We start from the raw sequence: 72,089 nt of genomic DNA, 5'->3' as shown, positions 1-72,089 counted from the left end.
TTCTGATCAGTTCAGTTCAGTCTCTCAGTTGTGTCCGACTCTTTGCCACCCCATGAATTGCAGCACACCAGGCCTTCCTGTCCATCACCAACTCCCGGAGTTCACTCAAACTCATGTCCATCGAGTCAGTGGTGCCATCCAGCCATCTCATCCTCTGTCGTCCCCTTCTCCTCCTGCCCCCAATCCCTCCCAGCATCAGAGACTTTTCCAATGAGTCAACTCTTCACATGAGGTGTCCAAAGTACTGGAGTTTCAGCTTTAGCATCATTCCTTCCAAAGAACACCCAGGACTGATTTCCTTTAGAATGGACTGGTTGGATCTCCTTGCAGTCCAAGGGACTCTCAAGAGTCTTCTTCAACACCACAGTTCAAAAGCATCAATTCTTCAGTGCTCAGCTTTCTTCACAGTCCAGCTCTCATATCCATGCATGACTACTGGAAAAACCATAGCCTTGACTCGACGGGTCTTTGTTGGCAAAGTAATGTCTCTGCTTTTGAATATACTATCTAGGTTGGTCATAAGTTTCCTTCCAAAGAGTAAACCTCTTTTAATTTCATGGCTGTAATCACCATCTACAGTGATTTTGGAGCTCCCCAAAATAAAGTCTGACACTGTTTCCACTGTTTTATGATCAGTATTTTTAACTTATAACCTTGAAACGGACAAACTCTATTCTTTTGTCTACTGGGCGAACACAATCTCTTTTGCCAGGAATTGAACATGGGCCACAGCAGTGAAAGTGTTGAGTCCTAACCTTGGTAAGGCATCTGCCAGATGGAAGGAGTCTAGACCAAGGAGTTTCTAGATTCTTCCTTCTCTCTCTGTTTGCATACAGTAAATTTATGCTACTGTAAAAGGCAGTAGATCTGCTCCTCAGCAAGCCAGCAAGATCCCACCATCTCCAGGATCACCTCAGGATCAAAGTGGGAGGAAAGCCTACTTATGTCACAGTTACTTTTGTCCCAGCCACAGTTGCCAATTGCTCTTCCTTTCTATTAATATTTATATCTGATCCTTCATCCACACAATCAGCTTTTGATAATTGTACTCTCTCCAAATGCTTCTATTTCATAATTGTTTTTAAAGCTGCTGCTGCTGCTGCTAAGTCGCTTCAGTTGTGTCCAACTCTCTGTGACCTCATAGACGGCAGCCCACTGGGCACCCCTGTCCCTGGGATTCTCCAGGCAAGAACACTGGAGTGGGTTGCCATTTCCTTCTCCAAAGCATGAAAGTGAAAAGTGAAAGTGAAGTCGCTCAGTCATGTCCAACTCTTAGCGATCCCATGGACTGCAGCCCACCAGGCTCCTCCGTCCATGGGATTTTCCAGGTAAGAGTACTGGAGTGGGCTGCCATTGCCTTCTCCGGTTTTTAAAGCTAGCTATCTATAATTTGTCCTCTGCTCTGTGGGGATAAAAGGCAGGCAGAGAAGAGTTAGTCTATGGTCTCCAGTACTTTCACCTTTTACACTTTTATTGTTTACAGTTAGAACTCTGTAGGCTTGAGAATATGAATGTGTATGACCTGCAATGTATTTTGTAAGACTAGGGTGAGAGTAACTTGAGCTTAGGCTATTGATAGCTAATGACAGTTTCTAATCATCAGTCTATTTTAGAGGGAGCCCAAACTAGCAGGGAGACAAGAACAGAAAGATCAAATGTCACTTGGAAACCTTCCTAGTAGAGTGCTTTGTTGGACTCTCAGGGCAAAACAGACTTGGGGTAAAGTGCTATGAGGTCTGTCTTCTAAAAGCATCATGAATGAACTGTCTGCTACTGTAAAAATTTTTTGCCTAAAGACTGACCTGGAGACCAGCACAGGATTAAAAAAAAATGTGATATCATCAGTCTTTGAAATAGTAGAAGGAGTCTAATTCAGTAACTCAAAGAAAATCAGTTCTGGCTATTTGTTATTTATTTTCCACTATTTCAGTCTGTCATTCTTTCTTCATTAAAGGTTCTATTCATTTTACTTTTTCTTATTTTCAGAGCAGAAAAACCCTATCTTTCTTGTCTTCAAAATCACTGTGTATAGCTTGAGGGTTCTCTTGATTTTTATTTACAATTTCAGGTTTGCCTCCAGGTTCTAGAGAAAGAGGGATGTACTTTCAGACCATGTAATCTAATATGAAGGAATAGAGGAGATCATTTGAATTAATCTTTTTGACCTGGAAAACAGAGCTGTAGTGATTAGGACTCTACAGGGAAAACGGTTGCTTGAGTGACACAACTCTATCTAAGAGAACCTTTTTAAGGGCTTGAAAAGCCAGTAAAATAAGACCATTGCAATTAGTATTTTATTTGTTCATTCAGTGTGTATCAATGATCCTTCAGGGAACCTAACTCTGTTTTCTGTAATGGCTCAAACTGATGGAAGCACTGCTCATGCTGACATTCTGGTTGGGGGTATGACAAACATAGGACAAGTACCTGACTCAAGCAAGGAAGGGTCAGAGTAAACGGGTCTGTTCAGACTTAATCCTGGAAACCAAGGTAAAAAGAATAAGAATGGCTTGTATCTATTAGTGGACTCTATATGCCAGGGTTGTGTTATGAGCTAAGTGAACTCTGGTGAAAAAAATAGCTGTGGTCCCTGCCCTTATATAACTCAAGAGTATGGTATAGAAGACCCATATTATACAGTGTATGAATGGAAATCCAACTTTTGTGAAGATGGAGAACAGGGCCAACAAGAGTCAGTACTAGAAGGGATCTTCTCTCATTTTTTTTCCTTCTCTTAATTTAAAAAATTAAAAGAATTTTTTTATTGCACTGGGTCTTTGTTGCTGCACTCAGGCTTTATCTAGTTGCAAAGAGAGCAGGGGCTACTCTTCATTATGGTGGGCAGGCTTCTCATTGAGGTGGCTTCTCTGGTTGAGGAGCCCAGGCCCTAGGGCTTGAAGCCTTCAGTATTGGCAGTTCGTGGGCTTCATTGCCTTGTGGCATGTGGGATCTTCCCAGACCAGGGGTCAAACCTGTGTCCCATGCATTGGCAGGTAGATTCTTCTTAACCACTGGATCACCAGGGAAGTCCTGTCATGTAATTTTAAATAAGTCACATCTGGACCCAAAGAAGGAAAAGGAGCCATTGGGAAAACTGAGACTCCAGGAGGCCAGTCATTGGCCTATGAGAATAGAACTAACACTTTTAGAATCCAGAATTCAAATCAAGTTGGCCTGTTTTCATTCCAATCCCAAAGAAAGGCAATGCCAAAGAGTGTTCAAACTAGCGCACAATTGCACTCATCTCACACGCTACTAAAGTAATGCTCAAAATTCAAGCCAGGCTTCAGCAATACATGAACCGCGAACTTCCAGATGTTCAAGCTGGTTTTAGAAAAGGCAGAAGAAACAGAGATCAAATTGCCAACATCCGCTGGATCATGGAAAAAGCAAGAGAGTTCCAGAAAAACATCTATTTCTGCTTTATTGACTATGCCAAAGCCTTTGACTGTGTGGATCACAATAAACTGGAAAATTCTGAAAGAAATGGGAATACCAGACCACCTGACCTGTCTCTTGAGAAACCTATATGCAGATTAGGAAGCAATAGTTAGAACTGGACATGGAACAACAGACTGGATCCAAATAGGAAAAGGAGTACGTCAAGGCTGTATATTGTCACCCTGCTTATTTAACTTATATGAAGAATACATCATGAGAAACACTGGGCTGGAAGAAGCGCAAGCTGGAAACAAGATTGCCGGGAGAAATATCAATAACCTCAGATATGCAGATGACACCACCCTTATGGCAGAAAGTGAAGAGGAACTAAAGAGCTTCTTGATGAAAGTGAAAGAGGAGAGTGAAACAGTTGGCTTAAAGCTCAACATTCAGAAAACAAAGATCATGGCATCTGGTCCCATCACTTCATGGCAAACAGATGGGGAAACAGTGGCTGACTTTATTTTTCTGGGCTCCAAAATCACTGCAGATGGTGATTGCAGCCATGAAAATAAAAAGCTCTTACTTCTTGGAAGAAAAGTTATGACCAATATAGACAGCATATTAAAAAGCAGAGACATTACTTTGCCAACAAAGATCCATCTAGTCAACACTATGGTTTTTCCAGTAGTCATGTATGGATGTGAGAGTTGGACTGTAAAGAAAGCTGAGCACCGAAGAATTGATGCTTTTGAACTGTGAGAAGACTCTTGAGAGTCCCTTGGACAACAAGGAGGTCCAACCAGTCCATCCTAAAGGAGATCGATACAGGATGAGATGAGGACGATACAGGATGAGATGGTTGGATGGCATCAGTGACACAATGGACATGGGTTTGGGGAGACTCCGGGGGTTGGTGCTGGGCAAGGAGGCCTGGTGTGCTGCAATTCATGGGGTCACAAAGAGTCGGACACGACTGAGTGACTGAACTGGACTGAACTGACTCCAAAATCATAGCTGCTATATATGACTCAGTAGTTCCACCGAGGGTGAACTTCTCAAGGGCAGAGGCTACATTTCTATCAGTTCAATTAGTTCAGTTCAGTTGCTCATTCGTGTCCGACATTTTATGACCCCATGAATCGCAGCATGCCAGGCCTCCCTGTCCATCACCAACTACCGGAGTTCACCCAAACTCATGTCCATTGAGTCGGTGATGCCAACCAGCCATCTCATCCTCTGTCGTCCCCTTCTCCTCCTGCCCCCAATCCCTCCCAGCATCAGACACTTTTCCAGTGAGTCAACTTTTCGCATGAGGTGTCCAAAGTACTGGAGTTTCAGCTTCAACATCAGTCCTTCCAAAGAACACCCAGGACTGATCTCCTTTAGAATGGACTGGTTGGATCTCCATGCAGTCCAAGGGACTCTCAAGAGGCTTCTCCAACACCACAATTGAAAAGCATCAATTCTTTGGTGCTCAGTTTTCTTCACAGTCCAACTTTCACATCCATATATGACCACTGAAAAAACCATAGCCTTGACTAGATGGACCTTTGTTGGGAAAGTAATGTCTCTGCTTTTGAATATGCTATCTAGGTTGGTCATAACTTTCCTTCCAAGGAGTAAGCATCTTTTAATTTCATGGCTGCAATCACCATCTGCAGTGATTTTGGAGCCCGAAAAAACAAAGTCTGACACTATTTCCGCTGTTTCCCCATCTATTTGCCATGAAGTGATGGGACTGGATGCCATGATCTTCGTTTTTTGAATGTTGAGCTTTAAGCCAACTTTTTCACTCTCCTCTTTCACTTTCATCAAGAAGCTCTTTAGTTCCTCTTCACTTTCTGCCATAAGGGTGGTGTCATCTGCATATCTGAGGTTATTGATATTTCTCCCGGCAATCTTGATTCCAGCTTGTGCTTCTTCCAGCTCAGCGTTTCTCATGATGTACTCAACATATAAGTTAAATAAGCAGGGTGACAATATACATCCTTGATGTACTCCTTTTCCCATTTGGAACTGGTCTGTTGTTCCATGTCCAGTTCTAACTGTTGCTTCCTGACCTGCATATAGGTTTCTCAAGAAGCAGGTCAGGTGCTCTGGTATTCCCATCTCTTTCAGAATTTTCCACAGTTTATTGTGATCCACGCAGTCAAAGGCTTTGGCATAGTCAATAAAGCAGAAATAGATGTTTTTCTGGAACTCTCTTCCTTTTTTGATGATCCAGCAGGTGTTGGCAATTTGATCTCTGGTTCCTCTGCCTTTTCTAAAACCAGCTTGAACATCCAGAAGCTAACACATGGTTGGCACTTAAATAAATTTGCTTGCAATACTGAGCTTTTATAGGAAAAAGAGTAGACCATTAAAGGCATTATAACATTCATTTTCAGAAGGAGAGAGAGGCTTGCTTTCACATCTTTGACAAACAAACTGGACAACTTGGGTTACAAAGGCAATAAAGGAGCGTGTTGGTGAAAGAGAATTAGGACTAAATATTAACATCATTAGGGTTATGTTTGGAAAGAATGTATTACATAAAGCAACCCTAAAGATAAACAGTGAGGAAAGATCAAAATAAAATTAATGATGATAAATTTTTGTCATGAACTGCTTCTTTTAAATGTGGATCTCTTTTTTATTGAAATATAGTTGATGTACAATATTTTATGTTACAGGTGTACAATATGGTGATTCACAGTTTTTGAGGGTTATACTCTATTTATAGTAATTTATAAATATTGGCTGTATTCCTTATGTTGTACAATATATCATCGTAGTTTATTTTATACTTAGTAGTTTGTACCTCTTACCCCTCTACCCCTATATTGCCTCTTTCCACTTTCCTCTCCTGATAACCACTAACTTATTCTCTGTATTTATGAGTCTGCTTTTTTTGTTGTTATATTCACTAGTTTGTGGGTTTTTTTAGGTTCCACACATGAGTGAGATCATACAGTATTTGTCTTTGTCTCTCTGACTTATTTCATTTTCGTAATTCTCTCCACGTCCATCCATGTTGCTTCAAATGGCAAAATCCCGTGAGTCTTTTTTATGATAAATTCCTTGAAATTGCTTGAAATGGAATTGCTAAGGGAAGAGATACTAACTGAAAATGTATTGCCAAATTGCCCTCCATAAAGAAGTGTATGCATATACTCACCTCATAATGTATAAAAACACCTATTTCTTTATACTTTCACCAAAGAAGTATAAAATAAAATTTTAAGCATTGCCAATCTAATAACTGAAAATGCCATATCTGTACAGAATGTTTTATTTTAAGATAAAATTTATTTTTTATTATAGTTTTAGAACTAGAGAAAAATTGTGAAGATAGTTTTCATATACCCCCTGCCCAATTTTCCTTATTATTAATTAATATCTTACACTGGCACAGTACATTTATTACAATTAATGAAGCAGTGTTGATACATTATTATTAACTCAATTCCATACTTTATTCAGACATCTTTAGGTTTTTCTGAAGCCTTTTTCCTGTTCCTGGATTCCATCCAGGATACCACTTCACATTTAATTTTCATATCTCCTTAGACTTATCTTGACTATGACAGCTTTTCAGATTTCCCTTGTTTTTGATCATCTTGATTATTTTGAGGAATACTGGTTAGGTATTTTGTTTAAAAGTCCTTCTATTTGAATTTGTCTATTTTTCTCATGATTAGATTGGTGTTGAAAACCCTTTGGGGAGGAGGAACACAGAGGTAAATTGCTGTTCTCATCACATCATATCAAGAGTGCATACTATCAACACACATACACCCACACATAAAGAGTACATACTGTCAGCACCATATTCCTGTTGACGTTGACCTTGGTCACCTGATTAAACTAGTGTTTGTAAGGTCTCTGCACTGTTAAGTTTAGGTTTCCCCTGTCTCCTTTCCAAATCGTACTGTTTGAGAGAAGTTACCATGTACAGTTACTATGTACAGCCCATCCTTAAGGGATGGGGAATCCTGCTCCATCTCCTTAAGGAATGAGTATCAGAATACATTATTTGGAATTTTCTGCATGGAAAATTATCTGTTCAGTTTTAATTTTTTGATTACTGTTGAGACTGAGCATTTTTTCATAAACTAAAGAGTCATTTTTATTTCCTTTCTCCTTAAACTATTTGTTCAAATTTGTTGTCTGTTTTTTCCATGAGGTTATTTGGGCTTTTTGTTTTGTTTGCCATGCCAGACATTTTGTTTTTGTGTATTTTAGTTTATCCATTTTTTTTTTCTGAATGATTTCTGGATTTCTTTTTACTTAGAAGAATGATTTTCCTCACTCTTAGATATTACGCGTGTGCACATATAAATAGACCAATTTTTGAGATTTATTCTGATTACGTTTAGAGATTTGTTTCAAATATTTAAGTTTTCATATCTCTTTAGAATTATATATGATTTAAGGGGTGAGCTATGGAATCACCTTTTTCACTCTGAATTGAAATGCTACTTTTATATTTGTTGTTGAAAAGCAATAAATAAATGTATCTGTGTATTTGAGTCTATATCTGGGCTTTGTATTTTGTTCTGTTGATTTGTAAGAATATTCGTAGGTTAGCATTTTAAAAAATAATAATTTATTTTTATTTTTGGTTGCATTGGGTCTTCATTGCTGTGCTTGGGCTTTCTCTAGTTGTGGTGAGCAGGGCCTGCTCTTCATTATGGCATCGTGGTGTATGGGCTTCTCATTGCAATGGCTTTTCTTACTGCAGAACACAGGCTCTAGGTGCGCCTGTCTCAGTAGCTGCAGTGTGTGGGCCCTAGGGTGCACAGGCTTTGGTAGTTGTGGCACACGGGCTTAATTGAGCCATGGCATGTGGAATCTTCCTGGACCAGGGATTGAACCCAACTATACTTTATTTAGGTGGATTTCACATATGACTCTTTTTGAAGAGAATCTCTGCTACCTACTGGTTTGAAAAAACTAATCTAAACAAAATAAAATGCATGTATAAATATTTGGCTTTATTTTAATTAAATATAAAGTATAGAAGTGAAGCACCTAATTTTCTTCAAGATATGTTATTTAAATTTCATACAAATAAATATGTTATGGATCTTTTTAATGTAAAGCAAGAGTGAAATTAAAAAAATAAAATTTCCTTTCAACGTAGGTGATCAACCTATAAATTCTGTCTCAAAACTAATAAACTTCACATCCTCAGCTGAAGAAATAGTGACATGCAGATGAATCATCAGATATTGTCTTTCTTGCTTAACAAACAGGGAAACAAATTGATAACATTGGTGTGGGTGAATTTCTCAGGGAATAATACCTGTTTTAACTACTGTAGCTATCATAAGGCACAGTGGCTAGAATTTGGCTATTTGATGGCTATCCTGAGTCTTTTTAAGAATTTTTATTTATTTATTTGGCTGTGCTGGGTCTTAGTTGTAGCATGTGGAATCTTTAGTTGAGGCATGTGGAATCTAATTCCCTGACCAGGGATCAAATCTGGTCCCCCAGCACTGGGAGAGCCAAATCTTAGCCACTAGACCACTGGGTAAGTCCTGGAATTCTGAGCCTTTAAGTCATCTTGAATGTATGTCTATTTCAGGGAAGATGGATAGTAACTTTGGGGTGAAATGTAGAATGAAAAGCGTAATGTTGAGATTTAAGAGGAAACAAATTTTAATATGTCAACTTATTAAATAGAAACTTTCCTGAGGAATGTGAGGACTATGTTGCTTGTGAATGTGATCTGAAAATTCAGACATAATTGATCCTACTGTAGAATTAGCAGTGAGTTAATCATTGTTAATGCCCCATTATTATCCTGGAAAGAATTTAATTTGGATTGTCATCATTTAAGGTGAATTTTATACAATATATATCAAGTAGTGAACGCTAAATCATGTTACCATGGAATATAATGGGGCTGTTAAAAATAATGATGTAATTTTACTTATATGAAAGCTATCTGACACATATTAAGTAAAAGAGAAACTTCTAAAATAGCTCCAAGATTTACTTCACTCTGTTTTCTAATTGAATCTTAATGTATATTGTAGACTTTATCAGTTAGCTTTTGCACTTAAATAAACCATCCCCCAAAGCAGACATTGAAAACTGTCAATGGGTAGTCTTTTGGGGCTGGACTGTTTAGCTTCAGGACACCTCACTTATGCTCTGGAGAGTATAGGCTACTTGGTTTAGGGAGACTCCTACTTATAAATGTGGAAGTCAGTTCCATGGCAGCTGGGCAGTGACCACAGAAGTTTCACCATCTCACAGACTGGCAGAAGCTCCTTCCCATAATAGAGGGTTCCCTGTAGGAAGTCTCAATACATAAGCTCTTTTTAACCCTTTGCCTAAGTCACATTTTCCATTTTCCAGCTGGCCAAAGCTAGTCACATAGTGAAGCATTATATGAGAGAGGGAGGGGTCTTCCCAAGGGAGGAATGTAGAGAGCTGTAAGCTAATCAGGGTCATTATCACTAATCCTACCACAGGAACTCATGTGCATTAATACAAAATTGAAAATACCCCAGTTTTTACTTTCATTGGTTAAAGTTTGAGAAAAAAAATTTTTTTTGAGAAACTGCGTTGTTGTGAACTACAGTTCTTCTTTTGTATGATTAGACTCTTTGAATCTCTGCAAAGGAAACTTAGAGCCACTGTGGTCCCAAGTCAAAGTCCATTTGAGCAGAAGTCCAGTCTGGAAGTGAGAGTAGGTACAACAAATGTGATTCTTTAACCTTCATTTTAATTTTTTGAACAGAAAATTCATTCACATAGTTCAACATTCGAGATACCAGAGAGTGAAAAGCCTCAGTCTTCTATTCACTGGGTTCTTTTACCAGAGAGAATCAATGTTTGAGTCTCTTAAATGACCTTCTAGAGATGTCTTATGTATATGTATGGGAACATTTGTATATCAGATCAGATCAGATCAGTCGCTCAGTTGTGTCCGACTCTTTGCGACCCCATGAATCACAGCATATATTCCCTTTCAAATATGATTTAGAACCCTTAGTCTAGCTCCTAGTCAGACTCTCAGGAAACCAGGAGAAAGAAGGCAAAGTGCCATGTGTTTTGTCTTTTGTAAAGTGTTACAAGTGAATTAACAAGTAATTGACAATGAGTGTGGCTTTAGAGCTAACTCTCTTGCGACTACATGGACTGTAGCCTGCCAAACTCCTCTGCTAATGGGATCTCCAAGGCAAGAATACTGGAATCGGTTGCAGTTTCCTTCTCCAGAGAATCTTCCTGACTTAGGAATTGAACCCTCATCTCCTGTGTTGCCATGCGGATTCTTTACCACTGAGCCACCAGGGAAGTCCGTTATTAATCTATAATACTAAGCATTCACTAGTTAGGGAAAGAGATTAGCAACTTGGTGCAAATACACTTGACATTCTGCTATTTATCATCTACTGTATGAAGGCTTCCCTGGTGGCTCAGAGGTTAAAGCGTCTGCCTGCAATGCAGGAGACCTGGGTTCGATCCCTGGGTTGGGAAGATCCCCTGGAGAAGGAAATGGCAACCCACTCCAGTATTCTTGCCTGGAGAATCCCATGGACAGAGGAGCCTGGTGGGCTACAGTCCACGGGGTTGCAAAGAGTTGGACACGACTGAGCGACTTCACTTTCACTTTCACTATGAAGGTATATTAGTGAATATATGACCAAAGTTAGAAATTATCTAGCATTAAAGTGACTTTAAATTTAAAGAAAGAGGAGGTTTTCTAAAAAGCCCGCACTTTCATGTTAGCAAAATGTACCATGCAGTAATTGTTCCATAGAGTTAAAGTTTATTCCTCTTTTTTAAAAGTGATCTTGTCCTTCAAGTTAGATGGTGGTGTATGAGGTAATGAAATGCTCAGTTGTCTATTTGTTGTGTATAAATGTGTGATACTGAGACAGCTCAAGGATCTTTTCCACCTTTGCTATTGGATTATGATTCCCCATGCCTAATAGATAGCAGATATTAAATAATTATGTCTTTAATGTGTGAAGGAGTAGCTTATACATAAAAAAATCAAGTGATATTTAAGCAGACTAGTTTTCACAATCTTCACTTTTTCCCCACTAGATATGAGTAACAGCAAAAGAGGGAGGTATCATGAAGATGTTTAACTATGAAATGTAGTCATTCATAGAATTTCCACAGGTTGCTAATCTCAGAAAGACAAAGCATTTATCTGTAGTCTTCTTCAGCTTCCCTTAATTTTAAAGGCATAGTAAAAAGTCAGAACTCCTGGAGTGTGAAGTCAGGTGTCCCTTAGGAAGCATCACAACAAAAAAACCTAGTGGAAATGACAGAATCCCAGCTGGGCTACTTCAGATCCTAAAAGATGATGCTGTTAAAGTGCTACAGTCAGTATGTCAGTAAATTTGGAAAACTCAGCAGTGGCCACAGGATTGGAAAAGGTCAGTTTTCATTCCACTCCCAAAGAAGGGCAATGCCAAATAATGTTCAAACCACCATACATTTGCCCTCATTTCACGTGCTAGCAAGGTAATGCTCAAAATCTTTCAAGCTAGGCTTCAGCAGTATATGAAACAAGAACTTCCAGATGTACAAGGTGGGTTTAAAAAAGACAGAGGAACCAGAGATCAAATTGCCAACAGTCACTGGACCAAGGAGAAAGCAGGGAATTCCAGAAAAACTTCTACTTCTGCTCCATTGATAACGTTAAAGCCTTCGTGTGGATCACTACAAACTATGGAAAATTCTTAAAGAGTTAGGAATACCAGACCACCTTTCCAGTCTTCTGAGAAACCTGAATGCATGTGAAGAAACAACAGTTAGAATTGGACATGGAACAACAGAGTGGCTCCAAACTGGGAAAGGAGTGTGATAAGGCTATACATTGTCACCCTGGTTATTTAACTTCTATGCAGAGTACATCATGGGAAATGCTGGGCTGGATGAATCACAAGCTGCAGTCAAGATTGCCGGAAGAAATATCAAGAACCTCAGATATGCAGATGATACCACTCTAATGGCAGAAAGTAAAGAGGAACTAAAGAGCCTCTTGATGAGGGTGAAAGAGATGAGTGAAAAAGCTGGCTTGAAACTCAACATTCAAAAAACGAAGAGTGTGGCATCTGGTTCCGTCTCTTCATGGCAAATAGAAGGGGAGAAAATGGAAACAATGACAGATTTTCTATTTTCTTGGGCTCCAAAATCACTGTGAATGGTGACTGCAGCCATGAAATTAAAAGATGCTTGCTCCTTGGAAGGAAAGCTATGATAAACCTAGACACTATATTAGAAAGCAGAGCCATCACCTTGCCGACAAAGGTCTGCATAGTGAAAGCTGTGGTTTTCCCAGTGTTCGGATGTGAGAGTTGGACCATAAAGAAGGCTGAGTGGGTAAGAATTGATGCTTTCAATTTGTGGTGCTGAAGAAGACTCTTGAGAGTCCCTTGGAAGCAAGGAGATCAAACCAGTCAAACCTGAAGAAAATAAACCCTGAATATAATTGGAAGGACTGATGCTGAAGCTGAAGCTTCAATACTTTGGCCACTTGATGTGAAGAGCCAGTCACTGGAAAAGACCCTGATGCTGGTAAAGATTGAAGGCAAAAGGAGAAGATGGTGGCAGAGGATGAGTTGGTTAGATAGCATCACCAACTTAATGGACTTGAATTTGAGCGAGCTCCAGGAGATAGTGGAGGATAGAGGAGCCTGACTTGCTGTAGTCCATTAGGTTGCAAGGAGTCAGACAGGACTTAGTGACTAAACAACAGGAATAAAAGAATATTGATGTTGAAGTTAAACAGTGCAGTGATCAGATTCTGGTTTCACCACTTAACCGCTGTGAAGAAATGGCGTGCTCCTTACCCTTCCTCATCAGCAAAAGGACCCCTATGTTTCCTTTTTTTTTTTTTTTAATTGGAGGATAATTACTATACAATATTGTATTGGCTTCTGCCACATGGCAGTGTGAATCAGTCACAAGTAGAACACTGATGTTTCTTACCAGGCTGGGTTTTGCTTTGTGAGAGAATGTCTGTAAAAAAATAGCTTGCAGAAAACAGATCCTAAATAGTAAATATTAGCTGTTGTTATTTTTAGTAGACAGGTGAGAAGGTGTGTAAAAGGAAGGAGAGCAGGCACCAGTATCAGGCAGGAACCTTGGAAAATGATAAAGAATTTATAGCAGGAACTGAGATAGCTCTTTGTTACCTCCAGTAGCAGTTTTCTCCACAATGTCCTGACTGTCAAATAAGTAATTTTAAGCTTTTTCCCTTATTTCACTCTCCAGCTTGAAATCTCTTTATCTCCCTCTGCTAGTATCTTAATAGGAAGTTCATGTCTGTTCATAATCTGTTTTTGTTTTTGTTTTTTTTTCAAATTTCCCAGGGTGAAGCCTCCACTGCTGCTGCCTGGCACTGCAGATGGTCTTTTCTTTGGCCACTTCTCGGCTGGAGTCCCACCTTGTCCTGTCATCCCCATTCCTGTTTCCCAGTCCTCCCCCGAATCGAATAGCAGTGCCCTCCCACATTAAGAGTTGAGAGCTGCTTTTCATGTTTTCTGAAATTCTTTTCTGTAATTTAACTTTGCATTAGCAGTATCACTTGTCTTTTCAATAAGAGTGTTTCCTCAAGGTAGTGATTGTTCTATTTCTTGATGTCCAACTGAGATGCTAATATCTGTAATTTATGTTTCTTAGAGAATTCTGAAAAAGAAGTCTGCAGGTCCAATTACCCCTTTACTGATAATTTTGATAATGCATCTAAGGAATTAGGACTTTTTAAATCTAAAAACCACATGGGTCTGAGGTTCCCTCACCTATTACTGCCTTAAGTACTGTTTTCTCCAAGTGAGTTTTCCGCTGTCATATTCTATCAGTATTTCATGAGCGCCCCCTACTGGGCAAATGGCTTCTGGATGACATCTGTTAACCTGAAATTTAGGGAGAGTCTAATTTCTCTGTACCAAAGTTTCAGTCTACAAGCAAAGACAGGATGCTTAAAGCAATGATGCAACCCCAGTGTAAATTAGTACTGTTTTCTTTCCTTCCTAATCCCTCTGTCCCTTGGCTCTTGATGACTTTTAAAATGGAACAGTATTAAAATAATGTCTTTGAAGCACATGGATTCCTGTCCTTGTTTAATTGTCTTGGCTTCAAAAGTTTACTCAAGTAAATCCAGGGTTCCATTCTTACATTGCACTTTTAGCCCCCTAGGATTATGTAGGCAATTAAGCTATCCTTCCAAGAGTTCTAAATACTCATTAACATTATTAATCATTTTTAACATACCAAGTTCTGATATCCTCTGGGAAATGCTGTGTACTGCATTAGAGTGTCTTATGTCAGCTCTCCTACAAGGATAGGGCCATATACTTCAGCTGCTGCTGCTGCTGCTAAGTCGCTTCAGTCGTGTTCGACTGTGCGACCCCATAGATGGCAGCCCACCAGGCTCCTCCGTCCCTGGGATTCTCCAGGCAAGAACACTGGAGTGGGTTGCCATTTCCTTCTCCAATGCATGAAGGTGAAAAGTCAAAGTGAAGTCACTCAGTCGTGTCTGACTCCCAGCGACCCCATGGACTTCAGCCTACCAAGCTCCTCTGTCCATGGAATTTTCCAGGCAACAGTGCTGGAGTGGGGTGCCATTGCCTTCTCCAATATACTTCAGCTCTGTTGTCAAATATGCCAAAGCTAAAACTTTGCTGTTGGTGGGATAATGACTTAAGGTTTTAGGTACACTTTCATGGCTTCATAAACTACTTAAGACCCACTCTGGATATGGTTCTCTTTTAAATGAAATTACTTTAAGCATAATTGAGCATAAAAATGTTCAGTGACTAGAATCAAATTAAATTGGAAAATTAGATTAAGTCATATACCACTGCTAATAGCAACAGATACTCACATGGTCCTTCACACCACAGCCCTCCTCCCCCTCATTTACTGATAAGAAGCTGAAGCTCAGAAAAGTTAAGTATAATAATTTATCCTAGAAAACAAAACAAAAACAAAAAAAAAGATAAAAACAAAACAAAAATAAAAAATAAATTAAAAAAATAATAATTTATCCTAGGTCACCCAACCATAAATGGTAGAACCACCATTCAAATCCCAGGAGGCTGTGAAACCAGTTATTTCTGTTAAAAAGTGTTCTAGAAGAGAGAATATCTGTTTGTGTGATAAGTTACTGATATTAAGATACCTCTATAGTTTCAAATGTATTATACAAAGTTATTAGGGAGGCTGTTGGTCACCTTATCTTTTAAGCAGAGACCGTGAGCAGTTATTCCTCTAATTAAATTAATTTAATTAAAAATCTCTTGTTCATGGGCTTGGTTATAAAATCTCTGCAAATAAACACATTTGGATGTGCTAACTGACCATGCTAGGTGTTAAGTTTCTATTACATACACTTAACTAGAGGTGAGGTTGAACAGTTGTACGACTCTTCCACACTCAGTGTCACATTAGCACAGGTCTTCCTACTGCTTACTCTAATGCTGTAATTCAGATCTTAGGGCATGCAGAGTTTTATAGATAACTTGCTTTTTAAAACACCCAATTTCCATATTTCTTTATTTCGTTATTTTAGGAGATTATGAGAAGGCGATGGCACCCCACTCCAGTACTCTTGCCTGGAAAATCCCATGGATGGAGGAGCCTGCTAGGCTGCAGTCCATGGAGTCTCAAAGAGTCGACTTCACTTTCACTTTTCACTTTCATGCATTGGAGAAGGAAATGGCAACCCACTCCAGTGTTCTTGCCTGGAGAATCCCAGGGACGGGGCAGGAGGCCGGGCGGGGGGGTGGGGGGGAGCCCTCGTGGGCTGCCGTCTCTGGGGTCTCACAGAGTCGGACACGACTGAAGCAACTTAGCAGCACAGGAACTATAGTAACATTTTGTCATTCATGTCTTGTGTAAGAGTGAGTGAAGTCGCTCAGTCGTGTCCGACTCTTTGCGACCTCATGGACTATAGCCTAAACAGGTTCCTCCGTCCATGGGATTTTCCAGGCAGGAATACTGGAGTGGGTTGCCATTTCCTTCTCCAGGAGATCTTCCTGACCCAGGGATTGAACCCTGGTCTCCCGCATTGTAGGCAGACGCTTTACCGTCTAAGCCACCAGGCAAGAGTGGTCTTGTGTAAAGAGAATAGTTAAAAAATTGTATTACCCTATTGTTTTGTAATATCACGAAGCCAGTAAAGACGATTGAACTGTACACACTACCTGCCACCAGCACTACCATCTCCACCTCCATGGCTACTGTTATTAGTAGCAAACATTTGCTTGGCATCTGGTTTGACTTAGGCAGTGTTCTGGCCTTCCTGGTGGCTCAGACGTTAAAGCGTCTGCCTGCAATGTGGGACACCTGGTGGGTTCAGTCCCTGAGTCGGAAAGATCCCCTGGAGAAGGCAATGGCAACCCAATCCGGTACTCTTGCCTGGAAAATTCCATGGACAGAGGAGCCTGGTAGGCTACAGTCCATCGGGTTGCAAAGAGTTGGACATGACTGAGCGACTTCACTTTTCACTTTAGGCAAAGTTCTAAGCTCATCGTGTACGTGAACTCATTTAATCTATCTCTGAAAGGATATGCAGGAAACTGATCATTGTGGTTCCTCTGGAAAGGGAGTCAGAGCAACTAGAGTCTGACCTAGAGATTTAGTTTCCACTGAATCCCTTTTTATTGGTTTGAAATTAACATACACATTGAATTGAACATTTATTTTAATGTAATGATAACTTCATTAGTATTAAAATAATATGAAAGTAAAAATTGAACATAAGTAGAAAAACAGCAAGTAGCTCATATTCACTATGGCTGCAAATTGTTGTTTTTAAGAAATATTTTATTGTTGTTGTTGTTCAGTTGCTCACTTGGGTCCAACTCTTTGTGACTGCATGGACTGCACACCAGGCTTCCCTGTCCTTTACTATCTCCTGGAGCTTGCTCAAACTCATGTCCACTGAATCAGTGATGCCATCCAACCATCTCATCCTCTGTCACTCCCTTCTCCTCCTGCCTTCAGTCTTTCCCAGCATCAGGGTCTTTTCCAGTGAGTCAGCTCTTTACATCAGGTGGCCAAAATATTGAAGCTTCAGCATCAGTCCTTCCAGTGAATACTCAGGGTTGATTTCCTTTAGAATGACTGGTTTGATCTCCTTGCTGTCCAAGGGACTCTCAAGAGTCTACTTCAGCACCACAGTTCGAAGGCATCATTTCTTCAGTGCTCAGCCTTTTTTATTGTCCAGCTCTCACATCCATACATGACTGCTGGAAAAACCATAGCTTTGACTATATGGACCTTTGTAGGCAAAGTAATAATCTCTGCTTTTTAATACACTGTCTAGGTTTGTCATAGCTTTCCTTCCAAGGAGCAAGCATCTTTTAATTTCAAGGCTGCAGTCACCATCCACAGTGATTTTGGAGCCCAAGAAAATAAAGTCTGTCACTCTTTCCACTTTTTCCCCATCTAGATTTAGCTCTCCTCTTTCTTCCTATTTCCACTGTGCATAAGCACCTTCCACATCCTCCAGTGTTTTTAATAACACTGTATCATAATATCAGATCAATAGTTAATATTCACATTATTATGAATATAAAAATGCCATTCACAGCACAACCACATAGAAAATTATAATTACTTTTCTTTATGCCATTTTCTGTTTTTTCCTGAAGTCGATTTTTCTTGTTTGTTTCTTTTTTAACTGGTGGCATTTCTGTACCCTTGGAAAACTAGTATGGAGTAAGAGTTACACAAAAGTCTCTGGAGTCCGATTGCCTGGGATTCAGCTGCAGTGCTCCTCCTTACTAGCTGTGTTGACCCACCTAGTTAATTGGCTTTGCCTTCTTTTTCTTATCTGTAAAATAGGGGCAATACATACATCCATTGCATAAGGTTCAGACACAGTGTGCTTGGAAGAGTGTCTGCCCATAGAAAGCATTCCATAAATGTTATCTGTTATTAATTGCTAATTCAACCTCGACACTCTGGATTTGTATGTTTCTGAATATACAGGCTCACAGCAGTGAGTCTGTCAATTTCATCTTTGGGGAAATGTCTCCCAGATTCTTCCAACCTGCCCCACAAATGAGTATTCACCCAATCTAGGACAGTGCAAATTCTTATTCAGGATTTCCTCTGATAAAATAAAATTCACATTGTATTGCAAGACAAGACAGATTTAACATAAAATTTTTCTTTTTTGGGGCCTCCTCCCTTCCAGACCTCCTTAGGAGATAACTTTCCTAAACTTCCTGTTTTATCTCATTAAGGATCCCACCTCCTGGGGAGATAAACCTTTCTTCTTAATCTTGTAAGGGGCCATGAGTGACCCACAAGCCACTCCTCACTTTCTACCTGTAGACCTGGATTGTATAAACTGTGCTTATGTACAGCGCTCTGTCTCAGAAATTTAGGTAACTGTGCTTTGACTTCTAATGAGCGGAAGAGTTCTCAGAGGTTTCTGAGAGGTTGCTCCCAGGTTATAACCCTCAGTTTGAATAGAATAAGATTTTCCATTTCTTTCTTAAATCAGCTGATTAAGTTTCTTGTCACCATCTTTTACCTTCATCGTTCTTTTTTATTTTTTATTTTGGAAATAATTTATTTATTTTCCTCCCAAAACTATGAAAATTTACCAAAAAAAAAATCAAAGTTTACATGCTGCTCAGTTCAGACTGAGAGTGCAAGAGGTGAGAGCCTGGACCACAGTGGCCACTGAGTGTTCACCTGCAGGTAAACACTGACATCTGAAAAGAAGCTCCCCAGCTCTGTGCTCCTGCCTTCAGAGATGCTGCGGGTCTTCATGCCATCTCACACCACACTCCTGGGTCATTAGGTCACCAGGATGATACAGAGGTTTTTTGGGTTTGGGCATTATGGATTTTTTTCTTTTTCTTTTCTTTTTTTTTTTTGCCCTCCTGCTAGAAAACGAAATTTTCAGTTCATTTCTAAGAAATAAATTGGTCAATAAATTCATTTTGTTCTGCTTCTCCTTTCCACAAAGCTTCATATTCAATGCGATACCCTTCAGGCTGCATTCTTTTCTGCTGTTAGTGCCTGGAGTTGTTGCTATTGGTCTTCTCTCTATCTTGCTATAGATCTCAGCAAGTTCTGAGCACCAGTGGCCTTCATCTTCTCATTTTCTGCTTCTTTTGCAAGTTGGTCAACAAGCTCAATTAAACCACCAGTTATTTTCTAAAATTGGCCCACTTTGTCCACAAAGTCCTTGCACTCTTCCTTGAGCTCTCTGGCCTGCTGGGTAACCTCTGGGTCCAATACCTGCTGCTTGTTCAGCTCGTCCAAGTGCAGCCCTGCTTCACCCAGGATGTCCTTGGCTCGCTCTCCAGTCAGGCAGCCAGCGCCCCCCTGGCAGCCTCAGCCACTGCTGTGACTACAGGACCTGGCTACCTCCCTGCTTTTTGGCTTTGGTCCCTTGTGTTCTGGACTCCATTTTTCCCTCTTTGTTAGCCTGACTGTTTTTTAATGAAGCATATCTTACGGCTTCTTGAGAAGGAGTTTTGGGGGAGTAAATTTTTTTAAAGGAAATTGCATGTTAGAAAATGTCCATTTTCTATCCTAATGCTAAGTAATAGTTTTATTGGATATATAATTCTAAAAGAAAAGTAATTTCTCTTCAGATTTGTGAAGGCATTTTTTCATTGTCTTCTTGTCTCCAGTATTGCTCTTGAGAGGTCTAAAGCTATTCTAATTCCTATCCTTAAATATGACTCTACTACTCCTTTTCTAGAATATAGGGTCTTCACTTTGACTCCAGTTTTCAAAAATTTTACAGTGTAATTTTTAAATTTTTTTCTGAAATATAGTTGCCTTACTACAGTGATGTATAATTAAGTTTTAAAAGAAATGTGTGGATTCTTCTTTTCCATAAAATATAACTCACTTTCTGTATCATTCTGCTCTGTGCTTTTTTTTTCACTAAATGTATCCTCAAATCTCAGACTATCAGCTTTCCAGTCCATACTGGAAAGCCTGTTTTATAAAGGATGGCAATATACTCTTAGAGCAAGCTCCGGCCTCAGTGATGGTGGGGTTATATCAGTTAGTTCAGTCGCTCAGTTGTGTCCAACTCTTTGCGACCCCATGGACTGCAGCATGCCAGGCTTCCCTGTCCATCACCAACTCCCAAAGCTTGCTCAAACTCATGTCCATTGAGTTGGTGATGCCATCTAACCATCTCATCCTCTGTCATCCCCTTTTCCTCCTGCCTTCAATCTTTCCAGACATCAGGGTCTTTTCTTCAAATTAGGTGGCCAAAGTCTTGGAGCTTCAACCTCAGCATCAGTCCTTCCAGTGAATATTTAGGACTGATCTCCTTTAGGATGGACTGGTTGGATCTCCCGGACTCTTAAGACTCTTTTCCAACACCACAGTTCCAAAGCATCAATTCTTCAGTGCTCAGCTTTCTTTATGGTCCAACTCTCACATCCATACATGACTACTGGAAAAACCATAGCTTTGACTAAGGGTTATATGCTATGCTAAGTCACTTCAGTCGTGTCCGACTCTATGTGACCCCATAGACGGCAGCCCACCAGGCTCCCCAGTCCCTGGGATTCTCCAGGCAAGAACACTGGAGTGGGTTTCCATTTCCTTCTCCAGTGCATGAAAGTGAAAAGTGAAATCGAAGTCGCTCAGTCGTGTCCGACTCTTAGCGACCCCATGGACTGCAGCCTACCAGGCTTCTCCATCCATGGGATTCTCCAGGCAAGAGTACTGGAGTGGGGTGCCATTGCCTTCTCCGAGGGGTTATATGGGTACCTTTAAATAATTTTTAAATGTTTAATATATTTAGTGGAAAAAAGAATGAACAAATTGTACACAATAAATATGTGCAGTTATTTGTCTATCAATAATACCTCTATAAAGCTTTAAAAATAATGTAGGAATTTTGGGCTTACTTCAGATCAGACTTGATTTTATTGCCACTGCTTTTGCCTTGAATATGACTAAGAGCCTGCATAAGGATATAAATGCCTGTGGTGGTTTAGTTGCTAAGTAGTGTCCAACTCTTGCCACCCCATAGACTGTAGCCTGCCAGGTTCCTCTGTCCATGGGATTCTTCAGGCAAGAATACTGGAGTAATGGAATCTGAGTCTCCTACATTGCAGGCAGACTTTTTACCGACTGAGCTATGAGGGAAGCCCCATATAAATGCCTGTTCTGCCTTTTTTTTTTTTTTTTTTTTTTTTTTTCTTTTTGCCATTGCTTTCCTTTTGTATCCCTTGAAGGAATCTTTTAAAATTGTTCATTTAATTACAGTCGCTTAAAGCCACACATAAACTGCAGAAAATTTCAGTAGGCTGAGAGTACTACTGCTGATCTCACAAGCTGTCTGTCATACTGAGCATAGGTAACAATGCCAACCTGAATATTGAGGTGCTAGTGGTAAATAGTGGTAAAGAATCTGCCTGCCAGTACAGGAGACATAAGAGACTCGGGTTCAATTCCTGGGTCGGGAAGATCCCCTAGAGAAGGGAATGGCAACCCACTGCAGTATTCTTGCCTGGAGAATCCCATGGAGAGAGGAGCCTGGCAGGCTATGTTCCATAGGGTCGCAAAGAGCTGGACATGACTGAAGCAATTTAGCATGGACACCTGGATAGCTCCTGTTAAAAATAAAAATTCTAAAATTTTATACCTATACCCGATTGGATTGTTTTGCACACATCCAGAGGCAAACATCTTACTTTGAAGAAAGATCCTCTAGAACACCCTATTCTTCTGGCATATAATTATGGCAGGTTCCCCCCAAAATTATAATATTCCTGGTATATGCATGTTTTTTATCTTTCTATCTCAAACTGTTTTCACATATTTTCTCTCTCAGATCTTCACACCTGGTATTTTTAACAGGTTATGAAACCTTTGTTTTTTGAGAGTAATTAACACATGTATTGAATCTTAACGTGTATAAGGCTAGTACTGTGGATAGTGCTGAGTTGCTTCACTCATGTCTGACTCTTTGCAACGCTATGGACTGTAGCCCACCAGGCTCTTTTGTCCATGGGATTCTCTCCATGAGCTCTTCCAGGGAACCTTCCCAACCCAGGGACTGAACCCGAGTTTCTTATGACTCCTCCCTTGAGAGGTGGATTCTTTACCACTAGCTCCACTTGGGAAGCCCTGTGCTAGTACCATAGTGTTTCTTAAACTTTAACGTACATTGAAATAACCTGGATTTTTTTTTTTTAGTACTGATTCTGATTGAATATGTCTGGGATGAGGGCTATGGTTATGCATTTCTAATAAGCTCCCAGGTGATGGCAATGATGTTGGTCTATGCAGCACACAGAGTTCTACAGTCAGAATGTAAAGAGGTGCATAATCTGATCTCCACTTTTAAAGGATTTATGATGTAGCCAGGGATGAGTATGGACATGAATAGAACACCCAAGATTTATGTAATTGTGATACAGCTCTTCTTTTTTAGTGTCTTTTTTGTCCTATTCTCCTCAAGTCACCTAATTTTACCTAACTTCTTGGATGGTAGCAGCATGTTCCATGTGTTCAAAACTCATCGGCATTCTCTTAATGTACCCTCTCTCAGATTTTCCCTTTGAGAATTAACATTAGTCTATTATTTAAAAATATGTTAGCATATATTAATGTCTAATCCCTCTCAGATATTATATGGAAATTTGTACCAGGTTGTCTGATGACATAAGCCAGAAGTTTATATGGTAGAAGATAGTATGAGAACTATGCACATGCTGGAAAATAGACTGTGAGATAATCCTTGGAGCTGGGAAAAATCTGCCATGTAGTTCTGTGATTCAATATTCAGGATCTGTGGGCTTCCCTGGTGGCTCAGCTGGTTAAGAATCTGCCTGCAATGCAGGAGACCTGGGTTCAATCCTTGGGTTGGGAAGATCTCCTGGAGAAGGGAATGGCTACCCGCTCCAGTATTCTGGCCTGGAGAATTCCATGGACTGTATAGTCCATGGGGTCACAAAGAGCCAGACATGACTGAGCGCCTTTCATTTCAGTTATATACATAGCATGGTCCCAGAAAGTAAACATTCTCTGAATGAGTGGTACGGTGGGACTGATAGACAGGGAACAAAAATGCAATAAAGGAGCTCTGTTAACCTCGAAATGGACTCATGAAAGGATTAATCATCAATGATAAATGTTCATGATCCCCAAAGAGCTGAATGTGTTGTGCTATTCTGAGCAAATTTCATCGATCACTGTTGAGCCATAACAGCTATCCATCTATTATGCTGACTGGTGAAGCTCTGCACCCGCCGAGGTCAGCTTTATGACTTGCTCAGCTCCAGATTGCCACAGTGGCTGTTGCACCATCACTATCTCCAAGCATCCTTCTCTTCATCGTAATTGTCAACATGAAAACAAATGCACTCGCTGCTTCTTCATGCAAAATGAAAAAGAGAAATACGGTGGCACGGTTCTTTCTCTCCAGGTTTGTCTGCCAAATTTAACTGAGCAATTGAATATAGGTTTTCAAGTCTAATCAATTACTGAATACTGATTGAGTACCAACTTTTTGAAAGCACTTTGTTGGGTCCCTGGGAAACATGAAGATTAGGCTTCCCACCTTCACATAGCTTACATTATAGTTGTTTTGATAATATATATAACTTTTTGAAAAATCTGTTGTGAGCAGTTGACCAAGTTATTTTTTTCACCTTTGTGTTTCCCTACCTAGGAAAAAGCATAAGTTAGTCTCACAGTCATGTCCAGCTCTTTGGGATCCCATGGACTGTAGCCCGCCCAACTCCTCTGTCCATGGTATTCTCCAGGCAATAACACTCGAGTGAGTAGCCATTTCCTTCTCCAGGGGATCTCCCCAAACCAGGGATCAAACCCAGGTCACCTGGATTATAATCAGATTCTTTACCAACTGAGCCACTAGGGAAGTCCAGGAAAAGTGACTGGTAAACCGAGATTGCAAAAATGTTACTGAAGAATGCTAATTAAATGATGAAATTAAGCAACAGTTTTGGGCAACAATGAAGTACTGTCACAGGACATGATACAACTAACTTTAAAATGAGCTTTGTGTACAGTGATATAGGAATCACATTTCTCAAAACTGGGTCCACAGCTTTGCTTCAAGGATATTTTCTTTTCTGTAGATACATGAGAGATACACATGAGTAATTTATATTCAGTTCTCATGTATGTATGTATTTGACAATATAATTAAGTGATTTAAAGTAATGTTAGGGACCCTCAGAAATGTTACTCTTTTAATCAAATATTATTCAATGTCATGTATGGATCTTATTTGAATTCTCTTTCAAATAAGCTGTAAAGTATTCTAAAAATTATGGAAGTGTTAGTTGCTCAGTCATATCTAACTCTGTGTACCCCCGTTCAACTGTAACCCACCAGGCTCCTCTGTCCATGGAATTGTCCAGGCTAGAATACTGCAGTGGGTTGCCATTCCCTTCTCCAGGGGAATCTTCCCTTCTCCAGGGGATCTTCCCAACCCAGGTATTGAACCCGGGTCTCCTGCATTGCAGGTGGATTCTTTACTGGCTGAGCCACCAGGGAAGCCCAATTTAAATAATGACTGGATAGTTCATGATCCTAAGAAGTCATTGTTATTATTTTTCAGGTGTGATTGTTTTCTTTTTTTAAAATGTTTACTTTGTTGCAGCATGCAGGTTCTTTCATTGCTGTGCAGATTCTCTAGTTGTGGAGCTTGGGCTTAGTTGCTGCTCAGCATGTGGGATCTTAGTTCCCCACCAGGGATCAAACCCATGTCCCCTGCATTGCAAGGTGAATTCTTAACCACTGGACTGCCAGAAAAGTCCAGATTGTTTCTTTTTAAAAAGGATTCTTATCTTTTAAAAATACATACTGAAATAGCTATGAATGAGATGGTGTAATATCTGGGATCTTCTCTGAAATAATCCAGGGGGTAAATTGATAGTGGGGCTTCCCTGGTGGCTCAGTGATAAAGAATTTGCCTGCCAAGCAGAGATTTTGATTTCCCATGGATCAGAAAGATCCCCTGGAGAAGGACATAGCAACTCACTCCAATATTCTTGCCTAGGAAGTCCCATTGACAGAGGAGCCTGACGGGTTACAATACAGGGCGTCCCAAAGACGATTTAGCAACTAAATAATGATGAAAAATTGATAGTATGTGGAGGTACAGATTGTGGTAGGTAAAATGATGGTTTCCCAAAGATGTCTGTGTCCTAATCCCCAGAAGTTAAGGTAGTAGATGGAATTAAGATTGCTAATCAGTTGACCTTAAGATTCTCCTGGATTAACCATTTGGACTCAGTGTAATCACAAGAGTTCTTAGATGTGGAAGAGAGAGGTAGAGTCAGAGTCAGACTGATGCAGTGTGATGAAGAATTGACTGGTCATTGCTAACTTGAAGATGGAAGTGAGCCATACACCAAGGAAGGTGAGCAGCCTCTAGAGTCTGGAGTGGGTGAGTGAGTAGATTCTCATACAGTGTCTTGAGGAAGGAACTCAGTCTGGTGACAGCACCATGATTTGAGCCCTGTGAGACTCATTTTGGGTTTCTGACTTCCAGAACTGTAAGATAACAAATTTGTCTTGTTTTAAGGCTGGCATAACCCTGATAGCAAAGTTAGAGTGTTTCCTTCTATCACCACTTTGCTTTGAATTTTTGTTTTTGCTTTTTAGTCATAAATGGTTGCTGAATTTGGTCAATTTTTTTTTTTTCTGTATTTGTTGAGATGATAATTTTTATCTGTCTCTCTCTTTTTTTGATTTTCAACTGTTAAACCTTCCTTGTATTCTTAGAATAACTCCAATTAGATTATGATACAGAATTCTTTTTATATATTGCTGATTATAATTTGCTTTTCTTTTTTTTAATTTTCTTTTCTTTTATTAAGGATTTTTATATGTATTTTTTTGAAAGCACTATGCTGGTCTTATAAAATGACTTGGGACACATTCTATCTTTCTCTGTTATTCAGGAACAGTGTGTAATATTACTATGTATCTTACCATATAGTTGTTCAGTATGGTTTTGGGGAGGGTACAAGTGCTAGAAATTCCTATGTGTTGTTGTTTAGTCACTAAGTCCTGTCTGACTCTTTGTGACCCCATGAACTGCAGCACGCCAGGCACTGTCTCCAGGAATTTTCTCAAACTCATGTCCATTAAATCGGTGATGCCATCCAACCATCTCATCCTCTGTCACATCCTTCTCCTCCTGCCCTCAATCTTTCCCAGCATCAGGAGAAAGATTCCAATTTCTCATTTTTCCAATGAGAAAAGGACTTTGGCTCTTGCCATCAGATGGCCAAAGTATTGGAGCTTCAGTTTCAGCATCAGTCCTTCCACTGAATATTCAGGATTGATTTCCTTCAGGATTGACTGGTTTGATCCCCTTGCTGTCCAAGGGACTCTCAGGAGTCTTCTCCAGAACCACAATTCAAAAGCATCAAATCTTCGGCACTCCATCTTCTTTATGGTCCAACTCTAACGTCCACGCTGCTGCTGCTGCTAAGTCGCTTCAGTCATGTCCGACTCTGTGCGACCCCATAGATGGCAGCCCACCAGGCTCCTCTGTCCACAGGATTCTCTAGGCAAGAATACTGGAGTGGGTTGCCATTTGCTCCTCCATCTAACATCCATAGCTTTGACCATATGGACTTTTGTCGGCAAGTCATGTCTCAGCTTTTTAATATGCTGTCTAGGTTCTTGCCTGGAGAATCCCAGGGACAGTGGAGCCTGGTGGGCTGCCGTCTATGGGGTCGCACAGAGTCGGACACGACTGAAGCGACTTAGCAGCAGCAGCAGCAGGTATGTCATAGCTTTCTTTCCAAGGAGGAAGCATCTTTTAATTTCATGGCTGCAGTCACCAACTGCAGTGATTTTGGAGCCCAATTGAAATAAAATCTGTCACTATTTGCACTTTTCCCCTTCTATTTGCCATGAAGTGATGGGAACAGATGCCATGATCTTTGCTTTTTTGATGCTGAATTTCAAGCCAGCTTTTTCAGTCCCTTCTTTCACTCTCATCAAGAGGCTTTTTAGTTCCTCTTCGCTTTCCGCCATAAGATTGGTATTGTTTGCATATCCAAGGTTGTTGATATTTCTCCTGGCAGTCTTGTTTCCAGCTTGTCATTTATCCAGTCCAGCATTTCACATGGTGTACTCTGCATATAAGCTAAGGAAAAGACTCTTGAGGGTCCCTTGGACAGCAGGGAGATCAAACCAGTCAATCCTTAAGGAAATCAACCCTGAATATTATTCATTGAAAAGACAGATGCTGAAGCTGAAGCTTCAATACTTTGGCCATTTGATGCAAAGAGCTGACTCATTGGAGAAGAACCTGATGCTGGGAAAGATTGATGGCAAGAGGAGAAGGGGAGAAAGAGGATGAGACGGTTGGATGGCATCACCAACTTAGTGGAGCCAACTCTGGGAGATAGTGAAGGACAGGGAAGCCTGGCATGCTGCAGTCCATGAAACTGCAGAGTCAGACTTTGTTCCATGTCCGGTTCTAACTCTTGCTTCTTGACTTGCACACAGGTTTCTCAGGAGACAGGTAAGATGGTCTGGTATTTCCATCTCTTTAGGAATTTTCCGCAGTTTGTTGTGATCCATACAAGTCAAAGGCTTTAGCATAATCAGTGAAGCAGAAATAGATGTTTTCCTGGAATTCCCTTACTTTCTCTATGATCCAGTGCATGTTGTCAGTTTGATCTTTGGTTACTCTGCCTTTTTTAAATCCAGCTTGTACATCTGGAAGTTCTTGGCTTACATACTGTTCCTGTCCTTGACTCTTTGTGACCCCGTGGACTGTAGCAGGCCTGGCTCCTCTGTCCAAGGGATTTCCCAGGGAATAATACTGAAGTGGGTTGCTATTTCTTACTCCAGAGGATCTTCTTGACCCAAGGATTGAACCTGCGTCTCCTTTGTCTCCTGCTTTGGCAGGAGGATTCTTTATCAACTGTGCCACTTGGGAAGCCCAGAAATTCCTATAGTGCTGTATTTTCACTATTGGTTTTTTAAATACTTATTTATATTTTAGTAGTTAATTAGGGTTTACATTATGCATCTATAACTTGTCCCAGTTTACCTTGAATTAATATATAACTTATGTGTAATGTCACAATCATATAACCGTATCATACTACTTACCTCACTTATTCTTTGTAGTGTTATTGTTACATATTTTAAAGCTATTTATGTTGTAATCCCCCAAATACAGTATTATAATATTTGTATTAAACTCTCCATCATCTTTTAAAAAATAGCATTTCCAGTACTCTTCATTTTTCTTCCTTAAGAACTAAGTTTCTATCTGGTGTCATTGCCCTTTTGTCTGAAAAAGTTTCATCAGCACTTACTGCATAACAGTTCTGTTTATGATGGATTCTCCTAGGTTTTTTTTTTTTTTTTTTTTTTTTGGCTATTATTTATTCTCCAAGAATATACTGAGCTCAAAATATGAGGAAGGCACTAAGTAATTGTCTAATGTATTCTACATAAGAAAATTCATTTGTTTTGATACTATTTTCAGATTCTTTGTTCAAATACTTTGCTTTTGGTATAGACTGAAAAATAGCAAAAACAAGTCAAGATCAACTAAAACTAAAAGCCACTAAGAAAGTGAAATTCAAGTAGTTTCATGGAAAACAATGGTGATTCATTCAAAGAAATGTAACAGGAAAAAGCCTATATAAGCTATTAACATTATCACTATCTTTGTACTTACACTTTATGATTTGGAATTATGGCAGTCTTTTGTTTGTTCATTTGTTTTGTGTTTTTGTTTTGTTTTGTTTGGGCTGCTCCTCATGGCTTGCAGGATCTTAGTTCCCTGACCTGGAATTGAACCTGTGCCCTTGGCAGTGAAAGCGCCATATCCTAACTACTGGATCATGAGGGAATTCCCATATAATAATTGTTTTAGCAAAGTTATTTACAAAGGGAAGCAGTAAGTAGCTACATGTTTAAGGCCAGACTGGCAATTAAAAGTTTTCTAAAATAGGTTCATGTAAATAAAGGATAAACTGAAATTTCAAATTGTGTGTATGTATATGTGTGCTTGTGTGTGTAAGGGAGAGAGAAAAGAGACTTCTCAAAAATGAGTGGGTCAGAAAATATTCCTATGGCACCTTATTTCTAGGTTAATAAAATTGTGCTGTTGTTTTTAGTAAATGGATTTTTGCAAATGTGTAGCTTTTGTCCCCACCTAATCACTGTAGACTTCCCTGGTGGCTCAGCTGGTTAAGAATCCACCTGCAATGCAGGAGACCTGGGTTCGATCCCTAGGTTGGGAAGATCCTCTGGAGAAGGGAAAGGCTACCCACTCCAGTATTCTGGCCTGGAGAATTCCATGGACTATGGGGTCGCAAAGAGTCAGACACAACTGAACGACTTTCATTTTCACTTTCAGTCATTGTAGAAAATAAACAAGCATATAAGAATTATAGCAATTGCTATCAATCTTTTTGTCCTAATTAATTCTTTCTTAGGCATAAAGCTAAACCTGACACTATTTGTTATTTTATCTTGTCATATATATTCCAGTTTGATGTGAAATGCAAAGATTTATGATGCAAAAGTTTTATAATACATCATCCCAAGAATGCTGGCTGCTTGCCATTACAGAAAATATTAGGGATGAGAAGAAGCTGGCCTAAAATTATGGCTAATGAAATTATAACCTAGATTTATCAGCATCCCAAAGTTATAGGCACATGTTTATTCATTTATTTATAGCAGAGTCTGTATTTTTAGAAGTATCTTTGAAATTTCTTTCTTCTCTACTTTTATGATTTATCCAAAATTATCCAATATTATATTTAGGGTAAATATGTTAAAATACTAGTTTAATTTAAGTATAAAGACTGCTCCTAAGTATGCAGATGGAAGTGCCCTCTGACATGGGGATACATTATGCCACATAGTGACTAAAAATAGAACTAACCCAGAAAGTGATTTTGACATAAGACCTCATTGTTTTCCAAAGGTTATTTCAGTCCCAAACTTTGGGGATGAGTCAAAACAACTCAGAATGGGAGAAGTAAGGGAGCAATTTCATACTGAGTAAATTCTGCAGTATCCAGGCAGATCAGTTGTTAGAAAGAACTTCTGAAAAATCAGGTCATGTTTATCAATCAACAGAACTTAATGAGCGTGTCCTTTTTGCCTGACACTGTTATAAATATTTTGGGAAATATAAAAATATCTGAAGACAAATAGAAGATCTACAGTTATACTGGAGAAATAATGCAATTGTTAAGAAAAAGTAAATGCTAAATTTTATGTGCTCAGTTGCTTAGTTATGTCCGATTCTTTGTAACCCCGTGGACTGTAGCCAACCAGGCTCCTCTGTCCATGGGATTCTCCAGCCAGGAATACTGCCTGTATTCCTGTGGGTTGTCATGCCCTCCTCTGGGGGATCTTCCTGACTCAGGGATCAAACCCACATCGCTGTCATCTCCTGCATTGGCAAGTGGGTTCTTTACCACTACCACCACACTGGGAAGCTGCTGAATTTTATAGTAATATGCAAAAGTAGGTTCAATAAAAATTGAACAAAAATTCTCTCTGTATTGAACCTACTTTTGTACATTGCTAAATTTTATAGTAATATACAGAAGTAGGTTGTATAAAGAGAAAATTTTTGTGGATTTGAATAATTAATAAGGTTTTACCAAAAGAAATGGGGAATCAGCTGGATATTTATTCATCTTGTTTCTGTTCTGGGTGGAATGACTGTAAAGTGAAATAAATAAACCACCAATCATTCATATTTGTTGGAAGAAATGACTTACAGTGATCTAAGTAGGGTCAGTTTAAGCCTTCCAGGAATTGACCAAAAAAGTTACAAGATAAATTTCAGCAAGACTTGATTTCTAGCTCATTGAGATAAATAAGAAGAGGTGTTCAATAGATGAAATTCTGGGCTGTGCTAAGCTGTTATATTAATCTGTTGCTAAATAACAAATCACCAAAAAATGTAGCAGCTTAAGATAGCAATTATGTATTACCTTACAGTTTCTCTGGGTCAAGAGAAACTATAAGCCCAGCTCAACTGGGTCCTTTGCTTAGAGCTTTGAAAGGTGGCAACAAAAGCGGCAAGCCATGTTGACCAGGCTGCATCTGGAGGTACAAGTGGGGAAAATGTGCTTCCATGCTCGCTTAGGTTGTTGGCAGAATTCTGATCCTTTGGCTGTGGGACTGAGGACCCCAGCTTTTTTTGGATGTTGGCTGGAGGCTGCCTTTCGTCCCTAGAGGACGTTCATAATTTCCTACCACATGAACCTTTCCACAAACAGTTACAGTGTGGCAGTCTGTTTTTACCAGACCAGCAGGCGACGGACATAATCTGCTAAGTCATGTATATATGATTTTAGGTGATATATTCATCTATCTAATCTATATCTATGCCACGGGTTTCCTAAAATATAGATAGAAAGAGTAACCTAATCATGAGAGTGACATCCTATAAGCTTTGGCATATTCATTTGGTTAAAACCAAGTCACAGGTTCTTCCTGCAAAGAGAGGAGATTAACTCATGAGGTGCCACCTTAGGATGTGTCCACCTGACTATCAAATATTAAATAATATATTTCTACCATATTTTATTGTACTAATCAGCAACTCAGCACTTTAGTGGGTGGTTTTAAATAATCTCTTTCTTCTCACTAAATCTCAGTATTGGGATACAATTGTCTATGTGTCTTTCACATTTTTGCACATCTTCTGAGCAAGAGGCATTAACTTCTTTGTTACGTTTGAACAGATGTTTGTATAGACAATGTCTCCCTCCAGGGCAGATGACAGATTTGTTTCCAGGTCATAGTGATGAAGATAGGTTTTCCTCCTTGGAAAACATTAGGCAGGTTTGCTGCTGCTGCTGCTGCTAAGTCGCATCAGTCATGTCCGACTCTGTGTGACCCCATAGACGGCAGCCCACCAGGCTCCTCCATCCCTGGGATTCTCCAGGCAAGAACACTGGAGTGAGTTGCCATTTCCTTCTAGCATCCTCCTTCTAAAATTGAGGGTTTCCTTAACTCAAAATTCCTCAGCTGTGACACAGATACTCTGCATGTCCAGCATCCACCTGGATTCATATCTTCATCCCCCATGGAACTTGGGGAGCAATGGGAATTGACTTGAACATGAAGTTCACGTTGCCTGCTGTGCCTGGGCACTAATGTCCTTTGTCTCTGACTTGAGTCTCCTGTCTTCTGCCACATCTACGAAACTGTGAGCAGACTAAGCAGGGCAACATCTCAAGCCCTCCACAATTTGTTGACACTCAATTTTCCTCCATGTAATTTAAGAGATTAGAGTGAGATTATTTTTACATTCATTTAATGTTTCATCATTGACATTCTGATACTCTAACTGGCTTTGTCATTTTCATCATTGGTATAGAAGAACTCAACCATTTTTTGTACTCTTCTTTAAAGGGTGTTTAAAGACTCCACAATAGTCTAGAAATAGTAAACATTATTTAAAACAACCTTTTGCAAATAAGGCAACTAAACATTTTAGTTTGCTTGTTATGCTAATGTGAGGCATTTACCGTTTGGAAAACATATCTATTAGGATACTGGTTTGACTGGAGGTCAGGTCCTCATCCCTTAGCTCATGTTGTTGTGGTAGTTTTATGGTTTATGACAACATTGTAAAATCCCATTCTTTGAATTTCTTCGTGTTTAAATATCAGTCTGATATATTCTACATCCTGTGTTTTGTTCAAACTATTCCTTTCCCACATTTGCAAATATTAACTTGTCTGTGACTGTTAATTAGCATTTCTTAATTGATCTTTTTGTTTATTGTGAAAAAGTGAAGTGCTTTGGAAGGGGATAAAATTGCCTTGAACCAATGAATGGGGTTGGAGCCTGAGATGGAATCTTGAAACAAACTCATACAGGCAGGCAAAGAGCACAGATATAATAAGTAGGTTTTCCACAAAGTCAGTGAAGGACCCAGAACTGCAGGTGAGATTAGCCTGGTTTTTGCTATTTTGCTATTTTCTTCAGCTATGATTGAAAGTAATGAACTCACAGTTTAATTTTTTACTGAGTATGCAAAATTTTTAGGGACTTCTCTAAAAATAGAAGTAGATAAAAATAGAAATAGCTAATATATATTTTTCATTATATTTAGCTTTTTGTTATTGTTTAGTTACTTAGTCGTGTTCATCTCTTTTGCAACCCCATGGACTGTAGCCTGCCAGTCTCCTCTGTCCATAGGATTTCCCAGGCAGAAATACTGTAGTGAGTTGCCATTTTCTTTTCTGAGGGATCTTTCCAACCCAGGGATTGAACCTGTGTCTCCTGCACTGGCAGGCAGGTTCTTTACCACCGAGCCACCAGGGAAGTTCCTGTTTGGCTTAATACTTTAAAACAAAAACCTCAACATAAAAAAAGCTAACATTCTAACATCAGAGCTTGTACCACACATCAGCATCCTACAAGTGTGAGTGTGAGCGTGTATGTGCGTGCATGTATGGATTTGTGCTCGTGTGGAGGTCAAACTAAAGTGACGGTGTATCCTTACCTCCACCTCCCTTTCTTTGGAACATCGTCCTTGATTGACTGGCCTCCTTTCTCACTCGTCTTTATTTCTCAGTTTGTTTTCTTGGCCTCTCCTGCGTGAACAAACTTGATTTAAGTTCTCTTAAATGAGTGTTTGAAATGAATGAATGAATGAAATGAAGATGTTCTATTCCTCTTTGTGCCTATCCCAGAACCTGGCTCATGAGAGCACTCAATCAGTATTTGCTGGATGTGTGAATGAAGAAGTGAATGGATAGATAAATCAATAAATTAATAGATGAAGTGTTATGGAAATGCATAGGTAGCAGAGCTTCATTTTACTGGAGTCAGTCAGAAAATTTTTTCTAAAGAAGGTGAAAATTGACCTGTCTTGAGATGTGTCAAGACTTATCTAGTGAACAAATAAAGTGTTCATTTCCAGAAATGAGTGTTTCTACAAAATTAACTTACAGTGTATGATTTCTTAGGAAGCTATGGGGAAATGTTTTGTTCCAAAAGGAGAAACTGAGCCAAGGAAGAGAAAAACATGAGATCTAGGAGAGCCAACACAAGTGAGAACAAAAGGAAATCTCTTGGAAGATGGATAAGGGGGATGCTATGATGACCAGGCAGCAGGCCCAGAGGTGAGCAGTCCAGAGTGGATGAGGAGGGCAGAGCACTGCAAGGAGATTAATCTGACGGCATGTACTTCTACCAAGGAAAATGAGTCTGATAGGTACACAGAAAGTGAAAGCGAAAATATTAGTCACTCAGTGGTATCCAACTCTTGTGACTCCATGGACTGCAGGCCACCAGGCTCCTCTGTCCTTTGAATTCTCCAGGCAAGAATACTGATGAGGGTTTCTTTCTCCAGGGGATCTTCCCAATCCAGGAACTGAACCCTCATCTCCTGCATTGCAGGCAGATTCTTTACTGTCTGAGATACCAGGGAACCCTGCACACAGAAATCCAGGTTAATTAAAAAGGGATAGTTATTAAATATCGATAAAATTAAAAGTGATTTTAAAAGAGCTTCATGGCTCAGCTATAGATGTTGTTTACGCAGTCATAATAATACAAATACTGCTTGTTTAATTAAAATTATGGTTAACTCTCCTGGAAGGATTAAAGAAAGGGAAAAGTTTGTGCTTTGGGAAGGGATAAGTATGAAAGGGAACTAAATTCTTACGTTCTACATAGGAGAGACATTAAAAAATGGCTGAAACTGAAAATATTATTAAGTGGTGTTATAAATATATTATTTAGAAATAAGAAGAAATGCTAAAAAAAAAAAAGCCAAAATAGTTGGGAATGGTTGCCTCTATGGACGATAATGGAGGGATCAAGTGATTACTTATTTTCATAATAAACCATATAGAAGTATTTGGAATCAGAATGTACATTAAAAAAAAATTAGGCAGATGAGAGGTTAAACAATGTCAGTAAAATAAACAATTTAGTCCTCAACACTGGTTTCTCAGTGTTGATTCAAAAAACCCCTGCTTCAATGTGGGAAGACTTTTAAAAGAATTGGTGAAAAGTTTGAGAGTTTTGTATTTAATTAATCTCTATAAAAATAAGTGTCTGTCAGTTGACATAGTCTCAGAGGGTGATGATGTGACTGTAGGCAGCCATAACTGGAAGAATAGGTTACCTGGGCCGTAAGAAAATGCAGCTGGTAAATATTATAGCTTTCAGGGCTATTTGCAGCTGTGTCGTGGTTTTAAACTCAGAGACCAGTCAGTGACTGCATTCTTTTGTGTTTTTTTTGGCAGCCCAACATGGCTTGTGGGATCTTAGCTTCCTGACCAGGGATTGAACCTGGTCCTGGCATAAAAGCACCCAGTCCTAACCACTGGACTGTCAGGGAATTCCCCAGAGATCAGATTCTTAATATAATCTTCTTCCTAATAAATATGTATTGTGGGTTATAGTCAGGCTTGTTGTAGGAAAATGTATTCTCTTCTATGAAAAGCCTTTTGAGGAAAATAATTCTTTCTCTAAAGAACTCTGTAATTTCATAGCTTTTAAGTAAAGGAATTTAATTTTAATAAGGAAAAAAAAGTCACACATCAGAAGTCACCTATTAAATAAAGTTATAACATACCTGGAAAACTGTGTCTGGTGATATTACAGAAGTGTTGTCACAGGATGATAGTAACACAGATCCAAGACTATCAGCCCACAGACAGATTTAAAACCCCAGATTCAGGTTTGAGAACTTCAGTGTAAAAAATTCTTTCTGTTAAAAGATGAAAGAGTGACATCAGACAGTTTGCGTTTGGGCAGAGGATAATTTTCCTATAGCCCATTTATGTCTGTGGGGCTTAGCTGTGGAGGCTAAATAAATTTGGATAGAGAAGTTATTTTATGGAATAAAGAATCTTGCCTGGTTGAGTTTCTGCAGAAATGAGCCTGAGAGGGGCTAGGGCATTCTTTTCCGAAATGGTTCTATTTCTTTGTCACATCCTAGGAGCCTTCTAGTTTTTCCCTTAAGAGCCTTAAAACATGATTTTTTTAAAAAAAGTAATTTACACTTTTTATTTTGTATTGAGGTATAGTCAATTAACAATGTTGTGATAGTTTCAGGTGAACAGCAAAGGGACTCAGCTATACACGTATATGTATCCGTATCCATTCCCCCCATCCGAAAACTCCCCTCCCATCCAGGTTACCACATAACATTGAGCAGAGTTCCATGTGCTATACAGTAGGCCCTTGTTGGTTATCTATTTTAAATATAGAAGGGTGTACATGTCCATCCCTAAGTGTCCCTTCCCCCTACAGCCATAAGTTCATTCTCTAAGTCTGTTAAAACATGATTTTTGAAGAAAAGCCCTTGCTTCCCAGCCAGTCTTTCTTGTGGGGAAAGAAGGCAACAAAAGTTGTGGTGGGTTGAATCATGTACCTCTGAAAGATAATGGCCACTTGGGACCTGTCAATGTGACCTTATTTGGGGGAAAAAAAAGGTCTTTGGAGATGTAACTTAGTTAAGGAACTTGAGACGAGATCATTTTGGATTTGAGTGGACCTTACATTTAGTGTCCTTAGAAGAGAAGAGAAGGGGTGGAGACACTCAGGGGAGGTCATGTGGAGACAGAGGCAGCAACAGGAGCAACGCACACACAAGCCAAGAAACCGAGATTGCCAACAACCACTGGAAGCTAGAGGAGAGTCATGGCGCGGGTCTCCCAAGTGCTTCCAGAAGGAATGAGCCCAGCTGAGACGTTGATTTCAGACTTCTGCTTTCCTGAACTGTGAAAAAAAAAATCTATTATTTTAAGAAACCCAGTCTTTGATAATTTCTTGCGGTAGTCGAAGAAAAGGATACACAGCTGTTCCAATATGTCTTTTCAGCAGAGCCCTCACCCAGCTGGGTCTGCCCTCTTGTGCACCCTATCCAGTTCTCTTCAGGAGGGAGTTTGTGTAGTCAGTCAAGTGGTAACATTTTTCTAAATATATTTGCTACAAAAATACTTTATTTTTTTTATTATTTTTTTAAATTTTATTTTATTTAACTTTACAATATTGTATTGGTTTTGCCATATATCAAAATGAATCTGCCACAGGTATACATATGTTCCCCATCCTGAACCCTCCTCCCTCCTCCCTCCCCATACCATCCCTCTGGTCGTCCCAGTGCACCAGCCCCAAGCATCCAGTATCGTGCATCAAACCTGGACTAGCGACTCATTTCATATATGATATTATACATGTTTCAATGCCATTCTCCCAAATCTTCCCACCCTCTCCCTCTCCCACAGAGTCCAAAAGACTGTTCTATACATCAGTGTCTCTTTTGCTGTCTCGTATACAGGGTTATTGTTACCATCTTTCTAAATTCCATATATATGCATTAGTATACTGTACTGGTGTTTTTCTTTCTGGCTTACTTCACTCTGTATAATAGGCTCCAGTTTCATCCACCTCACTAGAACTGATTCAAATGTATTCTTTTTAATGGCTGAGTAATTACTCCATTGTGTATATGTACCACGGCTTTCTTATCCATTCATCTGCTGATGGACATCTAGGTTGCTTCCATGTCCTGGCTATTATAAACAGTGCTGCGATGAACATTGGGGTACACATGTCTCTTTCAATTCTGGTTTCCTCAGTGTGTATGCCCAGCAGTGGGATTGCTGGATCATAAGGCAGTTCTATTTCCAGTTTTTTAAGGAATCTCCACACTGTTCTCCATAGTGGCTGTACTAGTTTGCATTCCCACCAACAGTATAAGAGGGTTCCCTTTTCTCCACACCCTGTCCAACATTTATTGCTTGTAGACTTTTGGATCGTAGCCATTCTGACTGGTGTGAAATGGTACCTCATAGTGGTTTTGATTTGCATTTCTCTGATAATGAGTGATGTTGAGCATCTTTTCATGTGTTTGTTAGCCATCTGTATGTCTTCTTTGGAGAAAATGTCTATTTAGTTCTTTGGCCCATTTTTTGATTGGGTCATTTATTTTTCTGGAATTGAGCTGTAGGAGTTGCTTGTATATTTTTGAGATTAGTTGTTTGTCGGTTGCTTCATTTGCTATTATTTTCTCCCATTCTGAAGGCTGTCTTTTCACCTTGCTTATAGTTTCCTTTGTTGTGCAGAAGCTTTTAAGGTTAACTAGGTCCCATTTGTTTATTTTTGCTTTTATTTCCAATATTCTGGGAGGTGGGTCATAGAGGATCCTGCTGTGATGTATGTCAGAGAGTGTTTTGCCTATGTTCTCCTCTAGGAGTTTTATAGTTTCTGGCCTTACGTTTAGATCTTTAATCCATTTTGAGTTTATTTTTGTGTATGGTGTTAGTGCTCTAGTTTCATTCTTTTACAAGTGGTTGACCAGCTTTCCCAGCACCACTTGTTAAATAGATTGTCTTTAATCCATTGTATATTCTTGCCTCCTTTGTCAAAGATAAGGTGTCCATATGTGCGTGGATTTATCTCTGGGCTTTCTATTTTGTTCCATTGATCTATATTTCTGTCTTTGTGCCAGTACCATACTGTCTTGATGACTGTGGCTTTGTAGTAGAGCCTGAAGTCAGGCAGGTTGATTCCTCCAGTTCCATTCTTCTTTCTCAAGATCGCTTTGGCTATTCGAGGTTTTTTGTATTTCCATACAAATTGTGAAATTATTTGTTCTAGCTCTGTGAAGAATACCGTTGGTAGCTTGATAGGGATTGCATTGAATCTATAAATTGCTTTGAGTAGTATACTCATTTTCACTATATTGATTCTTCCAATCCATGAACATGGTATATTTCTCCATCTATTAGTGTCCTCTTTGATTTCTTTCACCAGTGTTTTATACTTTTCTATATATAGGTCTTTAGTTTCTTTAGGTAGATATATTCCTAAGTATTTTATTCTTTTCATTGAAATGGTGAATGGAATTGTTTCCTTAATTTCTCTATTTTCTCATTGTTAGTGTATAGGAATCCAGGGGATTTTTGTGTGTTGATTTTATATCCTGCAACTTTACTATAGTCATTGATTAGTTCTAGTAATTTTCTGGTGGTGTCTTTAGGGTTTTCTATGTAGAGGATCATGTCATTCACAAACAGTGAGTTTTACTTCTTTTCCAATTTGGATTCCTTTTATTTCTTTTTCTGCTCTGATTGCTGTGGCCAAAACTTCCAAAACTATGTTGAATAGTAATGGTGAAAGTGGGCACCTTTGTCTTATTCCTGACTTTAGAGGGAATGCTTTCAATTTTTCACCATTGAGGATAATGTTTGCTGTGGGTTTGTCACATATAGCTTTTATTATGTTGAGGTATGTTCCTTCTATTCTTGCTTTCTGGAGAGTTTTTATCATAAATGGGTGTTAAATTTTGTCAAAGGCTTTCTCTGCATCTATTGAGATAATCATATGGTTTTTATTTTTCAATTTGTTAATGTGGTGTATTACATTGATTGATTTGCGGATATTGAAGAATCCTTGCATCCCTGGGATAAAGCCCACTTGGTCATGGTGTATGATCTTTTTAATGTGTTGTTGGATTCTGATTGCTAGAATTTTGTTAAGGATTTTTGCATCTATGTTCATCAGTGATATTGGCCTGTAGTTTTCTTTTTTTGTGGCATCTTTGTCCGGTTTTGGTATTAGGGTGATGGTGGCCTCTTAGAATGAGTTTGGAAGTTTACCTTCCTCTGCAATTTTCTGAAAGAGTTTGAGCAGGATAGGTGTTAACTCTTCTCTAAATTTTTGGTAGAATTCAGCTGTGAAGCCATCTGGACCTGGGCTTTTGTTTGCTGGAAGATTTCTGATTACAGTTTCAATCTCCATGCTTGTGATGGGTCTGTTAAGATTTTCTATTTCTTCCTGGTCCAGTTTTGGAAAGTTGTACTTTTCTAAGAATTTGTCCATTTCTTCCACGTTGTCCATTTTATTGGCATATAATTGCTGATAGTAGTCTCTTAAGATCCTTTGTATTTCTGTGTTGTCTGTTGTGATCTCTCCATTTTCATTTCTAATTTTATTGATTTGATTTTTCTCCCTTCGTTTCTTGATGAGTCTGGCTAATGGTTTGTCAATTTTATTTATCCTTTCAAAGAACCAGCTTTTGGCTTTGTTGATTTTTGCTATGGTCTCTTTTGTTTCTTTTGCATTTATTTCTGCCCTAATTTTTAAGATTTCTTTCCTTCTACTAACCCTGGGGTTCTTCATTTCTTCCTTTTCTAGTTGCTTTAGGTGTAGAGTTAGGTTATTTATTTTACTTTTTTCTTGTTTCTTGATGTATGCCTGTATTGCTATGAACTTTCCCCTTAGGACTGCTTTTACAGTGTCCCACAGGTTTTGGGTTGTTGTGTTTTCATTTTCATTCGTTTCTATGCAAATTTTGATTTCTTTTTTTATTTCTTCTGTGATTTGTTGGTTATTCAGCAGTGTGTTGTTCAGCCTCCATATGTTGGAATTTTTAATAGTTTTTCTCCTGTAATTGAGATCTGATCTTACTGCATTGTGGTCAGAAAGGATGCTTGGAATGATTTCAATTTTTCTGAATTTACCAAGGCTAGATTTATGGCCCAGGATGTGATCTATCCTGGAGAAGGTTCCGTGTGCACTTGAGAAAAAGGTGAAATTCATTGTTTTGGGATGAAATGTCCTATAGATATCAGTTAGGTCTAACTGGTCTATTGTATCATTTAAAGTTTGTGTTTCCTTGTAATTTTCTGTTTAGTTGATCTATCCATAGGTGTGAGTGGGGTATTAAAGTCTCCCACTATTATTGTGTTATTGTTAATTTCTCCTTTCATACTTGTTAGTATTTGTCTTATATATTGTGGTGTTCCTATGTTGGGTGCATATATATTTATAATTGTTATATCTTCTTCTTGGATTGATCCTTTGATCATTATGTAGTGACCTTCTTTGTCTCTTTTCATAGCCTTTGTTTTAAAGTCTATTTTATCTGATATGAGTATTGCTACTCCTGCTTTCTTTTGGTCCCTATTTGCACGGAAAATCTTTTTCCAGCCCTTCACTTTCAGTCTGTACGTGTCCCCTGTTCTGAGGTGGGTCTCTTGTAGACAACATATGTAGGGGTCTTGTTTTTGTATCCATTCAGCCAGTTTTTGTCTTTTGGTTGGGGCATTCAACCCATTTATGTTTAAGGTAATTATTGATAAGTATGATCCTGTTGCCATTTACTTTATTGTTTTGGGTTCGAGTTTATACACCCTTTTTGTGTTTCCTGTCTAGAGAATAGCCTTTAGTATTTGTTGGAGAGCTGGTTTGGTGGTGCTGAATTCTCTCAGCTTTTGCTTGTCTGTAAAGCTTTTGATTTCTCCTTCATATTTGAATGAGATCCTTGCTGGGTACAATAATCTGGGCTGTAGGCTATTTTCTTTCATCACTTTAAGTATGTCTTGCCACTCCTTCCTGGCTTGAAGAGTTTCTATTGAAAGATCAGCTGTTATCCTAATGGGAATTCCCTTGTGTGTTATTTGTTGGTTTTCCTTTGCTGCTTTTAATATTTGTTCTTTGTGTTTGATCTTTGTTAATTTGATTAATATGTGTCTTGGGGTGTTTCGCCTTGGGTTTATCCTGTTTGGGACTCTCTGGGTTTCTTGGACTTGGGTGATTATTTCCTTCCCCATTTTAGAGAAATTTTCAACTATTATCTCCTCAAGTATTTCCTCATGGTCTTTCTTTTTGTCTTCTTCTTATGGGACCCCTATGATTCGAATGTTGTAGCGTTCAATATTGTCCTGGAGGTCTCTGAGATTGTCCTCATTTCTTTTAATTCGTTTTTCTTTTTTCCTGTCTGATTCATTTATTTCTACCATTCTATCTTCTAATTCACTAATCCTATCTTCTGCCTTTGTTATTCTACTATTTGTTGCCTCCAGAGTGTTTTTGATCTCATTTATTGCATTATTCATTATATATTGACTCTTTTTTATTTCTTCTAGGTCCTTGTTAAACCTTTCTTGCATCTTTTCAGTCCTTGTCTCCAGGCTATTTATCTGTGATTCCATTTTGATTTCAAGATTTTAGATCAATTTCACTATCATTATTCAGAATTCTTTATCAGGTAGATTCCCTATCTCTTCCTCTTTTGTTTGGTTTGGTGGGCATTTATCCTGTTCCTTTACCTGCTGGGTATTCCTCTGTCTCTTCATCTTGTTTAAATTGCTGAGTTTGGGGTGTCCTTTCTGTATTCTGGCAGTTTGTGGAGTTCTCTTTATTGTGGCATTTCCTCACTGTGTGTGGGTTTGTACAGGTGGCTTGTCAAGGTTTCTTGGTTAGGGAAGCTTGTGTTGGTGTTCTGGTGAGTGGAGCTGTATTTCTTCTCTCTGGAGTGCAATGAAGTGTCCAGTAATGAGTTATGAGATGTCTATGGTTTTGGGGTGACTTTGGGCAGCCTGTATATTGGAGCTCAGGGCTGTGTTCCTGTGTTGCTGGAGAATTTGCTTGGTATGTCTTGCCCTGGAACTTTTTGGCCCTTGTGTGGTGCTTGGTTTCAGTGTAGGTATGGAGGCATTTGATGAGCTCCTGTCAATTAATGTTCCCTGGAGTCAGGGCTTGAACTTAAGCCTCCTGCTTCCAGTTATCGGTCTTATTTTTACAGTAGTCTCAAAACTTCTCCTTCTATACAGCACCACTGATAAAACATCTAGGTTAAATATGAAAAGTTTCTCTACTGTGAGGGTCACCTAGAGAGGTTCACAGCGTTACATGGAGAAGAGAAGAGGGAGGAGGGAGTTAGAGGTGACCCGAATGAGATGAGGTGGAATCAATAGAGGAGAGAGCGGGCTAACCAGTAATCACTTCCTTATGTGCACGCCACAACTGGACCGCTCAGAGATGTTTATGGAGTTATACAGAGAATAGTGAGGAAGGAGACAGAGGTGGCCAGGAGGATAAAAGGAGGGAATGAAAAGGAGAGAGACAGATCCAGCCAATAATCAGTTCCCTAAGTGTACTCCACCGTCTGGAACACACAGAAATTCACAGAATTGGGTAGAGTAGAGAAGGGTTAGGGAGGAGACACAGGCGACCTGGTGGAAAAAAAGGAGAGTCCGAAGAGGGAGAGAGCAGTCAAGCCAGTAATCTCGCTCCCTAGTAAAAAATGGGTACTGAAGATTGGGTTCTTAGAGGTACAAAGTTGGTAACAAATACCTAAAAGAAAAAATTAAAAATCTAGAGTTTGGAATTTCAAAAATACAATGTTAAAGAAAAGAAGAAGGAAAAGAAAGAGAGAAAAAGAAAAAGAAAAAAAAAGTCACAAAAATTATAAAGAAGATATAGGTACAAAATTGATAACAAATACCAAAAAGCAAAGGTTAAAAAATCTAGAGTAGAGTTTGGAATTTCAAAAATACAATATTAAAGAAATAAGAAGAAAAGAAAGAAAAAAAAAAAACAAACAAAGTCACAAAAATTATAAAGAAGATATAGGTACAAAATTGATAACAAATACCAAAAAGCATAAATTAAAAATCTAGAGTAGAGTTTGGAATTTCAGAATACAATGTTAAAGAAAAGATGAAGAAAGAAAGAGAGAAAAAAATCACAAAAGTTATTTAAAAAATATAGGTACAAAATTGATAACAAATACCAAAAAGCTAAAATTAAAAATCTAGAGCAGAGTTTGGAATTTTAAAAATACAATGTTGAGAAAAAAAAAAAAAAAAAAAACAAGGTCACAAAAGTTATAAAAATATATATATATGAAGTTTGCTTTTTAAAGAAAAAAAGGGTTTTTTTTTTTTTGCAAAAGTAATAGTAGGTTATAAAAGTGAAAATTAAAGGAGTAATGATGGACTTAAAATTTTTTTAAAAATTAAAAAAAAAGAAAGAAAGAATGATCATAAAAATAGTAAAAATATATATAGGACTTTCTCTGATGTTGTTGTGGGTATTGTGGGTTCAGTTCATTTTTGGCTAGTTCCTTGTTCTGGCTTATATTTCTCAAGATCTATAGGCCCCTTCCTATGTAGTTGGTACTAACCACAGAGTTTTAATCTATTGCCTGTCGCTTCCAAGGCGGTTCCCTCTGTTACACCTTCTTCTGTTTGCTGGTCTCTTCAGTGTCTGATTTCCACCCTGATACAAAGGGGGCAGTGGTGGACATCTTTTTTTTTTTTTTTTTTTTAAGGCTCACTTGTTTCAGTTGTGCTGTGGGGAGGGAGGGACGCTGCAAATAAATAAGACTGGCGTGTGCTCGAAGTGCCTCAGCCACACTGGGCCTGCCCCTGCTCACGGCGCGTGTAGCCTCCCTGCCCACACTGCTCAGGCTCTAGATTGCTCCGCCAGGAACCATCTGCGGCCGGTCCTGGACTGCTTGCACCTCCCAGATCTAAGATGCTCAGGTTCAGGAACTCGGGTAGTCTTCAGAGGCACAGACTCGGATCTGTGCCTTCCCAGACCCTTCACAGACCCTTCCCAGATCTGAGCAGCTCAGACAAGAAAGACAAGACATATACTTGTCTTTCAATGATGAGGTGTTTGGCGAGCAGGGTTGCTGCGACTTATCACCTCCCTGCCACTTGGTTATCTGGGTGTACAACCGGCACACCTTCTCAGGCGGATATTGACTGTCCAGAACCCCAAGAAGTTTTAGTTAGCGAAGAAGCCTGCTTTCAGTTTTGTAGATAATGTCTCTCTGGGGCTGCGATTGCCCCTTTGCCGCTCTGGCTGCCTGTCACCGGAGGGGGACGGTCTGCAGCCGGCTATCTCTGTACAGTCCTTTGTTCCGTGCACGGGCCTGGCGGTGTCTTAGGTTAGGGTTGGCTTTTTGCGTGGTAGATATCCCACAGTCTGCTTTGCTAGCCCAAATTATTTCGCTCAGGTAGCGCTCGGGGTATTCAGGCCAGATCCTTACTCTAAGCGATGCAGCCCGCGCCGTGCCTCCCTGCCCAGCCCCCGCTTGCTAATGGCGGATGCAGGCGTCTGCGCTGCTTCTCCGCTGGGGGAGTTACCGCAGGGCTCGTAATTTGTGGGCTTTAATTGTTTATTTATTTTTCCTCCCTGTTATGTTGCCCTCTGTGCTTCCAAGGCTCGGCACAGACTCGGCAGTGAGAATGTTTCCTGGTGTTTGGAAACTTCTCTCTTTTTAAGACTCCCTTCCCGGGACGGAGCTCCGTCCCTTCCTCTTTCGTCTCTTTGTCTTTTATATTTTTTCCTACCTCCTTTTGAAGACAATGGGTTGCTTTTCTGGGTGCCTGATGTCCTCTGCCGGCATTCAGAAGTTGTTTTGTGGAATTTACTCTGCATTTAAATGTTCTTTTGATGAATTTGTGGGGGAGAAAGTGTTCTCCCCATCCTATTCCTCCACCATCTTAGCTCCTCCCACAAAAATACTTTATATTTTCTTAACCTTTTCTCCCAATTTAACAGGTTTATTAATTTAACAGATGTCTGTTAGATGACTTCAACCAAGGAAAAAGCCAAATCTCAAGGAAGTTGCAGCAAGACACTGGAAGGCTAAAGTCATAGGAAGATCAGTGTCATTCAACTAATATTTACCTTGGATCTAAGATGAACCAGACACTATGGAAGATCAAGAGGTTGAGTCAGATGTTAGTCCTTGCCTTTAGGGATATTAAATCCTATAAAGGATAAAAGACGCAATCTTAAACGACCTGTAGGGAAGAAAGGAATTGATGTTATCAAAGCCGAATAAGGTCCCATGCTCCCTCTAGCAAGGTGCCAATTTCTGCCTTAGGATGGGCTCAGGGCTCACTAGAAAGGAGTTTTCCATGCAGTTCTCTAAAGGTAAATTTAGAGAAATATACATGGGAAGCAGGAAATAGGAGTCAGTTAATGAGTTAGTTGAAGTCCAAGATTGAATGAGGTCAAGCACATGAATCTTGACTTCAAAGTTGGAGACAAGATTTAGGCACCTATATCATTTAAGAGTGTTTTCACTTAAAAGTATCAGAACACAGAGTGGCTTAGCCAGTTATCATCTTTTGTAATCAGCAATCTACAATCTTATGTAATCAGCAATCTGCAGGTAAGTAGTTTCCAGTGAGGAGAAAGCAGCAGGTAAGGAACCATCTGGAAATTAACACCAGAAATCAGATTGGCCCACAAAACTGCGAGGAAAATAATTTTGTTTGTTTGTTTGTTTAAGCCACCTAGACTATGAGTTTTGTTATGGTAGCCCAAGCTATTCCAGGAAGAAAATTTTTCTTAGAAACCTCCTTGTGAATTTTGCTTTAAATTTAGTTGCTGGTAAAAAGTCACATGGCCACCTCTAGCTTCATGAGAACTTGGGAAAGTATATGAAAAAAATGCATTGAGACCAGCACTGTTGGCTTCCATCAGTCACAGCTGACCATGTGTGACTGGATGCATCATCAACCCTAACAAGACAGATGTTCTGTTAACGGGAGGAGGGCAAAGGCTTCAGATGGGCAAATGACCTTTCTGCCATAGAGCCTGGGACAGTTAGAGAACTGTGCTCAGGAATTATATCCAAGTAGACATTACTCCCAATTCTATCAGTTGAATGTCTGCTGCTGCTGCTGCTAAGTCATTTCAGTCGTGTCTGACTCTGTGCAACCCCATAGGTGGCAGCCCACCAGGCTCCCCCGTCCCTGGGATTCTCCAGGCAAGAGTACTGGAGTGGGGTGCCATTGCCTTCTCCAAGTTGAATGTCTACTTGGTTATAATTCCATTGCCCTCCTTCTCTGTCAATAGAATGTCTATTTTGTTAGGGATGACTTCAATACAGTTTCCGTGCTATAGCCAGTACATAACATGGAGCTGATCATTCCTACTTACCATCTTTTCCCATCATTTCTGAATAAGGCCCATTGCTCCTAATGTTCTAATTCAGTCTGTTTTCCTTGTCTCATATCCTATTCCATCACTCTGTCTAGCCATGCGAATGTGCCGACAGTTGCCTCAGTATATCCAGTATTCTCACATTGTATCCTTAGCTCAAGCAGTTCTCTCTCCACACTGAATGCAGTCATCCAGTTTCTTTAGTTGGTAGACATAGAAAAGCAAAATACAAACTATTTTCTCCAGGCATAGCAAGGCTTATCCTAGACAAACAGTGGTTTTCCTGTCTTTGCTTTGAGGTTTTAAATCAGTCTTATTTAATCCACACAACCTGCGCTGTAAGAATTATTGCAGACAAATTCCATTTAGCAGAGAGCTATTCCATTTCATGGAAAGGATAACTGAATCTGGACTATATGAGGGCTGTACAGCAAAAGGCCATAGGAATGTTTTTCCTTATCTCATCTACTGGCAATCACCATTTGCTTCTTTTCAAATCAGAAATTGTAACATATACTCACTCATACTTTCTGCAAACTACTATACAAACAACTGTTGGTCACTTCCCCCTAAGCTATTTAAATTGACCTTCATGTGTCACAGGGCCTCCATCAATCCCTGATTGACTTCTGGGTTCTACCATTACTTAGTTACTTCCATCAGTTTTTTTGACAGTGCTCATTTATCATAAAATGTGCATTTTCACATCTGTTGTGAACTCTGCCATAGCATCTTGCAACATCTACAACACTATCCATTTATTTGCTATTCATCAGCCATTAAGAGGTCACACTGATCAACAAAACATGAAGTAATGGAAGAAAAAAGATCACATCAGAGTAAACAAATTGACTGGGAGCGTATGATATTGCTTACTCTATATGTTGATTGATGGGTCACGAAAAAAAATATACATTTTAACTGCTCAGTAGAGTAATAAAAAATCCATTCTTCTCTTAAAAAATATAAAACTATTTCTGAGACAGTCTAGAACAAGCTAGTACCATGTAGGTCAGAACTAAATGAGGAATGTTATGCTTACAGGAGATGTAAGTGAGGCAGCGATGGAGAAATGGCTCAAGGCCACTTTCCTAAGATTAGAGCCAAGACTGGAACTCAAGTCTGGTGGCTCAGATGGTAAAGAATCTGCTTGCAATGTGGGAGACCCAGAGTTTGATTCCTGGGTCAGGAAGATCCTCTAGAGAAGGGAATGACAATCCATTCCAGTATTCTTGCCTGGAGAATCTCATGGATAGAAGAGCCTGGTAGGCTACAGTCCATGGGGTTGCAAAGAGTCAGACATGACCAACTGACTAATTCTTTCACTTTCACTGCCTTGCTCTGTGGCAGATGTTCTTTTCACCATACCACTCTCTCTTTCTATAGCTCTTGACACATGCTGTTGTAATCATTCCTTTTTTTTTTTCTTCTAAATTGTCTCCCTCTTTAAAGTGGATTGAGGAAGAGAATGTTATGGCTGGTTTGATCTTCCATGCAGACCACTAACATTTTCTCTGTATCAGCAATAAGGCTGTTTCTCTTACCATTCATGTATTCTTACCTGAGTACCAGTTTTTACCTTTTATATGAGAAGGTTTGGGAATGTATATATACACAGATTTTATTCCAAATTCTGGAGGCTGGCTTGTTTCACACCTGTTTTTGTGTATCATGTCACTTGTCTTAAAGTCTCAACAGAAAATTTTAGCTTAACATTCTCTTATATGTTCAAAGCTTGGGTTGAATAAAATTATATCTTCATTTTTCAGTTCTATACATTGAAGTAACAAAATTTGAAGATTGATAAATTTTACATTCCCTTAAATTTTACCTTCTTCAGTTTATGGTGTGAATTTTATGAGTTGGAAAGAAAATACCCAGCATACATTAGAGTCCCTCTTAGATGGTTTTACACTTGATTTTGCTCATCAGGCAAACTTTTCTTCTTTAATTGAGCTCAGAGCCTGGCTGCAGTTTGCCCAGAGGCATGGGAAATTCAATTGCTCAGTCATTCCACACATTGAGTTTCTGATCTCAGTTTGATAGTTTTCTATTTGGGTGAGAAGGGACCCTCACATTACATCTTCTTCCAACCAAATATAAATATTTTATTTGAATAAGATTATGATTACTTTGTACAAACGTAGCTCATGAATGCGTTGGTGACTATGAATTTTAGATATTTGTGAGGCCTCCCTGTTGACAGGCTAAGTCACTGGTTGTTTTACTTTCTTGTACTCTAGAGTTTACAGTTTCCACAGTTTATCATCACAAGTTCTTATTAGCAATGATAGCAGCTTTCTTTTCCATTCATAGAGACACTCTAATATTTGCATTTTCTGTAATGAGAATTAGTGTTGCTTGGAAGAATTTTTGCCTTTGAGGAAAAGCTTTTAAGAGATTACCCATAGGCTAGAACTAACTGCAGAGAAAAAGAACTAGACCAAGACTCCAGAGACCTGGATTGAAGTTCAAGAATGCTTGAGAGAAACTCATAGTTTCCTAACTATGTTATTATCCTAATTTTTGTTATTTTTAATGGTTTTAAAATCTTTTTTTTTTTTCTGCATAAGTATATGCTCTTTTAGAGTGCCTCAAAATAACGTCTAATATTATTTATTATATAAATAGATAATCCCATAATTTGTTTAAGCTTTTACAGTTTTCAAGGAAGTTTAATATAACCTAGAAATATCAATTTTTTTGCAAGATACGGTGTTTATAAATCACATCAATTTAGTCAAACACACTTTTAATTTAGAAAAAATCATCCAGCATTACAAAATGATAACATAAAAGATAGAAATTATCTGTAGGCATTGTATTAACCACTGTTTATAGTTTATTTTTTTATTTTTTTCCTTTATTTTATTTTTTAACTTTACAATATTGTATTGGTTTTGCCTGTTTATAGTTTAGTATACATTTCTCTGATACTTATTTTTCTAAACATTTACTTGTGATTTTTTTCTTTTTAAACAAGGATAGAACATCATCATCCATGCAGTTTTTTCATATATCGATAGCTCTTGAATAACCTCTTGTGTTTACATTATGTCAAATCTATTTCACCTTTTAAATTGCTACACAGTGTTCTAGAGTTCATTCAGCCAGTCAATTATTGATAGACATTTAGACTGCTCCCAATGTTTCTTTAATATGGTCAAAACTGCGTAGATTTTTTTCACTTATGTTTGGAATTTCTGCAAGTACATCTGAAGGATAAATTTCTGTTTAGAATATCTGTGTTTTAGAATAAGAGCATTTGCAAATTTAAAAGGCATTCCCAAACTGTCTTCCAAAAAAGGTTATATCAGTTTCCACTCCCATCAACAGTGCATAATCAGAGTTTGACAAACTACTTATTTTCTTATCCTTTTTTCAACATGTGTAAAATGAGTTGGCTGGAGCAAATGCATTTATATTCTTGCCTGATTGTCTTTCACCATGGTTGGCAAACTCCTAAGGTCAGCCAGTATGGCTTGCTCAACTTTAATTACTTAGTGTGTAGCACATTGCCTGGCACATAGTACATCAGTGATTAGAATGTGTAAGATAACAAAATACATACATATATATGTGTGTGTGTGTGTGTGTGTGTGTGTGTGTGTGTATGCTCTTTGCCATCTGTTCTAATGAGGTAACTCTTGGTAGGCTCCTGGATGGGTGCTGGTCACCAGAAAGATGAAGCCATGATTAGAAACTTGGAACTTTCAACCCTACTCCCCATTCTCCAGAGAAAGGAGAGAAGCTGGAAATGAAGTTAATGATCCATCATGCCTTGGTGATGATGCTTCCATACAGATCCCTCAAGTGAGTCTGAAGAGCTTCTGGGTTGGTGATTGCTTAGAGGAGCTAGGACTGTAGTGCTCTGGGAGAAAGCATGGAAGAAGCTCTATGTCACTTCCCTACATGTCTCGTTCATCTGAATGTTCATCTGTGTCTTTTATCATATCCTTTTACAGTAAACCAGTAATCAGCAAGTATTCTGCTTTCCTTAATTCTGTGAGCTGCTCTATCAAATTAATTGAACCCAAGGTGAGGGTTTTGGGAATCTCTGATTTATAGCTAATGGCTCAGAAACACTGGTGACAAACTGGACTTACTATTGAAATTAGAGTGGGAGCAGTCTTGTGGGACTGAGCACTACTTAAGCTATGTATCTAAAGATACCTCAAGGTAGATAGTGTGAGAGTTGAGTTAAATTGGAGGACACCCAGCTGGTATCACAGAATTGCTTAGTATGGGAACAATTCCCACACATTTAGTGACCGGAAGTCTCAGAAGTGAAGTGTTCTGTGTGAGTGGTAAAGGGGATACTCACAAGAAAATGAGTTTTCCCTACTCAGGAAGGCTCTTGCATTCCTACAGCTCTTACGTAGTGTCTTTCAATTGGTGATGATAGTAGGTTGAAAATAAAACTGTCCCCTTTTATAAAGGTAGGCAAAATATCAAGAAAATTTTAGTGTATCCCATCATGAGGAGAGCTAAATCAACTCCTAATTCTAGATGGTCTTAAAACTACTGCCTCCCTCTGATTAAATCTGAGACTATTGGATCAATTAAAGGAAATGTTTTCAGATGTACATTATAAAGTCTTAATAGGGCTTCCATTTTTCCCAGTGACAGTTTTAGATTTTTATATCTACTATTCTCTGTGTTAATGGTAATATTTTGGGTTTTCATGAGAATTTCTAACAGTATATGGCAGAAATACAAGCCTGCAATTACTATATATATATTCTTTTAGTTCAGCATAATGCGAATTAGGAAGCATAGGGCTTCCCTCATAGCTCAGTCAGTACAGAATCTGCCTGCAATACAGGAGACCGGGGTTCGATTCCTGGGTTGGGAAGATCCCCTGGAGAAGGAAATGGCACCCCACTCCAGTATTCTTGCCCGGAGAATCCCATGGACAGAGGAGCCTCGCAGGCTACAGTCCACGGGGTCGTAAGAGTCGGACATGACTTAGAAACTAAAGAGACAGAAAGAGAGAATGTGAATGCAAGAAGAGAATGTTATGTTGGAATTCCTAAATGGGATAAGCAATGGTGAAAAAAACGTATAACTTGGAGAGATATACAGAGTATTTTTCTTGGCCCTCAAAGGCAATGGAAAATGTGTGATACTGGGATCAGGTAGACTTGGTCCTACCAGGTATTATCTCTGAGTCAGAATACGTCTGTTTCCTCATCTATAAAATGGGGATAATTTATTACCTACATATGAGGATTATTAGAGATTATTCTGAAAATCAACCAATATTCATCTTTGAGGTGCCAGTCCTCCTCTGAAAAGTATTCTTGCCTCTCTTCTCCCATAAGATAAGGTAAAATTACCTTGTCTCTGGGCATCCCCCCACCCCCACTCTACACCTGGACCCTCTACTATCATTGCATTTCTTATTGTATTGAAATTGAATCTACATATACCTGTCACTTGCCACTAGACTGTGATATCCTTATAACCTTTATGTCTTCAGCACTTAAATAGAGAACCTGCTCATCGAAGAGTATGAGCTCAGTAGATATTAAATGAATAAATGACATATTTCAGGTGCTTGCTTGGCACTTAAAATATTTTGTTCTCGACTTCTTTTGTAAATTTGCATCTCCAACATTTTTTATCAAGGAAAAGATTTATCTTTTGTTTATGATGCTTTAACTATTAAAATGCAAGATTAGTACTGTTTTTGGATCCATTCTAGGTAATTAGATACACTGTGGGACATGTGATTCATGGGAGGTTAAGATTTATCAAACTACATGAATAACAGGGTGACCTTTAATCATAGCCTATGCACATACATCCAGAAAAAATTAATTATTTGACCCCTTTGTCCATATTTTTTGTAAATATATAACTTGACAGTGCCAATTTATATCCTCAAAGCAATGTTTTGGAGACCTTTTTCCATTTGTCTCAACTGCCTTATTTCACTGTATTACAAATGCAGTGAAATGATGTTAATTCTGTGCTTAATCATGCTTAGCATAATATATATGCAGCCCAGTGTTTATCAGTTGGATATAACAAAAATGCTGTTGTTTCTTCCCACTCTCTTTCTGCTTATCATTTTTGATTTTTGAAAACATCTGGGGTTGTTCCATGTGAGTGGAAACAATTTCAAGGCCATGCAATATATGCTTCTCTCTCAACACCATCTTATATCAACTGTGATCTTTGCTTTTTAAAGTTTTCATGCAAACTTTTAACCCAATTTTTGCTATCCTTTCAGATCAGAAGAAATCTATTAAATTAAAAAATGTTCACATTTGAATTTTTCAAAGGCTTACATATTTCATCCATTGAAACAAGAACTTCCATATCTCAAAATTGACTATTAAAGTCTGTCTGGCATGTGTTGATTCATGTTGACGTAAAAGATCATCTTAATATGATGACTGGGTTTTTATGGCTTCAGTTCAGTTCAGTCAGTCATGTCCGACTCTTTGTGACCCCATGAACTGCAGCATGCCAGGCCTCTCTGTCCATGTCCAACTCCCGGAGTCCACCCAAACCCATGTCCATTGTGTTGGTGATGCCATCCAACCATTTCATCCTCTGTCATCCCCTTCTCCTCCTGCCCTCAATCTTTCCCAGCATCAGGGTCTTTCCAAATGAGCCAGCTCTCTGCACCAGGTGGCCAAATTATTGCAGTTTCAGCTTCAACATCAGTCCCTCCAAAGAACACCCAGGACTGATCTCCTTTAGGATGGACTGGTTGGATCTCCTTGCAGTCCAAGGGACTCTCAAGAGTCTTCTCCAACACCACAGTTCAAAAGCATCAATTCTTCGGCGCTCAGCTTTCTTTATAGTCCAACTATCATATCCGTACATGACTACTGGAAAAACCACAGCTTTTGACTAGATAGATCTTTGTTGGCAAAGTAATGTCTCTGCTTTTTAATATGCTGACTAAGTTGGTCATAACTTTCCTTCCAAGGAGTAAGGGTCTTTTAATTTCATGGCTGCAATCACCATCTGCAGTGCTTTTAGAGCCCAGAAAAATAAAGTCAGCCACTGTTTCCACTGTTTCCCCATCTCTTTGCCATGAAGTAATGGGACCAGATGCCATGATCTTAGTTTTCTGAATGTTGAGCTTTAAGCCAACTTTTTCACTCTCCTCTTTCACTTTCATCAAGAGGCTCTTTAGTTCTTCTTCACTTTATGCCATAAGGGTGGTGTCATCTGCATATCTGAGGTTATTGATATTTTTCCCAGTAATCTTGATTCCAGTTTGTGCTTCTTCCAGTCCAGCATTTCTCATGATGTACTCTGCATAGAAGTTAAATAAGCAGGATGACAATATACAGCCTTGACGTACTCCTTTTCCTATTTGGAACCAGTCTGTTGTTCCGTGTCCAGTTCTAACTGTTGCTTCTTGACCTGTATATAGGTTTCTCAAGAGGTGGGTCAGGTGGTCTGGTATTCCCATTTCTTTCAGAATTTTCCAAAGTTTATTGTGATCCACACAGTCAAAGGCTTTGGCATAGTCAATAAAGCAGAAATAGATGTTCTTCTGGAATTCTATTGCTTTTTCGATGATCCAGTGGATGTTGGCAATTTGATCTTTGGTTCCTCTGCCTTTTCTAAAACCAGATTGAATATCTGGAAGTTCACAGTTCATGTATTGCTGAAGCCTGGGTTGGAGAATTTTGAGCATTACTTTACTAGCATGTGAGATGAGTGCAATTGTGTGGTGGTTTGAGCATTCTTTGGCATTGCCTTTCTTTGGGATTGGAATGAAAACTGACCTTTTCCAGTCCTGTGGCCACTGCTGAGTTTTCCAAATTTGCTGACATACTGAGTGCAGCACTTTCACAGCATCATCTTTGAGGATTTGAAATAGCTCAACTGGAATTCCATCACCTCCACAGCTTTGTTCATAGTGATGCTTCCTAAGGCCCACCTGATCACATTCCAGGATTCTCATGTTTCTAACTGTTATTAATATATATAACTTAGGAGTTGGATAGTGAGTAGCTTTTGGATAGTATTTATTTTAAAAGGATCCTTTCAGGTAGTTTGTCCATTAGAGATGAGTTTACTTAAAAAAAAAAAAAAAGGAAAGTTCCTTTGAATTTTTTTCAGTGCAAGGTCAAAACTTCAATTAGGACATCAGTGTAATTATTGAAAATCATTGTAGTTGATGTGGTTTTTCCTGAACATTCTAAGATTAAAATTCATGAAAAATATTCTTGGTGGCAGTCAATATTTGTTAAAGATTAGCATATATTTTTATTTTTGGGCCCACCATGTGGCATGTGGTATCCTCATTCCCCGATCAGGGATTGAACCTGTGCTCCCTGCAGGGGAAAGAGTGGAGTCTTAACCACTGGATTTCCAAGGAATTCCCAAATTAACATCATATTTGAGAGTAGTTTTATAAGTAAAACTTAGGTCATTAGAAAACATATGAGACATGCTTTAATAATAATAGCCATACTTATTGAACAACTGTTCTGTGTCAAGTGTTTTTCATAAATTATATATTATTATCTCATTTATTCCTCAGAGCAATCCTTTTCAAGGATGAGAACCAGAAAGTTAAGGATTTTGTTCAGATTTGGTAAGTGGAAGATGCAGGATCAGAAGCCCTGCTTGCATGTACTGAATTGTTGCTCTGTATGTTGATATTGTTCATTTTCCCTCACTCATCCTGCCACCAGGGGGACCCAGGTGATAGAGAGCCAAATGAAAGCTCCAGCCAAGGGCCTACTCTATTCTGAACATTGTGTGTGTGTACTCAGTCAATCCAACTCTTTGAGACCCCAAAGTGCAGCCCACCAGGCTCCTCTGTCCATGAACTTTTTCCAAACAAGAATATTGGAGTGAGTTGCTGTTTCCTATTCCAGGGGGTCTTTCTGACCCAGGAATTGAACCCTGCATCTCCTGCATTGGCAGGCAGATTCTTTACCACTGAGCCAACTGGGAAGCTATTGCTGATACCCTAAATCTTTTCTATCTTTCCTTCTCAGTAAACTTAACACATCCAGAAAGGAATTTTTAGGCTCACTTTTCTTCTTCCTTATAAGTCTTTTTTTTTGTTCTAGCAAATTCTAAATGCTAGAGAGCCTCTTCCTTTAGTATAGGTTGCTCAAGGTGGTAACATCAACTAGTGCCATGATTTCTTCCTTTTCTTTCTTTCCTTCTGATCCTCTGTCTTTGTCAACACTAACTGGCATGTAATAAGTGCTTAATAAATGGCAGCCATTGTGCATTGGTAAAGATTCCTTCTGCCAATGCAGGACATGCAGGAGACTTGGGTTTGATCCCTGGATTGGGAAGATCCCCTAGAGTAGGAAATGACAACCCACTGCAGTATTCCTGCCCGGAAAATCCCATGGACAGAGAAACCTGGTGGGCTACAGTCAATGAAGTCACAGAATCAGACACGACTGAGCTACTGAGCATCTTGCTACTTTCCAGGTTCTGGGGCTCCGCCCTGAAGGGATTTTTGGTACTAACAATAATCACAGCCAATATTTACTACACACTATGTACTAGAATCTCTTTCAAGCACTTTAAATGCATATGCTGTTATTATGTCTGTCTTTATCAAGCAAGGAAAAGGTGAAGCTCAGCGAGTACATTACCTAAGATAACACTGATAACTAGTTGGCAGCGATAGTTCTGGAGCTCAAGTTTTCTGACTTCCAGTCCTCTACTGACTCACATGATGGTTGTAGAAATGTGTTGCTCAAATTTCCTTCAAGAGAATCTGCTGTGAGAACCATAGTTGATGACAGACTCCAGCTTCCAAACCCTATAAAACCCCCATGGTATTCATACCAAACCATGCTTCCTTCCCCTGGACTGCACTCAGACACTGATTGAGTAGGGATCATAATACTGGCTTATTCCAAGAATGGAAAAATAATTCAACATCAGCAACTCTGTTAATATAATTCACCTAGAGGAAAACAAATAAATCACATAATCATACCAATCAAGGGTGGGGAAAAAAACTCAATAAACTATGAACTATATGGTAACATTTTAAACTAATAATTACCATCTAAATGTTAATATCATGTGTTAATGAAAACACAATGAGAAGATCCCCATAATGTCAAGAATAAAACCAGAGCATCACTACTTTTTACTTGAAAAACTTGCTCCACGTTTTTTATTTCAAGCAAGGACACTTGCTCCTTGGAAGAAAAGCTATGACAAACCTAGACAGTGTATTAAAAAGCAGAGACATTACTTTGCCAATAGGTCCGTATAGTCACAGCTATGGTTTTTCCAGTAGTCCTATGTGGATGTGAGAGTTCGGCCATAAAGAAAGCTGAGCGCTGAAGAATTGATGCTTTTAAACTGTGGTATAAGAAAAGACTCTTGAGAGTCCCTTGGACTGCAAGGAGATCAAACCGGTCAATCCTAAAGGAAATAAATCCTGAATATTCATTGGAGGAACTAATGCTGAGGCTGAAACTCCAGTACTTTGGCCACCTGATGTGAAGAGCCAACTCACTGGAAAAGACCCTGATGCTGGGAAAGATTGAAGGCAGGAGGATAAGGGAGTGACAGAGGATGAGATGGTTGGATGGACTCACTGACTCAATGGACACGAGTTTGAGAAAGCTCTGGGAAATGGTGAAGGACAGGGAATCCTGGTGTGCTACAGTCCATGGGGTCACAAAGAGTTGGACACGACTGAGCGACTAAACAACAACAATTGAAATATAGTTGATAGAGAGTAATATTTTAGTTTCAGGTGTACTACATTGTGATTTGACATTTGCATATGTTATGAAATGATCATGATGACAAATCTAGTAACCATCTGATCCTATACAAAATAATTAAGATATTATTGACCAATTCTTTATGATATATATTACATCCTCATGGGTTATTTATTTTATAAATGGGGGTTTGTGCCTATTAATCTCTTTTACTTATTTTGTCTCCCACCTTCTAGCAACCACGAGTTTGTTCTGAGTCTGTTTTTATTTTGTCTTATTTGTGTTTTTTTGTGTTTTAGCTTCCACATTTAAGTCAAGTCATCCAGTGTCTGTCTTTTTCTATCTGACTTATTTCACTTAACATAATATTCTTTAGATCCATTCATGTTGTCACAAATGGCAAGTTTCATTGTTTTTTTATGAGAGAGTAATATTCCATTTTGTGTGTGTGTGTGTGTGTGTGTGTGTATGTATGCATGCCACATTTTCTTTATTCATTCAGCTATTGATGGACATTTAGTTTCCATGTCTTGTCTATTTAATGCTATGGTGAACAATAGGGTGAATATATCTTTTTAAATTAGTGATTTTGTTTTCTTTGGGTAAATACCTAGATGTGAAGTTGATGGATTATATGGGAGTTCTATTTTTAATTTTTTGACGAGACTCCATACTGTTTTCCACCAATTTATGATCCTGCAAACAAGGGTTCCCTCTTTGCCACATCCTCACCAACACTTGTTTCTTCTATTTTGATAATTGCCATTTTTATAGGTGTGATGTGGTAGCTCACTGTAGTTTTGACTTGCATTTCCCTGATGATTAGTGATGTTAAGTATTTTTTCAGATGTCTGTAGGCCATCTGTACAAAAATCTCTGTTCAGTGCCTCTGCCCATTTTTTAATTGAGTTTGTTTTTTTGATATTGAGTTGCATGAGTTCTTTATATATTTTAGATATCAACCTCTGCATATATCTGATATTACAAATATCTTCTCTCATTCAGTAGGCTGACTTTTGTTTTCTTGATAGTTTCCTTTGCTGTGCAAAGCTGTTTAGTTGATATAGTCCCATTTTTTATTTTTGCTTTTGTGTCCTGTGGCTGAGGAGATAAAATACAGAATGTATCACAAATTTCTGTGCCATCCTTACTCAGAGGCCACGCTAATCCTCTTGGTATTGCTCCAGTTTTAGCATATGTGTTGCCCACACAAGCCCTCACTACTGATTTTTTTAACATGGTTCTGAAGGTACATGCGAGTACAATTAGAGAGGAGATTATGAGGTGTATATTATATATACATATATGAAAAAGGTTGTAATATTTGCAAATTTTAAACCTGCTTACATGAATACACAAAGAATTTTTAGATGGCTGAGTATAATAATAGTAAAGAGCAAACAACTTTTATAAGTACAGACAATAACCAATTGGAAGTTATAATGAAACAAAATACCACATTTACAATAGAAAAAAATAAATTTAACAAGAAATATGCAAAATCAGTACAAATTAGGAAAACATACATTTTCTTTAATATGAAAATTCAGTATTATAAAGATGTCAGCTCTTCCTAATGTAAGTAATAAACTTAATTCTATATCAATAACCAGGATAGAGTGTTACTCATTTGTTCATTTTCTTGAACTGGAAAAACTAATTCACATGGAAAATAGGGAAAATGTTCAAGAAAATTCTGGTCTAAGAAGAGTAACAAGTTACAGTCTCTCCCATATTTTAAAATATCGAGTTGCCTGGACTCGGCATTGAAGACCAAGCAAATAGAGTTACAGTCATGAACTGTGGTGTTGGAGAAGACTCTTGAGAGTCCCTTGGACTGCAAGGAGATCCAACCAGTCCATCCTAAAGGAGATCAGTCCTGGGTGTTCTTTGGAAGGACTGATGCTAAAGCTGAAACTCCAGTACTTTGGCCACCTCATGAGAAGAGTTGACTCATTGGAAAAGACTCTGATGCTGGGAGGAATTGGGGGCAGGAGGAGAAGGGGACGACAGAGGATGAGATGGCTGGATGGCATCACTGACTCGATGGACGTGAGTTTGGGTGAACTCCGGGAGTTGGTGATGGACAGGGAGGCCTGGAGTGCTGCAATTCATGAGGTCGCAAAGAGTCGGACACGACTGAGCGACTGAACTGAACTGAATGTAATAATACTGTATGACTAGACATGCAGATAAATAGACATGCAGATAACAGACAAGAAAGTCTGTTAAGTAGATATGTGTTGAATATTAGTGTGTGGCAAGAATGGCATAACAAACCAGTAAGTGAGTGATGAATTATTTAAGAAGCAACAGTTAGAACACTGTATGGAACAACTGATTGTTTCAGGATTGAGAAAGGATTACAACAGGGCTGTCTACTGTCACTGTTTAATCTATACACTGAGCACATCATGAGAAATGCTGGACTGGCTGAGTTACAAGTTGCAATCAAGATAGACAGCAGAAACATCAACAACCTCAGATATGTGGATGATACCACCCTAATGGCAGAAAGCGAAGAGGAGCTCCCTATCCATCACCAACTCCCGGAGTTCACCCAAACTCATGTCCATCGAGTCAGTGATGCCATCCTGCCATCTCATCCTCTGTTGTCCCCTTCTCCTCCTGCCCCCAATTCCTCCCAGCATCAGAGTCTTTTCCAATGAGTCAACTCTTCGCATCCTCTTCATGAGGATGAAGGAGGAGAGTGAAAGAGCCAGCTTAAAACTAAATATTGAGAAAACTAAGATCATGGCATCTGGCTCCATTACTTTATGGCAATTAGAGGGAGAAAGGTGGAAGTAGCGACAGATTTCTGCTTCTTGGGCTCTAAAATCACTGCAGATGGTGGCTGCAGCCATGTAATCAGAAGATGTTTGCTTCTTGGCAGGAAAGCTACGACAAACCTAGATAGTGTGTTAAAAAGCAGAGACATTACTGCCAACAAAGATCCGTATACTCAAGGCAATGGTCTTCCCAGTGGTCACGTAAGGCTGTGTGGGCTGGACCATAAAGAAGGCAGAACATGGAAGAATTGATGCCTTTGAACTGTGGTGCTGGAGAAGGCTCCTGAGAGTCGCTTGGACAGCAAGGAGATCAAACCAATCAAAATTAAGGGAAATCAACTCTGAAAACTTGTTGGAAGGACTGATGCTAATACTGAAACTCCAGTACTTTGGTCATCTGATGCGAACAGCTGACTCATTGCAAAAGTCCCTGATGCTGGGAAAGATTGAGGCCAGAAGGAGAAGAGCATGTCAGAGGATGAGATGGCTGGATGACATTACCAATGCAATGGACATGAACTTGGGCAAACTTCAAGAGATGGTGAGGGACAGAGAGGTCTGGTGTGCTGCAGTCCATGGGGTCACAAAGAGTCAGACACTACTGGGTGACTGAACAACAACAACATTGGAACAACTGGATAGTAATCTGGAAAATAAAAATATTTTGGGGCTCTTACCTCATTTCTTATCCCCAGATTCCAAATATTTAAAATATTTAAATAGAAAAATATAAGTATACTATGGAAATGTATGTATGTTTGTATGTATACACACAGGTGTGTGTGTGTATGTATGTAAAATGTTTCAAGGTTCAGAAGACATTCCTAGGGTTAATCCAAAACTAAGAAATATTAAGTTAAAAGATAGAATAAATTGACCATATAAAACTAAAATAAAATTATCTTGTCGTTAAAATCCATTTAAAAATGCAAATGACAAGCCAGGGGAAAATATTTTCTCTGCAATTGATGACATAGACCAAAGGCTATGTTTCTTAGCATATATAAATAAATATATAAGAAAAAGGCCAATAATCCTACAAGAAATGGACAAAGGATAAAATGGTTGGTATCAAAGGAAATGTAAATGGGTCTTAAAATATGAAAAGTTATTCATTTAATACATAACAGGAAAAAACATTAATTTAAAAATTAAAACTACAATGAAATGCCATTTTCCTTTGTTAATTTGGCGAGGATAAAAGAATTTTTATAGCATACTATATTGAAAAGGGTGTGAGAAAATAGGTATTTAATACACTACTATTAGGTATGTAATTTGGTATAAACTCTATAAAAAACTATTTAACAATATCAAGATTGCAATCCATATGGTCTTTGATCCTGCAATACTGCTCTGAGAATTTATCCACAGATATGCTTGTCACATCTTAAATGACAAACATACAAGGATATTCCTTATAGGGTTGTTTGAAATAACAAAAAGATTGGAAGCAGAGTAAATATCTATGTTAGGACACAGGTTAAGTAAATTATGTGCCTGTATGGCATGGGATTCTATGAAACCTTTTTAAAAATGGAGCTATTTATTTGTATTTATTTTGGACAATTTCCAGTATATAATATATATATATGTTAAAAGATTAAAGTGAAGAATACAGTATACATTTTTGTTGTTTTATACTTGTATGTTCTCATATGCATTGTATACCTGTAAAGTGATCAATTTACCTCCAGGGAATGAAACTGGGAAACTAAGGGGCAGGAAAGATGAAATATGGTAAATTTTTAATCTACAAATTTTCATTTTTTGCTGTGTGAGGTATTACATACATGTAATAGTGATAACACTAAGCACGCTCTTCAATTCACTTGATATTTTCTAGGTACCAAGACTTTCTGGATAGAGAATGAAATGTTCAGTTTACATATGGAGCAAGCCTCTTGTCAAAGACTGAGTTTGCTGACTGGCTACTGCTCTAGTCTGTTTTTGAAGCAAGGAATTCATGCCTGTACTTACAGGGCTTTGGTGCCTTGACCTATGTTTTGAGCCAGAGATGAAAACCCAGAGAGAGAAATAGACGGGTGAGACTAGGAATTACAGTGAGAGGGGTGGACAGATTTTGGGATAAGGAAGTAAAACTTGCCAGCAACTTTCACCCCTTTTATTAAGGTATTTATCTTAGATGGATATCTGCTTTGTACTCTGCGAAAGTAGAAAATCATGCCATGAAGTTAACCAGAGCCTGGAATTCTTTCTAGGGTAGCAAAATGGCTAAGAAAGCACAGCAGTAATTTAATGTTTATAAAGAATGGTCTGAAAGAACTACAGTATATCAAAAGCAAATAACTGCAGAGGAAATTGGCATATTTTAATTCGGTTCAGACTATATTTTACATGTTCTGGCTGTACTGTAATGTACTAGTTTGCATGTAGAGCTTAAATGTATAATTAATACAGCTTTGAAGCTAGTTCTATCCACATAATTAAAATTTATCATGGAATTAGCTTTCATATAGAGACTTTTTAACATGTTATAGTCAGTGCTATAAATTAGATCTTCTCTGATGAGCTCTGAGTAAAGAGCTATAATTTATCTCAATGGTATTTTATTAGAGACGTCTTAATTGCTGTGGCAGGTGAAAAGCACCATCCAGTATCTTGGCTAAACATTTCAGTTAATGAAATCATTTTTCCTCTTAGCACTATTGGTTTAAAGAATATTCTGTTTTATTGAAGATGAACTAAAAGTCTTTTATTTTATATGCATGATTCAGCCTCACAATGAATGCCAGGCAAATCTACTTTATGGGACATTTACTCAATAAAAGAAAAAAGGAATCCTTTAACATTAGTGAAGGAAATGATAGACTATCCATTGTGAGATGTTAAAAGGAAGAAATCTCAAATTTCCCCTCCAGTGATCTAAAAGTAAAAATCTGGGAAATGATTGCTGATGAATGGATTATGTGTGTGGCATTTTTTATTACTTTTCAATTATTTGTATTATTTCCCTGTATATTTTTTTAATCAAAATTACAGAAATAAACACTTTAAATTTTTCTAATAATTCTTTCTATAAGAGATAGCTATTATTACTAGTTTGGCATACATTCTTCCAGAAATTTTCCACACAAAGTATTTTTTTCCTTCTTAAAACTCTGGCTCTGTTGCCAACAATGTCTGAATTCTTCCGGCTCTGCCTGCTTCATTTGAGCAAATTTGCCCACCTCATGCAGCTTCAATCACTTTGTTGGAATGACGTATTATGTAACTATAGCCAACGTTCCCAGTTTCTGGGCCTAAGGACAGATTTTGTGCCAGTGCATCTGTGCCTAGGAGCAGATTTTAGATTGTGTGCCTGTGCCCAAGTAAGGACTAGGTGCCAACTTGTTCAAAGCTTAGCGGACTACAGATCCTCACATGTAGTGAGGGTGCCGCTGGTGGCTCCATTTCTTTAACCCCAGACACGTGCGTCTGGTGGAGCACAGCGCTGGAGGACAGTGTCTTTGTCATGCTTCCTCACGTTTTGTGCTGTGGATTAAGCAAGGTCTCTTATTGCAATTTCGCCCTTGTCAAAATGATTACCAAGTTTATTCCATCTTGGGTTGTATGTTTCCTAGCTTCTAATGGATGATTTTTATGGTTTAATGTTTGAGCACTAATACAGTAAACACTAGTGAGAATCTTTAAAAAAAAAAGCCTTAGAAAACAATTTTGTTCAATATGATAGGTTATTTGAAATAATATCCACTATTTAAAGAGGCACTGAAATTAACAGTCTCAGTGCCATGCTGCATTTAGTGTGTGGTTGAATTTTAACGTGTCAAATATATTTACTAAAGCCTAATACAAAATTCCATGGATGCTAGAATATTAATTCTCAGAAACCGTGGGTCAGAATGCATCACAAGCTGTTAAATGTCTTACTGAATTTTGTCAACTTGCCTACCCTCCTTAATATGCCACTTTCAGAGTAGCAAAACAGAAAGTGTACATACTTAGAAGGCCAAATCTGTGCTTTCAAGTTATTTCTTAAAGCTGTCGTGAGGTTTCTTCTTCAGACAGAATTGGGTCAGAAGATTTAAAATACCAGATTTTCCTATTTTAATGTTGGAAATATCTCCTGTGTCTTAGACCATGTGAATTTTGTGTATATGTCAATATGTTTAAGGAGAAGGCAATGGCAACCCACAGTACTCTTGCCTGGAAAATCCCATGGATAGAGGAGCCTGGTAGGCTGCATGCAGTCCATGGGGTCGCTAAGAGTCGGACACGACTGAGCGACTTCACTTTCACTTTTCACTTTCATGTATTGGAGAAGAAAATGGCAACCCACTCCAGTGTTCTTGCCTGGAGAATCCCAGGGACGGGGGAGCCTGGTGGGTTGCCATCTATGGGGTCTCGTAGTGTTGGACACGACTGAAGTGACTTAGCAGCAGCAGCAGCAGCAGCAGAAATATGTCTAGAAAATTTATATATACTGTCACTTATTGAAAACTTAGTTTGTAATAAGTATTCATGTGGATCATAGTATGACCTATAAATACCTTTCAGTCTTACCAGTGTATATAAAGTACTGATGAATTTCATACTGAGATCAAGCACCTCCATTTTCTTTTAAAGTAGACAATGAAATATTACTCAGTTTTTCCAAACAGAATGAAGACAGGAAGATGACATTGTACTGAATGCCTGATAATCCCTCAATAGCACTTTAAAGACTAAACTTGATAGGAAACGTCCAGAAGCAGTGTTCAGACTTATAACTAGTTTGTCTGATGAGACTTTCAGGGGTCTTGAAATTTAAAGCTTGAAGGAACTTAAATATTATTGCCCTCATTTTATTTTTTGGGAAGCAAAAGACCAGATTCACTGCACATTCATCCATTCCATTATCATTCACTAAAAACAGTCTACAGGCTTGACTATTAGATCCCATGATCAAAAGTGAATAAGTTGTGGCTCAGTGAAGTGTCCAGAATTTCAGAGTTGTTTCTTTCAGTGGGAAAGAGAGTGAAAGAAGCACTGGGTCTATTGTCACTGAATTAGGCTGACCGTTCATTCCACTTAAGGGTGGAATCCATAATTCCATTAATTTTTTAATTTTTTGATCCTTCTTTGACCATTAATTTTTGGATCCTTCTACTATTTTTCATGGAGAAGGCAATGGCAACCCACTCCAGTACTCTTGCCTGGAAAATCCCTGGACGGGGGAGCCTGGTAGGCTGCAGTCCATGGGGTCGCTAAGAGTCGGACATGACTAAGTGACTTCACTTTCGCTCAGACATAGGAGAAGCCAGAGTAAAGAAAACAGGCTTCTGTTCTCACTCAGTTTACAGTCTAACTAAGATAGTCAAAAAGGATGCAAACAAACATATAAATAAAAAAATTACAAATTGTGATAACAAACAGGGCAAAGTGATAGAAAACCAGAGAGAAGAGTCTAATTACAGGATTTCTTTGAGAGGATGCTGCTGAAGACTGCTGAGACCAGCTGATGGAAAGGATCAAGCCACAGCTGGATTGTGATCTGATGTCAAGGTGTGGTTACAAAATATATAGTGACCAGAGCAGGCAGGGCCCAAAAACCTATGACATGGAATTGAAATTATATTTGAAGAGCAAAGGGAAAACATCGAGGGAGTAACATTTTGTGTTTTTAAAGGACATTCTGCCTGGTGAGTGGAGAATGTGTTAGAAGGGAGTAAGCATAGTGTGAAACATACAGTAAGGAGTTTTCTCAGAATAGTTGGGCTGACATGACTAAAGTGGATAATAAAGGCAGTGGTAAAGAACAGAGCAAGGATTGAGTTATTTGGGGAGTTCAATCCAGGACTTCAATCCAGGACTTGTTTCTGGCTTGAGTATGGGAAATGAGGAAAGTTTTCAAGGATGAAATCCAGCTTTCTGACTTTGAAACCAAATGAATGACAATGGCAATGCATTTACTGATATGTGGAAAACTGGGCATGGATGGGGGCAGATAAGGATCTTTAGAGGTCTCATATTTAAAAAAATAATGAAATCCTTCTTTAAGCATAATACAAAACAAAAACAACACTAAGTTATTGCATAAATGAAAGATGCCTAATTAAGCCTCAACCCTGATGACTACCTGTATGGTTTTATTTTAATATATTAAATATTGATTTTGTTCCTTAAAAAAATGGGGAGTTTCCCATATTTTGTTGGTGCTTTGTTTGCAAGCTTAGTTTCTCATTCAATTACCAAGCCCTGGGAAAAGTCATGAGTTTTATTTTGGTATATTGAAATGCACGTAAAATTGCTAATAGATGTCAAGTAGGTAGTTGGATGTACAACTGTGGGGGTCAGAGTGTGAAACAGATACAGAAATTTGGGAGTTGTCAGCATCAGTTCAGTTCAGTTCAATTCAGTCACTCAGTCATGTCTGACTCTTTGCGACCCATGAATCGCAGCACGCCAGGCCTCCCTGTCCATCACCAACTCCCAGAGTTCACTTAGACTCATGTCCATCGAGTCAGTGATGCCATCCAGCCATCTCATCCTCTGTCGTCCCCTTCTCCTCCTGCCCCCAATCCCTCCCAGCAGATGGTTTTAAACGCTATGGAAATAAATGAGATCACCCAAAGAAAATGCATAGGGAGAAAAATGATACAGGTGAATTTGTAACATTTAGATGAGGAGCAGACAAAAGAGACTGAAGTAAAGTAGCCAGACTAAAAGATGATGTCAGGGAAGCTAAGAGGAGAGTAGTTCAAGAATGAGACAGTATACAATGGTGTCAGTGCTTCTGCGTGGTCAAGTAAGATGATATCAGAGGACTGGATGTTTTTGGCAACCTTAGCGTGAAGGATTTTTAGGTTATTATTGAGAGTGAAGTAGATTGAGAAGGTAATGGAAGGTGAAGAAGCAGAAATGATGTGTGTAGAGAGTTTCTTTAATGTTTTACTGTAAAGGAGAAAAAAGAATTGTTACAGTAACTGGAGGGAATTGTAAGGTCAAGAATGTTTTATTTGGTTTTGCCTTTTTAACCAACCCTCCTGAGTAGATCCTCAGCAAGGGTCCTTTTGCCCATTTAAGTCAACAGAATAAGATTGAGTTGGTCAGAAGCAAAAGGAAAGCTTTGCTCTTGGATCAGAGGATGGAGAGATATGATCTAGTGCTCTTCCCAACAGGCTGTGGGTGGGGCTGCCTCAAGGCAGAGAGCGGTTCACACAAGTAGTCAAAGGAGTCCACTACCCCAGGTTGTCTCTAGGAGGTTTGGGCTCTATAGCCTCCTCCACTCGAGTGTGGTGTACTCATGGGGTGATCCCTGCAACTTCAGGGCAGAATGGGTGGTTAGGATCACCAAGTGGCATCTTTCCACTTAGGATTGAGTTGGTTTTGTTGGCTACCAGCTTTCCATGTCTTTAGGTTCATCCAGTCTCCTGGCTGGAAGAGGTACAGGGCTAGATCAGTGAGTACAGGCAGCACCCTGTTACCACATTCCATGGGTGCTATCATGGTCTCTCCTACCTGGAGGGCAAACTTGAGTTGTTCTTTTTCAGGGGGGTTAAAGTGTCCCTTTTCTTTGGTTTGGAAATGTGTCTACTGTATATGAGTTCAATGCACTTAACTTTAACTTACCCCTAGAGCTAACCACATGTAGAGCAGGGCAATCAGAAGCAACTTAATCCAATTTTTTTTTAGTTTCCTGACATCCGTTGGCTAAGGCCCTTTTCCAAGTCTGATTGAACTTCTCTACTTTCCTCAATGATGGAGTCTCTGGGCTGAGTGCAAGATCCATTTTATGTCCAAGGCTCATGTAATCCCCTTCTTCATTAGCGACAAAATGCTGGACCATTATTGCTTTGTAGGAATCCTGGGAGGCCAAATCTGAGGATTATTTCTTTAATAATGCCCTAGTCACTTCAACTAAGTGAGGAATGATAGAAAGGGACTTGCCCCAAAACTGGGACTAGTGGGGAATGCTTCTATCTGACCAGAAAATGTCTACTAGTACAAAGAGATACCTGAAATTGCCAGGTACTCTGGCCCTGACAGTGAAATCAGTCTACCAGTCTTCTCCAGGATACGTCCCCCTGGTCTGAATGAGACTTACCTGGGGGACTTTGGGAATATGGTGCTGGAGTTGCTCATTGTCTAGGTGGGACATGTCTTAAATATTCCACTGATTATACTTTTCATGCCAGGAATTACCATGACCTCAACTAATTATATAAGGCTTCTATCCCATAGTAAGTCCTTGAAACGCCTCTCTGGTGGCTTGACAAGCTACAGTTGGGGGAAAGAAGTGTTGTTGATGAAAAGTGGCTAATTTTCATCAATTAGCCACTTATGGCCTCCTAGATCTCTACTGAAGCCCTGTTTTGGGGATTTGTCTAATTTTTCCTTTTTGTAGATTGGGAGATAATTGTATGGTTCTGGGCTTCGAGGTATGAGGAGTAGTTGCCAATTGCCTGGTTCTAGGGCCGCCTTTTTGGCAGTTGCATCTGCCTTGTTTTCCTTTGTTACCTCTGTAGTCCCCTTCTGGTGACACCTACAAGGAATCACTGACACCTCTTCTGGAAGCTGTACTGCTTCTAAGAGCTTCAATGTGCTTAATCCATGTTTCACTTGTTTATTGTCTGCAGTAAGCATACCCCTTTCCTTCCAAATATCCCGTGTACATGTAAGATGGCATATGCATACCAGGAACTTGTATAAACATTTAAGATCCTCTCTGTCCCAGGCTCTAAGGCTCAGGTGAGGACTGTCAGTTTTACCTTTGGGACAGAAGTTCATGGAGATAGGTTTTGTGCTTCTTTGACTTGAGTCTGGGAGGTCACTGAATACCCTGCTAGCCTTTTCCCCTCTGTCATAAAACTGTTCCCATCTGTGGTTCATTCCTCTTTGACATTTGGGGAAGGATCATTTAAACAGGTTGGGGCAACTGGAATTCATTGTGTCTATGGTCTCTATGAGCTTCCCTGGTAGCTTAGCTGGTGAAGAATCCTCCTTCAATGGAGGAGACCCTGGTTCAATTCCTGGGTCAGGAAAATCCCCTGGAGAAGGGCATGGCAACCCACTCCACTATTCTTGGGCTTCCCCATTGGTTCAGACAGTAAAGAATCTGCCCACAATGCAGGAGACCTGGGTTTAGTTCCTGAGTTGGGAAGATCCCCTGGAGGAGGGCATGGCAACCCACTCCATTATTCTTGCCTGGAGAATCCCCATGGGCAGAGGAGCCAGGTGAGCTACAGTCATGGGATCGCAAAGAGTCAGACACAACTGAGTGACTAAGCACGTTCATACGGTTTCTATAGAGTCATGCTCCAGGGGCTCTGTTTCTGTGGGTAGCATGGTGGTAGGGTCTAGAGTGTGATGGGTTTTTATGGTAGCCACTGTGTTGTGTAAAAGCATAGGTTGAATTTGAATTGATCTTCCAGGGTACAGCCATTCTGTTCCTTTAGAACTTACTAAAGCCTGAAAGTGGTGTGGAGTCCATATAGTGACTGGCTGACCAAACGTTAACTTTCAGCCTCCTTTAGCAGGGTTGAAGTAGCTGTTATTGCCCGTAGGCAGGACCATCCCTTAGCTGTTTGATCTAATTGGTTAGAGAAATAAGCAACCACTGGAATAAGGGCTCCTAGATTTTGAGCTCGGAAAAGGCGATGGCACCCCACTGTAGTACTCTTGCCTGGAAAATCCCATGGATGGAGGAGCCTGGTAGGCTGCAGTCCATGGGGTCACAAAGAGTCAGACATGACTGAGCGACTTCACTTTCACTTTCCACTTTCATGCATTGGAGAAGGAAATGGCAACCCACTCCAGTGTTCTTGCCTGGAGAATCCCAGGGACAGGGGAGCCTGGTGGGCTGCCGTTTATGGGGTCACTCAGAGTCGGACACGACTGAAGCGACTTAGCAGCAGCAGCAGCAGCAGCAGTTTTTGAGCTAATATCCCAAGGGTGGTTCCCTTTCTCTCATAAACATAAAGGTCAAAGTGAAAAGTGTTAGTTGCTGAGTCGTGTCTGACACTTTGCAACCCCAAAGACTGTAGCCCACCTGGCTCCTCTGTCTATGGAATTCTCCAGGCAAGAATACTGGGGTGGCTAGACTTCCCTCAGATGGTAAAGCGTCTGCCTACAATTCGGGAGACCTGGGTTCAATCCCTGGGTCAAGAAGATCTCCTGGAGAAGGAAATGGCAACCCACTCCAGTATTCTTGCCTGGAAAATCCCATGGATGGAGGAGCCTGGTGGGCTACAGTCCATGGGGTCGCAAAGAGTGAGACACAACTGAACAAAGAACCTGGGTCTCCCGCATTGCAGGCAGATGCTTTACTGTCTGAGCCAAATTTTAAAGGTCAAACGGTTTAGCTAAATCTGGGAGGGCCAGGGCAGGGGCCTGAAGTAATTGCTTTTGCAATTCTTTTTTTTTTTTTTTTTTAACTTTTTGTTTTGTATTGGGTATAGCTGATAAGGGGCTTCCTAGGTGGCGCTAGTGGTAACGAACCTGCCTGCCAATGCAGGAGATGTAAGAGACATGGGTTTGATTCCCTGGGTTCTTTGATATCTGGGTTGAGAAGATCCCCTGGAGAAGGGCATGGCAACCCACTCCAGTATTCTTGCCTGGAGAATCCCATGGACAGAGGGGAGCCTGGTGGACTGTAGTCCATGGGGTCACAAAGAGTTGGACATGACTGAAGCGACTCAGCATGCACATAGAACCGACGAACAATGCTATAATCGTTTCAGGTGAACAGCAAAGGGACTCAGCCATACAGCTAATCTTCAGCATGTACCCATTCTCCCTCAGTTGCTTTGTACTTCTTGAAGACACCTTTTCATATTCTAAATTCCATTCAAAAGGATCATTATCCTTTCCTTTCAGCTTTTTGTACAGAAGTCTAGCTATTAGACTATAGTTAAGGATCCAGGTGAGCAAAGCCTGGCCACCCTCAGGTTTTAGAAGGGATGAGGCAGCAAGTGGCTTTTTTCCTCTCCTAGGATAGGCTTCTCTGGCCTTCCAGAAGAATGAAGCCTAGTTAAGTCACCCTAGTTTATAATATTTGAGCCTTTTCCTTGAACAGCTTATATCCTTTATGGACTAGGTATTTCAGAGTGGTTGCAGTATATTTGTCAGAGGCTTCCATAGTTGGGCTGGTAATCATAATGTCATTTATATTCTGATTCCATCTTGCTCCCTCCTTCAGATGCAGATCTTTTGGGTCAAAGTTTCCTCAAAGATGGTGGGGAAATTTCTGACCCCTTGGAGAAGGAGTGTCCAGCAGTGTTTTGCTTTGTTTTGTTGCATGTTTGGGTCCTGTCATTCAAAAGCAAACATTTCTTGGGACTCTGGGGCTAATGGAATATAGAATAAGGCATTTTAAAAATCTAACACAGAATACCAAGTCCTGGTGGCTGGTAGGATGACCAACAGGATGTAAGATTAGGGATGACTGGATGTATACCCCAGACGGTTTCGCTGAGTGCCCTGAGGTCCTGTACCATCTGGCATTCCTCATTGGGAATTCTCCTCTTTACAGGGAGAAAGGGTACTACAGGCTGATTGGCAACATCTAGTAGAGTCTGGTCAATTAGGCTCTGTAAAATGGCAGCAATGC

General features: G+C 39.3%; 2 pseudogenes; both read right to left on the bottom strand.

Moving 5' to 3' along the window:
- Window positions 1-19,271: 19,271 nt before the first annotated feature.
- Window positions 19,272-68,639, bottom strand: LOC102271292 (intraflagellar transport protein 20 homolog pseudogene; annotated as a pseudogene).
- LOC138989439 (U6 spliceosomal RNA) lies at window positions 58,860-58,960 on the bottom strand (annotated as a pseudogene).
- Window positions 68,640-72,089: the final 3,450 nt, after the last annotated feature.

Source organism: Bos mutus, chromosome 1 (assembly GCF_027580195.1).
Source record: "Bos mutus isolate GX-2022 chromosome 1, NWIPB_WYAK_1.1, whole genome shotgun sequence".
Taxonomy (NCBI): Eukaryota; Metazoa; Chordata; class Mammalia; order Artiodactyla; family Bovidae; genus Bos; species Bos mutus.
The sequence above is the reverse complement of the archived record's forward strand: the minus strand, read 5'-3'. Positions and strand labels throughout refer to the sequence as shown.